This window comes from Molothrus ater, chromosome 14 (assembly GCF_012460135.2).
Source record: "Molothrus ater isolate BHLD 08-10-18 breed brown headed cowbird chromosome 14, BPBGC_Mater_1.1, whole genome shotgun sequence".
Taxonomy (NCBI): Eukaryota; Metazoa; Chordata; class Aves; order Passeriformes; family Icteridae; genus Molothrus; species Molothrus ater.
Genome location: NC_050491.2, coordinates 1,286,728 through 1,356,571, shown reverse-complemented (window position 1 = coordinate 1,356,571; position 69,844 = coordinate 1,286,728). Strand labels below are relative to the sequence as shown.

General features: G+C 48.0%; 2 protein-coding genes and 2 long non-coding RNA genes across 10 annotated transcripts; 1 reads left to right on the top strand and 3 right to left on the bottom strand.

The window, feature by feature from the left end:
• Positions 1-19,206: 19,206 nt before the first annotated feature.
• LOC118698528 (uncharacterized) lies at positions 19,207-26,699 on the bottom strand. Of its 2 annotated transcripts, none has more exons than XR_004981901.2 (3): positions 26,590-26,699; positions 25,974-26,083; positions 19,207-21,667 (listed from the first exon to the last, which is right to left on the bottom strand). It is a non-coding gene; the product is annotated as an uncharacterized LOC118698528 (long non-coding RNA). The 2 variants fall into 2 exon arrangements; XR_008508610.1 differs by lacking the exon at positions 26,590-26,699 and adding an exon at positions 26,500-26,538.
• Positions 26,658-41,186, top strand: C14H8orf48 (chromosome 14 C8orf48 homolog). 3 transcript variants are annotated; one of them, XM_036401870.2, is made up of 7 exons: positions 26,693-26,720; positions 27,238-27,315; positions 27,653-27,890; positions 28,409-28,552; positions 35,903-36,108; positions 38,597-38,749; positions 40,334-41,186. In XM_036401870.2, exons 3-7 carry the CDS (start codon positions 27,662-27,664, stop codon positions 40,436-40,438), a joined length of 837 nt encoding a protein of 278 aa, XP_036257763.1. In that variant the 5' UTR covers positions 26,693-26,720; positions 27,238-27,315; positions 27,653-27,661; the 3' UTR covers positions 40,439-41,186. The 3 variants fall into 3 exon arrangements, with proteins under 3 accessions (XP_054372268.1, XP_036257763.1, XP_036257762.1); XM_054516293.1 differs by lacking the exon at positions 27,238-27,315 and having other exon boundaries at positions 26,658-26,720; XM_036401869.2 differs by lacking the exon at positions 26,693-26,720 and having other exon boundaries at positions 27,058-27,315.
• Positions 41,187-44,917: 3,731 nt separating this feature from the next.
• LOC118698527 (uncharacterized) lies at positions 44,918-56,720 on the bottom strand. Its single transcript, XR_004981900.2, has 3 exons — positions 55,889-56,720; positions 48,183-48,294; positions 44,918-46,853 (listed from the first exon to the last, which is right to left on the bottom strand). It is a non-coding gene; the product is annotated as an uncharacterized LOC118698527 (long non-coding RNA).
• On the bottom strand, positions 48,302-55,211 carry LOC129046825 (uncharacterized). Of its 4 annotated transcripts, XM_054516291.1 has the most exons (3): positions 48,706-55,211; positions 48,612-48,673; positions 48,302-48,581 (listed from the first exon to the last, which is right to left on the bottom strand). In XM_054516291.1, the coding sequence occupies exons 1-3, from the start codon at positions 49,533-49,535 to the stop codon at positions 48,556-48,558; spliced, it is 918 nt and encodes a 305-aa protein (XP_054372266.1). In that variant the 5' UTR covers positions 49,536-55,211; the 3' UTR covers positions 48,302-48,555. The 4 variants fall into 4 exon arrangements, with proteins under 4 accessions (XP_054372266.1, XP_054372265.1, XP_054372264.1 ...); XM_054516290.1 differs by having other exon boundaries at positions 48,612-55,211; XM_054516289.1 differs by having other exon boundaries at positions 48,302-48,673.
• Positions 56,721-69,844: the final 13,124 nt, after the last annotated feature.

Genomic DNA, 69,844 nt, shown 5'->3' with positions numbered 1-69,844 from the left:
TTGTGTACATTCAATGTTCTGAGGTCTTCAAGGAGGCCTCCAGACAAGGGCCCTGGGAATCCAACAGCACTTGGACATGGCAGAGGACTGTGAAAGACCCAAAGGGTCTGGGTTTAATTTTAGTTCAAAGCTGAAAAGGTCACTGGTGCAGAAAGGTAGAGAAATTATAAAGAAAAGCCTTATAAAATCGATGGCTGGCATTCTGAAGCTGGCACTTTGTGAGCTCCCATGTGAAAGCAAGCCTGGTATGAGCAGTTTGTTAGCATAACAATCTGTTCCTGGGTAAAAACCAACTTACACCTGTGCAGACTGTTTTACACTGGTAGACAGAGAGATGAAAACTGTCTCTCACAAACAGCTTTTCCTGCACGTCCACCCCGGGGCTTGGAGTCACCAATCAATACAGAATTACAACTTGTTAATAACCAATGAAGTGATTGGCAAGAAAGCTCCTGACCAGCTGGAGTCACACACAAGCTCTGTGGAAGTGGATAAAAAGGAGTTGTGTGGATAAAGAAGGGGCTTTTCCACCATGGAGAAAATGGAGTCCGTGTGATTTATTCCCATAGCTCACCACTATTCCTGTGCTGCCAGGGGGGTCTTTGCAATATTTGCAGGTTTTTCTGTGTAGATGAAACTTCTGGAGATCTTAAAACAGACATTTTATTCCCTGACCCACAGAGTTTAACTCAGGGACTGCACCCTGTGTGGGCAAAGCAGAAGTGTCAAAGACCTTTTCAAATTTTCAGCCTCCAGTGTGGGAACTCAGCACATCACTCCGGATGTCCACAGTTGCCAGGAGAACCCTTGGGGGTCTCGGAAATCCTGGAATGTTGCCAGGAGTGTTTGGTGTCTTGATTTTGATCCATCCACAGAAGTGACAGCAGTTTGAGGACATGAGAATCACTTTGGAGTGAAGGGTGTAAAAAGACGCATTTATAGGGTGAAATATAAACTTTAAGGTTTTTGGTACAGGGGGGTTATGGAGACAAGATGGAGGGATCAGGGCGTGTCTCGTCCTTCTTCTTTCTTATTCTTGTCTTCCATCTTCTGTGGTGATGTTGGCACTTGGGGATTGGTTTATGGTGAAGGTGCACTTGCTAACATGGGTGAAAAGTATTGGAAAATAAAGGTAAATATCATGTACATAGATTTTAGTATAAAAAGACATGACCGCCCCGTGGGTGGTCAGAGTGCCCTTAGCTGCCTTGCAGATCAGACCATGTTGGGCAGACAGAAAATTTTGTAGATAAGAAACAATAAACAATCTGAAGACCGAAAAGCTGAAGAGTCCAGACTCGTCCTTTGAAACGCGTGCCACCCAAGAACCACCCTACCCGTGTCCGGGCAGAGACAGACAGACAGACCCGACACTCCAGTTCCTCAACTGCAGAGACAGAAACCAAACCAACTTAAAGCTTTCAAGATTATTTTGTCCTGCCCTTTCAGATGAAAATCTTTATATTTATGTCATGGATTATCCATGTTAACCAGGTAAAAATCTCCTTGAGTCAGTTTGAATCAGTTACACCTCAGAGCCCACCAGGAGCTGATTATCCCTGTGTTTTATTCCTGCTCTAGAAATTTGATTTCTCGCCTGTCACCATGAGTTGTCCCAAGTTTGACACTTCAGAGACCCTGAAGGAATGAAATTTTGGCACTGGGGTTTTCCATATCCTGCTTCCCTACAAGTGGAAACTGTTGGGACCCAGGACATTGCTCTGGCTGCCCTGGGTGATTGAGACCCTGGCAGGGGGCTCAGAGGCCTTGGCACAGAGGCAAAGACACCTGTGCCTTTGATTTTAGTCCATAGAAAAAATTACCAACTTTGTGTGAAGAGTTACAAGCCACAAGAGTTTGAGTAGAATGATAGTGAATTTATCACAGGGTGAAAAAGTAGAATTTTGGGGATTTAGAATGGGGGTTCAAGAGGCAGTATGGAGGAGTCTGGGCCTGTCCTGTCCTTCTTCTTCTTGTCCTCCATCTTCTGCTGTGCTGGTGGCACTTTTGGATTGGTTTAGAGCAAGGACAGACTGTCTAACATAGGGGATAGGTACTGGAAAATTATTGTAAATAAAGCACACAGAGTTCTTAGTATAAAAAGCCAACACCACCCCAAGGGCAGGGACTGTGCCATGAACCAACCTGCTGGACAGATCTCAGCAGGTCAGAGAAGGAATGAAACAGATAAGAGAAAATAAACAACCTTGAGAACCAGAGCTGAGGAATCTCGACTTCTTCTTCAGTCATGGGGCTGGGAAAAAGAGACTTTCTAATACCTCAGGAGCCATTTCAACCACAGAAAACCCAGAACAAAAGTCCAACCAGTTCAGTGCCATTTCCAGCAGGAATGGGAGTGGGAGTGTGGGAGGGAAATGAGGAAGGTGAGCTGGGGAGCTGTGAATGGGTTTCAGTCAGCAGCTCCTTTTTTGTTGTTGCAAGGAGGATTAGGGCAGGTCCCAGGCCGGGGGATGAATCCTCCTGTCCCTGAGCTCAGGGGGTGCCTCGGGCTCTGCCCTTCCCAAAATCACTGCAAAATCCAAAGGGCAGCCGGCGGTGGCTCCCCATGGCTGTGCCCTGGTGCTGCTGCTGGCCCTGGGCAGGGAGTTCTGCCATGGCTGGGCTGGCCCAGCTGAGCAGGGGCACTGCCCATGCCTGGGACACCTGTGCCAGGTAAGGGCCTCCAGCCCTGGGCACTGCCACCTGTGCTCCCGGGCATCCCTGCCCTGTGGCACTGCCACCTGTGCTCCTGGGCACTACCACCCGTGCTCCCGGGCATCCCTGCCCTGTGGCACTGCCACCTCCAGCCCTGGGCACTGCCACCCGTGCTCCCTGGGCATCCCTCCCCTGTGGCACTGCCACCTCCAGCCACGGGCATCCCTCCGTTGTGGCACTGCCACTGGTGCTCCCTTGTCACAGACACATTTTATGGAAAATCCTTTCCTTAGGATTTTTTCTCCTCAGAAGCTGAGAGGCCTCAGGAACAAAATGTACCCAATGGTTATCTGCTGCTGTGGGATGCAACAGGTGCATCTGGGATTGGGCTCATGGGGTTGTTTCTCATTAATGGCCAATCACAGCCCAGCTGGCTCGGGCTCTCTGAGACACAAACCTTTGTTATCATTCCATTCCTGTTCTATTCTTAGCCAGCCTTCTGATGAAATCCTTTCTTCTATTCTTTTAGTATAGTTTTAATATAATATATATCATAAAATAATAAATCAAGCCTTCTGAAACATGAAGTCAGATCCTCGTCTCTTCCCTCATCCTCAGACCCCTGCAAACACGGTCACACTCCTGGGCATCCCTCCCCTGTGGCACTGCCCCCTGTGCTCCCTGGGCACCCTCCCTGCTGGCACTGCCACCTCCTGCCCTGTCCCGCCTGGCACAGCGTTTGTTTGTGGCCAGAGCTGCTCCGGTCCCGTCTCTGGGAGCAGGGAATAACTGGGGGGTTCCACTCCATTTTCTGTCCATTCTCCTCCTGAAGAAGCCTCAGAGCTGTCCCCAAAGCCAGCTGGGAGCGGCTGTCCCTGGTGAGCAGGGCTGTCACTGCCCTGCCAACCCCTCTGGGCTGAGCTCCAGCTCTGCCCTGCAGCCCTCAAAGCCCGAGCCAGAGGGAACCCAGCACCAGTTCCAGCCCTAATTGCAAATCTGGGTTAGCAGTCTGAATTTCTAACTGGTGCACAATTAAACTGTGGCAGCAAGGGCTGGAGTGACCAATCAATACAGAATAACAACCTGCTAATAACCAATAAAGTAATTGGCTGCTCTGAGCCCCTGCACTTCAGTTTTCTCAAGGTGCTGCAGCATTTGGCAGGTTTTAACCTCCTTGTGCAGCAAGAGAAGAGCTGAGAATAAAACCACCCTGATGAAGGTGTGTGCTAAGGGATGGGGATAGAGCCTGGAACCCCATGGGGATGGGAATAGAACCTGGAATCTGAACAGGAATAGAACCTGGAACTGCTAAAGGGATGGGAATAGAACCTGGAATCTGAATGGATATGGGAATAGAACCTGGAATCTGAACAGGAATAGAACCTGGAACTGCTAAAGGGATGGGAATAGAACCTGGAATCTGAATGGATATGGGAATAGAACCTGGAACTCCACGGGGATGGGAATAGAACCTGGAATCTGAACTGGCATAGAATCTGGAACCCTACTGAGATATGATCCCAATATTTCCGGGTGGGACGTGCCTGGGCTTGTCTGGCCCTTGCTGCTTGGCCACAGGCAGCAACTGAGATGGTTTTCACCTCAGAGACACCTTTGGCTGGCTGGATGCTGCAGCTGGCACCTGGAACAGGTCCAGGCAAGCAGGAACTCAGTTTTACCTCTGGTGGAAAGGCTTTAGGTGATGGTGAAGGGAAAAGGAGACGGATTCTACCGGAGGGTTTAACCCAGAGCTTTATTCCAGGGTCACAGATCTCTGACTCTTGTAACAGCTCCTACAGAACCCTGAACCGTGGGGTCCTGTGTCTTTTAACCCTGGGGACAGGGGGAGGGAAGGGGCAGGTGTGCCACCCACCAGGTAGGAGGGGGGAAGGCTCAGGGGACAAGTGACACCTGGATAACCTAATGCCCCCCAGGGCTGAGAGCATCTTTTGAACTTTCACCAATCACACAACTCCTTGCTGGAATGCAAAGACTGATGGACAGCACTCAGCAAGAGGCAAGGGGAGGGGAAGGGAGAAGGTACTGGCCCACCTGGGAAAGGAACTGGGATAGCTAAAACAGGATATTGCTAAAATAGCTAAAACAGGATATTGCATCACACTGCAACAGAACCCCATGGGGATAGGAATAAAATCTGGAATCTGAACAGGAATAGAACCTGGAACTGCCACAGGGATGGGAATAGAACCTGGAATCTGAATGGATATGGGAATAGAACCTGGAACCCCGCACAGGAATGGAAATACAGCCTGGAATCTGAATAGATATGGGAATAGAACCTGGAACCCCCCACAGGAATGGAAATACGGCCTGGAATCTGAATGGATATGGGAATAGAACCTGGAACCCCGCACAGGAATGGAAATACAGCCTGGAATCTGAATGGATATGGGAATAGAACCTGGAACCCCTCCATGGGGATGGGAATAGAACCTGGAATGTGGATGGGCATGGGGATAGAACCTGGAACCCCAAAGGGATTGGAACAGAAGCCAAACCCCACAGGAATGCCTGGCAGCTGTCCCTGTGCCCTGCAGTGCCCGGGTTCCTGCCCTTCCTCCTGCTCAGCTCTGTGTTTGTGGCATTTGGTGGTGGTGGTGCCTGCATTGGAATTTGCTGCTGCAAATGCTTCAAATCTGCCTGAGGGGCAGCCAGGTGGACTCAGGGCTGGCCAGATGTGGCTGCTGGAAGCTGATGTTCCCTGTGCCCTGTCCAGCTCCATGGCAGTGCCCCCCAGAGCAGCCCCTGTGTGTCTCTGTCCCCTCCTGTCCCAGGGCTGGCTCCAGACCCTCAGTTCCCCCTCTCCTGCTCTGCAGAGCTCTCACACCCCTCCCGTGGCCACCACAGGGTCCCCACTGCCCACTCTGCCCTTGGGGCCCCTCTTTTCCTCAAAACCCGTGGACACAGGGCCAGCACTGTCCCCATTGGGGTGACACTGGCTGACCCTGTGCTGTCCCAGCTGTTAATGTCTGAGGGTGCCTCACTCAGCCAGATCCCATCTCATCGTTCTAAGGAGTTCTCTGGGACTGAAAGGAAGACTTTCAATCTTGCAGCAATTTTGTGCCTTGATTTTGGATTTTTACAGCTCTGAAGGTGACATTTTAGAACTTACTGTATCTTCTTGGGCTTTTTAACTTGGATTAGGAGAGCCCACACATTGTCAACAAGTGGCTCGAGGGTTGGTGTCATCAGCAGAATTTTGGGTTCTTTGATTACAGGCCAATTTTATGGCACCTGGCCTGCTGGAACTGAATGGGCTCCATCTCTCTGTTAAGGGTAGAAGAATTTTAGCTCATGACCTGGCAGAACTTGTTGAGAGGGCTTTAGACTAGATTTGAAGGGGGTAGGGAAGCAGCTGGGCTGTCTGGAAGCAGGCCCAAGGGTGGTAAGCCTGAGTTAGGGCTGAAATCAGCAGCCCAGCTGAGGTGCATGTATACCAGTGCATGTAGAATGGGTAACAAACAAGAAGAGCTGGAGGCCGTGGTCCAACAGCAAAGCTGTGATGTAATTGGCATCAGGGAAACGTGGTGGGATGACTCACATGGCTGGAGCACTGCACTGGATGGCTACAAGCTCTTCAGGGGAGACAGGAAAGGGAGAAGAGGTGGAAGGGGGGCCCTTTATATCAGGGAGGCTTTGGGCACCATAGGTATTGAAATTAATGATGATGAAGTTGAATGCCTGTGGGTGAGAATTAGGGGGAAAGATAACAAGGCTGACATCCTACTGGGAGTCTGTTATTGTCCACCCAACCAGGAGGAAGAGGTGGGCAACTCATTCTACAAGCAGCTAGAGAATGTTTCAGGATCACCAGCCCTTGTTCATTAGGTGACTTTAACCTACCAGACATTTGCTGGGAACTCAATACAGCAGGAAAGAGGCAGTCCAGGAAATTTTCAGAGTGTGTGGAGGACAACTTTTTGTCACAGCTGGTGGGTGAGCCCACCAGGAGAGGGACTGTGTTAGATCTGCTGTTTGCAAATAGAGATGGGCTGGGGGGAGATGTGGGGGTTGGATCTCTGCTTGGGGCACAGTGATAATGAAATGATAGAGTTCTCAATATTTGGTGAAATCAGGAGGAACATCAATAAGACTTCTACACTGGACTTCCAGAGGGCAGACTTTGGCCTGCTTAGGAGACTTATTCAGAGAGTTCCTTGGGAAGCAGCCCTTAAAAACAAAGGAGTCCAGGAAAGGTGGGTGTGCTTCAAAACAGAGATCTTGAGGGCACAGGAACAGACTGTCCCTGTGTGCCCAAGGATGAGTCAACAAGGCAAATGCCAGCCTGGATGGGCAAGGAGGTTTTGGGGAAACTTTGAAATAAAAGGAGGATGTATTATCTTTGGAAGGAGGGTCAGGTCTCTCAGGAAGTATTTAAGGGGCAGCTGGGGCATATAGGAAAAAATTAGGCCAAAGCTCAGTTCAAACTTAATTTGGCAACTTTTGTAAAGGATAATAAAAAATAGTTTTACAAATGCATCCATTGTAAAAGGAAGTTAAGACCAACCTTTGTTCTCTATTGGATGGTGGAGGGAACTTAGGAACTGCAGATGAGGAGAAGGCAGAGGGGTTTAACACCTTGTTTGCCTCAGTCTTTAGTGGGAACGCAGCTTGTCCTTGGGACAACGGGTGGGTGGTGTCAGGGAGCAGAATGGTGCCCCCATTAGCCAAGAGGAGGCAGTCAAAGAACTGCTGAGCTGCTTGGATGTTCATAAATCTCTGGGACTAGATGGGATCCACGCCAGGGTGATGAGGGAGCTGGCTGATGAGCTTCCCAAGCTGCTCTCTGTGGCATTCACATTCTCTGAAAAAATTCCTTTGCCCAGGATTTTTCTCCTGGGAAGCCTCAGAGAAAAAGGAAAACATTTCTTCTCTCATTTGCTTCTCCTGTGTTTTGCTCCTTTGGAATGTGTTTGGAGATTGTTTACCTACAGGGGATTGTTCCATTGGATTCTGCTGTGAGTTGTTTTGACTCTTTGGCCAATCAGGGCCAAGCTGTTTCAGGACTCTGGAAGGAGTCAGGAGTTTTCATTATTATCTTTTTAGCATGTGTAAGTATCCTTTCTGTATTCTTTAGTATAGTTTAGTATTCTTTAATACAATATAGTATTATATAGTAATAAATTAGCCTTCTGAGAACATGGAGTCAGATGCATCATTCCTGCCTTTGTTGGGGCATTCCCTGCAAATTCAATAGCTCTCCATCATTTTCCAGCAGTCCTGGCTCCCTGGTGAGGTTCCAGATGGCTGGAAGCTGGCCAGTGTGACACCCATTCACAGCAAGGGTGGGAAGGAGGATCCTGGTAATTACAGGCCAGCCAGCCTGACCTCAGTAGCCAGTAAGGAAATGGAGCAGTTTCTAGTGAGTGTCATCACCCAGCACTTCCAGCATGGCTGGGGATCAGAGCCCCCCAGCAGGGGTTTAGGAGGGGAAGGTCGTGTTTGACCAACCTGGTCTCCTTCTATGACCAGGTGACCCTGCTGGTGGATGAGGGAAAGGCTCTGGATGTGTCTGTTGGGACTCCAGCAAGGCCTTTGGCTCTGTGTCCCACAGCACAGTCCTGGGAAAGCTGCAGCCCAGGGCAGGGACAGGAGCACTCTGTGCTGGGCTCAGACCTGCCTGGATGGCCCAGAGAGTGGTGCTGAGGGTGCTGCATCCAGATGGGGCCAGGCACCAGGGGTGTCCCTCAGGGCTCTGTGCTGGGGCCAGCTCTGATCAGTGTTTGCACTGATGATGTGGATGAGGGATGGAGGCTTTCATTAGTAAATCTGCAGACCTGTCTCAGGTTGCAAGATGTTATTGGGGTGTGTGTGTTCTGTCCCCATCTGTCAGAGCTGGGCAGTTCTCTGCTGTTCTTGGGGCAGTTTTTTCTTGATCTCTCCCCCAGCCACTCCTCCCTGCAGGAGATCTCTGCTGTCCATGGCCACTGAGTGTCCCTGCAGGGCTGATCCAATTCCAGCATCCCATGGGGAGATGCTGCGCCCAGGGCAGGAGCCAAGCATTCCTACCTGGATCCAATCTGAGGTGCTGGGACAGCACAGCAGCCTTTGCCCAGTGCATTGCCAGAGGAGCAGCTTCTGCTGCCCTGCATGGCCAGAGGGAGCCCAGGCCCATCTCCAGCAGCCCTGGAGCTGCAGAGGAAAACTCCCCCCTTGTGCAGGATCCCTGCTCCAGCAGAGCCACAGCTGGCACTGCAGGAGGGCTGAGCCCCCATGGGATGGGGCTGTGCCACCCCCTCACACACAGGGGACAGGGCACGGTCTGACTCTGGCAGGGTTGGTTTGTATCACTGCATTTGTATTTTTAATTTCCCTAGTAAAGAACTGTTATTCCTGCTCCCATATCTTTGCCTGAGAGCTCCTTAATTTCAAAATTATGACAATTCAGGGGAGGGGGTTTACATTTTCCATTTCAAGGGAGGCTCCTGCCTTCCTCAGCAAACACCTGGCTGTTCAAACCAGGACACGACACTAAGCTGGGAGCTGTGTCCATCTCCTGGAAGGTAGGAGGGCTCTGCAGGGAGACCTGGAATGGTTGGATGGATGGGCAGAGTCCAATAAGATGATGTTTAATAAGTCCAAGGGCCCAGTCCTGCATTTTGGCCACAAAAAATGTGCTGTGTCCAGCTCTGGCCCCTCAGCTTGGGAAGGACCTTGGGACACTGAGCACATCCAGAGGGGACAACGAGGCTGGAGAGGGGCTGGGAACACAAACCCTGTGAGGAACCCCTGAGGGAGCTGAGGGTGCTCAGCCTGGAGAAAAGGAGACTCAGGGGTGCCCCCATCACTCTGCACAGCTCCTGAAAGGTGCCTGTGCTCAGCTGGGGCTGGGCTCTGTCTCCAGCAGCACTGACACAACCAGAGCACACAGCCTCAAGCTGAACCAAGGGAAATACAGGTTGGATGTTAGGAAAAGTTTTTTCCAGCAAGGGTGAGAAAGTTCTGGAATGGCTGCCTAGGGAGGTGGTGGAGTGCCCATCCCTGGGTGTGTTTAACAAAGCCTGGATGTGGCACTGGGTGCCAGGGTTTGGCTGAGCTCTTGGGGCTGGGCTGGACCCCATGATCTTGAAGGTCTCTTCCAACCTGGTGACTCTGATAATTTTAATGTGAGATCCTGAGGCCTGCACACCTGCTCAAGGCCTGACTGAAGCTATAAAAATGAGCTCCAGCCTCCCCTGGTCCTTTCAGGCTGCCATGCCACATTCTGAGGACATTTCAGAGGATTTGGGCTCCGTTTCTGTGGCTGTCACTGCTCAGCAGCTCAGGACAGGGCAGTGCCTTTGTGGGGTTTTTGTTTGTGGGGTTGTAAAGCACAGCAGGACTGGACTAAACCCTTCACTTCCAGCAGGAAATTGGATGGTGGAAAACTGCCCTGTCCCTCATGGACTCTCAGTGCTGCTAAAGGAGCAACTTCTATCCCTGATTTCACTGAAATGTAATTCAGTACAGATGCTACACAAAGATAATAAACCACTAATGTGTTGCTTCCTCTCTTCCAGTGGCTTGGTGGTTTTTTTTCCTTTTTTCCCATAACTGGACACTCCAAATGCCTGAAGAATTAAAGGCTGAGGGAAGAACAAAGTGAGATTCCAGGCAGTTTTCCTGAGGAGCAGCTCCTGGCTGCAGCCAGGCCCTTCCCAGCGGGATACTGATGGGAAGGAGTTGTCAAAATCCACAAGTCACTGCTGGAGTGTTTTAACAGCTCCTGCCAGCTGGGAATCCTGAGGGATTGGCTTGTTAAATGGACTCCACAGGTGTCACCAGCAGGAGCAGAGCCCTTACAAATCTTACTTGGATAGAAGGAAATGCTGGAGCTTTCCCCCTCCTAGTGCTGCCTATCCAACAGCAGATTGGAAAAATAAAAAGTTGGGAAATGTCTCCTGTAATTCTCTGGCATTCACAGACTTTGGATAAACAAATGTGACCTTACACTGATTTATTTTACTTCAGAATGTTACATCAGAGTTGTGGTGAGCACAAAGTCCTGCAGTTCCTCTCATATTGTATCCAAGTGGCCTCATTTGTAGGGAAAAAGTCATAATTTGATCATTCCTGGCTCTTTCAGGGGGGTGAACCAGGAATTTCACAGAATCCAGCTGACCCTAAAGAAAGTGGCAGAGAGGGCTGGGGCTGTGGGGGGCATCAGGATGAGACCAGAGCTGCCTGCTCAGCTGCCTTTGGGTGGCTGCTGCCAGCAGGAGATTGCTCAGCACCTCCTGACACCTCCCTGGGGCTGGAATCCCCTGGGTGCTGAGCCCTGGCTGCCACAGGAGCTGCTGGAAATGAGTTCAGTTACCCAGACACTGCACTGGGAATGTCCCTGAGCTGTCCCACCAGTGTGGCATGGAGTGTGTTTAACTCCAATAATGGAGAGAGGGCTGGGAGGGCTTAAAGGAGACAGAAATCCCTGTCAGAGGAGCTGGGAAAGGCAGGATGCCCTGATCAATTAGATAATTATTGCCACCAATTATTCAGAGAGAAATCAAACACAACTACTCAAGTTGCAATCACAAAAGAATTCAGGAGCAAAGATGCCCATCCAGCAACCCTGAAATTTGCCTGGGTGATAACAACAGAACAGGAAATCACACTTACATCAGCGCCACAACCACTACAAATAAAAGCAAGATTCCACATGTAGGGAAAGTGTTTCTGTCTCCTGGGTTATAAATGATTTTTTCTTTGTCATTAGTGCTCCTGCTTCTTTTGCTGAATAAACAATCCCACCTGATTTCCCTGCTCCACATGAGCTGTGCAAGCAAATAATATTTTCATTTCTTTTCCCCTCGCCTAGGAGGAAATCTTTCCTTTCTATTAGGAGATGGCTGCATGGGAATATTGGTCAATGATGTATGAAATGAGGGGAAGAGTGAGTGAGAGGCTGTCTGTAGGTAATTCAGATAGAGATTTATCTAAAATAACTGGATATTGTTAGATGTTATTTCTGTGGGTTTAGCCCCTCAGTGAGTGTCATTTCACAAACCAGAGGGAACAACATTGTTCTCACCTGATTTTGTGTGTGCTTCACTTCTTTCTGCTGGAGAGACCCAAACTGTTCCTGTGTGCCACAAATCCTGGGGTGACACAACCTCAGGGAAATGTGTTCCCCATTTCTTGGGAAAGGATCCCCATTTTGGGAAGAAGGAGCCTCTTTTTGTCTCAGGAGGATCTGACTCAATGTCTGGGTTTGAAAATCCAGGAGTCTGCTAAGGAAGGCAGGAGCCTTCCCTGAAATGGAAAATGCAAACCCCCTCCTTCCAAATAATTATATATATATATATATATATATATATATATATATATATATATATATATATATATATATATATAATATTAAATAATTTTATATATAATATAAATATTAAATAATCCATAATATTATATAATTATATTGACACTGACACATTTTCTGAAAAATACCTTTGCTAGGATTTTTCTCCTGAGAAGCTGAGAGGCCTCAGAAACAAAATGTAACCAATGGTTATCTGCTGCTGTGGAATGCAACAGGTGCATCTGGGATTGGTCTCATGTGGATTGTTTTTACTTAATGACCAACCACAGTCCAGCTGTGTCAGGGCTCTGGTCTGTTATGAGATTTTATTATTCATTCTTTTCTAGCCTTCTTATGTCTCCTTTCTCTTTCTTTTAATATAGTTTTAGTATATAATTTTTTAAATATAATATATATAATAAAATAATTAATCCACCTTCTGAAACATGGAGTCAAGATTCTCATCTCTTCCCTCATCCTGGGGACCCTCAAACACCACCACATTATATATAGAATTTATAATTATAATATTATATATTACAATTCTAATTTTGAAATTAAGGGGCTCTCAGGCAAAGATATGGGAGTAGGAATAACAGTTCTTTAGTAGGGAAATTAGAATACAAGTGGAATAGCACAAAAACCCCCGTGCCAGAGTCAGCCCATGTCCTGTCCCCTGTGTGTCAGGGGGTGGCACAGCCCCATCCCATGGGGGCTCAGCCCTCCTGCAGTGCCAGCTGTGGCTCTGCTGGAGCAGGGATCCTGCACAAGGGGGGAGTTTTCCTCTGCAGCTCCAGGGCTGCTGGAGATGGGCCTGGGCTCCCTCTGGCCATGCAGGGCAGCAGAAGCTGCTCCTCTGGCAATGCCCTGGGCAAAGGCTGCTGTGCTGTCCCAAAGCTCAGATTGGATCCAGGTAGGAATGCTTGGCTCCTGCCCTGGGTGCAGCATCTCCCCATGGGATGCTGGAATTGGATCAGCCCTGCAGGGACACTCAGTGGCCATGGACAGCAGAGATCTCCTGCAGGAAGGAGTGGCTGGGGGAGAGATAAAGAAAAAACTGCCCCAAGAACAGCAGAGAACTGCCCCAGCTCTGACAGATGGGGACAGAACACACACCCCAATAACATCCTGTGCCCTAAGACACCTCAGTGGATGTACTGCTGGCACTGGGAATGCCCAGGAAGGCACAAATGTGGTTCAGGGCTGTCACTGAGGGGAAAACAGACAGATGTGTTTGGGAAACATCCCAGCAGATGCTGGGACACATCCCAGCTTGGTCCCTGCCAGGAGCCAGGCTGGCACAGCCCAGGGGGACAGAGCTGGGACAGCAGCTGGGCTGAGGGATGGGAACTGTGAAGGCAGGAGAACCACGAAGCCTCCATGAACTCCAGCTGCACTTGGGTATCCCAGCTCTGGCTCTCCCTGGAGGCAGAACCTGGGCAGAGACACTGCCGGAGCTGAGCTCAGACACCAAGCCAAGCTTTGACCATCAGCAGCCCTCAGAGATCTGCAGCCCTTTGCCCCCCTCACAAGGATATTTCACTTTCAGGCACCTGGGGGAAGACAAACCTAAAACCAAAACTTTTCCCCCAGATTTTGTAGCATTTGTGCAGTGCCAGGACTGCTGGAGTCCTGCTCCCTTCCCATCAGGCATTAGGGAATAATTGCTACAAATATTAGGCAGAAATTTAAATATATGAGCAAAATCGACCTATCTGGAACTCAGCTAAGCCACATATGATTGGCAACACCCTTCTTGCTCCACAGGGAACATTCCAAGGGTTTGAGCTATTTCAGGCATCATCTCTTCCCACAACAAAGGAGCCTGGGTGGCAGAGAGTGCAAAACCTGAAACACGAGGGCTGTTTAAAACATCTCTTAGCAACCCAGAGATACCCCAAAGCCACTGCTGCAGGAGAGCACTGGTGCCAGTGCTTGTGGGATTTCTGCTTTCCTTGGATCCTGGTGAGGAATTTAGAAGCAGATGCAGGGAACTTGACAGCCTTTATCTTTTTATCTCACCCATTCTTATTCAGATAATTGTCTAATCCTTATTTGAAGCTCCCCAAGGTCTTGGCCTCAGTGATTGAAGTTTCAGTCGTGCTCTGGGGTTTGAAGAGCAAGAAAAATCCAGAGGATGTTCCCTTGTGCTGGAATTCAGGCTGTTCCATGTGGGGGCAGCTGAGAACAGCAGAGATTTCAGCACCAGGGGCAGGGGGGGCCATGCAGGGCTGCAGACGTGGCAGGGCTCCAGAGGCCACCCAAACCCAAATCCTGATGGAATTGCAGAGCTGGAGCCTGAGGGACACCCAGTGCTCAGCACTCCTCCCCTCCCATTTTACAGCATGTCCCATTTCCCACAGGTCAGCTGAGTGCTCCTCACTCTTCACTGCTCTGTGGAGAAAATGGCCTTGGGTTTTACTGGGGGGAGGGAGGGAGGGAGGGAGGTGCTCAGTGTGATCTCCAGAGGTTAATTCCAGATGTGGGGCGGCCACTGAGTGCTCAGGTGGATTCTGCTCTGACAGGCAGAGCTTCCTTCAGATCCTCAAAGGAAAGGGCAAAACACATCCCAGTGAGCAGAGAGGAAAATGGGGAAAATCTGCCACAGCTTCTGGAAGGGGTGCTGGGGAGAGGGGTGTGTGAGGGAAAAACCTTGTGATAAGAGAGGGGAAGAACAAACCATGTGATAGAACAAACTATCAGTGCAATATAAAGACTACTCAGTGCAAATCCCCAATCAGCCAGTGCAAAACAACAACTAAATAACCTTTTAGTGCCACACAACAAGCTTCCATCAAAGAAGGTTTTTTCTGAATGTCCTCCCCACTCAGGTGAGCAGGGATAACCATCCAGGAAGTTTAACCAAGTCATATTTTAAAGTCAGATAATTTAAAATCCCTTGCTGAGGGCTCCTGAAAGCATTCCAGAGCTAAATGCTCTGCATTTCCTGGCTGTCTCCACAAGGACATTTCCACCACCCCAGGGTGCTCCAAGCCCTGTCCAGCCTGGCCCCATCACCCCTCTGAGAGGTGTTCAACACCTGAGCTCCTGCAGAGGAGGATCCTGCAAGGGAAGGGAAGGGCTGGAAATTTGTTTACTGAATCTCAGTCTGAGGTGAGTTTTAGCTCTCTCACGAGGCTTTAGCCACATAATTGCAAATAGTTCTTTTAGCTGAACTTCATAACTCTGAGTTGCAGTGATTAAACTGAAATTCCCATCCCAGACCTGCAGGAAGATGAGGCCTAATAACAACTGTTAAATCTCAATATCACATTCAGCCACCTCAGTAATCTGTTTAAAAAAGCAAACATCTGCAATCTCATTATCAAGCAGCCCAGGGGCTGAAACCTCCCAAGTGGATATGTTGGGAAAGAGAGAAATTTTGCTTAAAAAGGAAGCTTATCTCATCAGGATGAAAAATCTCAACCAAGGAAAGCAAAATGTGCTGGAAAACTTAACCACAACCTTTTTTGTCTCTCAGCGTCTGAGAAATTAAAATTCTCCCCCTCTGAAATCCAGATCCAGCCCATCTTTTAGAACAATGGCTTCAGCTTTATCACAGTCAGCACAGAATTGTTTCTTTGTGACAAGCACAGCTAACACAACAAATAGCCTCACATTCTTCAGGGGTGCTGGTAAATAAATAAAACGAATTCCTGGCACCAGCACAGCTCCCAGTATTTCAGTGTGATAACGATGCTCTGGGGCATTTCATCCCTGCACAGCCCTCATCCATCCCAGGCAGCCAGGGCAGCTTTTCTCCTTTCACCAGTCAAGAGAGAGGAACCAAATGCTGAGGCTGATCTTGCTGAATGTTTCTGGGTGGCTGAGCAGAACCCTGGCTGCATGATGATACACCCATAAAACAATCCAGAAACTCAGTTTCACACAGCTCACAGCATTGCTGGTGCTTCAGCTGCTCCTGGAAGACAAAGTTTCTTGGGAAGGATGACAGAAAACATCATTACATTCATTAACTCCACCCTGTTTCTGTAAATTTGAAGGATTGCAGAGATGTGGACACAGTTAACCAGCACTGCAAAGCCCATTTTAAAGCACTCCATTTCACATCTTCAGTTCTCTACTGTTTTTCTGTGAAATCCAGAATGAGGGGGCTCTACCTCCAGGAAGCAATTGAAGCCTTAAATGCACATTTGACTGAGTAAATTACCCAGCAACTGCTCTGAGCATCCAGCTGGAGACAGGCAGAGATGAACTCAGGGACAAGCACAGCAATGGGTTTTATGCTACAGAATTCACCTCTCTTGGTGGGAAGCAGATGCTGAAGGCTTTGGAAGCACTCTGATATCTTTGATTTCCTTCACAGCAGAAATGCACTGGCTTTAGAAGGGGTGCTTCTAATTAAACTGTTGTTAATGTGTTGTAGTTAATAAATAAATGTGGGTTCAAGCCTCAGCATTAAAATTTGAATTTGACAAAACGTGGGCTGGTTTAGATCTGGGGGTTTATTTTAGCAGGCTGTAAAAGAGATCAGATCCCATTCTGCTTTTCAAACATGGAATTTCTACCCATGGAAAAATGATAAATGATGGAGAGCTGTCCTGTCAGCAGAGGACAGAGTGAGGAACAGTGGAAATAATATTTTGTTACTGACTTTCCTTGGAATGGGCAAATGGGCAAATTCCTTTCATCTCCCCACCCAATCCATAGCTGTGCAAACCAGGGCACTGAGGATGTGCTGCTATTCCAGACCTTGCACGGGACACTAATCTCCTTATGCTCCTAAATCAGCTCCTGTTTTAGCCCAGGACAGCCTGACATCTCTGCTCCTTTGTCAGCTCTGCCTCAGTGTCCCCCTGGGCTGATCAAACCACAATAATGAACATTTTACTGACCCTGCACAGGCTGTGGGACCAGTGTCCAGCCCAGTTCAGCAGCTCTGTCCTTGCCTGGGGTCAGGGGCAGCAAAGCAGATTCCAAATGGGAGCACCTGAAGATTTCCCTGCCAGGCTCCCACACCAGGCCATGCCTGTTACACAAGACTCAGATTAAAAATCAGAAACTGTTGCCAAAATATTGGTGAAAGGGCTGGCCAGGGAGTGTTTCAATAACTTCTGTTTCGAACATCACATGCTCCAACTCAGCTCTGCCTTAAGAACAGAAAAGCCATGTAGGTAATTTTTAAATTACTTTTTTGCCATTAGGACAGTGTCTTGTACCCAGAAGTTGAACACAGATGGCCCTCAAGACACCTGTAATTCTTTGTCTGCAGTAATAAACATGCAAAATGAATAATGAAGAGGCACCTGAAGCCATTGGAAGCCCTGTCCACAAGCAACACTTGCTGTGACTCCATAATTTTATTTTCCTTTCTAAATAAAAGATACTAAAATGGTTTTTTTTTGACTCAGTAACACTGAATACATCATTGCAACAAGAGGCCTGGGTGTGATAGCAGAACTGATAAGGTGACCTAGGCCAGGGAGGAATTAGGGGGAAAGTGTTTTAGATGTGGCTGAAAAGATCCCAAATGCCAGCACTAGCAGCTGTGCCTGTGGAAAACTCAACAAAGCTGGGAATGCCCAGGGGAAAGCAGGAAAACACAACCAGATGGAGACATGCCCTCCAAAGCAGCAGCTGGAACTGCACAAGGAGAAATCTTCCAGGCCATTCTGGGAGAGGATCCCAGCACTCAAAGAAATGAAGAATCTGAATTCTTGCATGATTTCCATGTGTACACTGAGTAGGAAGTGTTCACAGGGACGAAAATACCTGGTTTGAACCAAGAAGGAAAGGTGGAATTGGTGCTGGAGTTCACTGAGGAGAGCCAGGAAATTCTGCTTTTGTCTCCAAAGCAGCCCAGGCTGGCAGCAGCCGTGCCAGCCGCTGTCACTGTGATATTTTCTGAAAAATCCCTTCACCAGGATTTCTTCTCCTGGGAAGATGAGAAGCCTCAGCTTCTCCATGTTTTGCTGCTCTGGAATGTGGTCTGGAGATTGTTTATCCAAACATGTGAATTGTTTTTAATTAATGACCAATCACAGTCCAGCTGTGTCAGATACTCTGAACCAGTCACGGGTTTTTATTATTCATTCTTGTTAAACCCTCTAATGTAGCCTTTCTCTTTCTTTAGTATAGTTTTAGTATAGCATAATAAAATATAATATAATATAATGTAATGTAATGTAATATAATATAATATAAATTATATATCATATATTATATATATTATTATATATTATTATATATTATTATATATCATATATTATAAATTATATATAATATATTATTAGAACACATATTATTATAATATATGATATATTATATGATTGATATGATATGATATGATATATGATATGATATAAATAATAATATAAAAGCCTTCTGACAACATGGAGTCAAATTCTCATCTCTCACCTTGTCCTGGGCACCCTCACACCACCACAATGCCCCACGAGCCAGCCTTGGAGCAGCAGTGGGACAGGACTGGAATTTCAGTGGATGGGATGAGCCTGGAGGGCTTTTCCAGCCAGGATGGTTCTGTGGCTGGGACACAGGTGTGACCCCCCAAACAATCCTGGGGAGCAGCAGCATCTCCCAGAGCCCCCACAGGACTGGCACAGCCAGCACCCCATGGAGCTGCCCTCAGCTGGCCCAGCCAGACAAGGAGATTTTGTCAACATTTCCTTGATTTGGGGAGGGGAGAGAATAAAGCTGAAACAACAGCCTGGCTTTTAAGTTATAATAAAACTCCTGCAGCTGCTGTGATTCTCCCAGCTGAGATCAAGTTTGGACTCCTGAGTTTTCAGACAGCAGCCTGGTGTGTGATGCTCCCTGCTGCTGCCAGGGCCCACAGTGACAGGCCCTGCAGTAAGGACAAGCAATTTGATTTATTTTATTTTATTATTTCTTATTGGGTTAGAATGCATTGAAGCACTAGAACTGCTTCTGTTCCCTGCTAATGGTGCCACAGCTTCACTGACCCATCCTGCTCTGTCCCCCTGGGGGCTGAGCCGTGGTTTTGGTATTTCACTCCCTGCTCTGACTGGGATTTGCTCTTTGTTGTGCTCTGGCCTGTACTTCAGGGCAATCCCTTGTTGGAGACACTCAGGCTGCTTGTCACAGAGCTCTGCAAACAGAAGAGCTCTTCACAAATCCTGTGTGTCTGGGGCTCTGCAGGATGGGAACATGTTCAGGAGCTGTGAATCTTCCAGAACATTTGAGCACAAATCCCTGGCAGAACAGAAATACATCTTCACACTTCAAGTTTTAATGAAAACAATCAGCACATTCCAGTGTGTGTTTTCTGCATTTATGTATTTTCATTCAAAATGCATCTTCATACATTCTTTACAAGTATTTTACTTCAAATATTTAATGAACATCACAGAAAATGCAACATAGAATCAATTTGGCTTTTCTTTAATAAACTGTTCCCAAGGCACTACACATATGGCTACACCTTTACACATAAATAAGTGTGCAGTGGATCAGAGTCTGGATTATTATTATTCATAACTAGGAGAGGACTGTGACTGTATTTTGCTTTTCAAAATTCAGGAACAATCCAGCAGAGGCTTTTGAGTTATCACAGGAGTCAGCAGGTGTTCTGTGGATGAGGAATTGGAGAGCTCAAGGCCTCAGAGCTGTAAGCACTCCTCAGTTTGAAGAATTTAGAAAGGTAAATAGGTGCAAGAGATAATAATGGGAAATTCCATTTAATGCAGGACAAAGGCAGGGGATGTAGAATTACCCTTCATGAAGGGAGTAAAGCTTGGCAAGGAGCTCAAACCAGGCAAAACCTTCAGACAGCTTTCCCCAGCTGAATCCATCAGTGGATTGTACAAATCACAGAGGGGGAAAAGTGAGGATCCCTCATCCAATTCTAATCCAGCTGTGGAGAGTGAAATTTTTACGAGTTAAAAAGGAAAATAAAATAATTAAAGCTACAAGTTTTGATAGCTCTGCAGCTCAGGTGTAATTTTTGACAAAAATTACAGTTTGGTTAACTGAACCAAAACTGAATGTTACTTTAATGAAATTTCACCCATTAGGTCATTAAGATCAGTCCATTTGTTTCCCTTGTTTTTCATTATCTACTGTGGAGTCATTCTGGTTTTCTACTGGTGGAAACACATCCCATCCCATGCTGTTTAATTTCCTTAAAAATTTTATTTGCCCATTTCTGGTTTCAAGAGGACTTTAACTTGCAGCTGTTTAAATCAGCAAGGAAACAAAAAGATCATCTCAGAAGGAATTGGAGTCAACTCAAGCTATATTTTAATTTTATGACTGTTCATTTTCTTATATTGGCAATTCCCAGTCAACTCCTCAGGTGAGAGAACATGACATTTTTAACCACTGAAATGCCATAATTTTGAGGTAACTGTGGGCTTCTGGTTGTTATTGCTTAAGATTCAACAGAGGCTGCATCAGAAATGAGCCTTTGAGGAAACCAAGTCTATTATCCCTGCTAGCTGGGGCAATGGCAACCATCATGAAAGTAAAATTACTGCCATTAAATCAAGAAACTAATTAGAATCAGATCATCAAGTTCCTTTTCTGCTGGAGCCTTGATCTCCTGGCATGGCACAGGTGATTTACTCCAGAGCACACACCAGGGCTGAGCTGAGCCTGTCGCTTTAGTGCTTTTCTGATGCTTCTAGAAATTCAATAAACAGCTCAGGAAGGCTCAGTGGCACTTGTGGATGTGGGCTGGCAGCTCTCAGAGAGGAAGGCAGAGCTCAGGAAATCTGGCTCAGGGTGGAGTCAGAGGGAATCAGCCTCTGCTCCCCCTGCACAGCCCTGAGCAGAGCAGGAGCCTTCAGCTGAAGGTCTCAGACACAAATCCTGGCCTTGGTTCCCTCCCTCCACCAACAGAGATCAGTGAGAGATCAGATGGAAGGAGCAGGAGCACAGCTGGGCTCCAGCATCTCAGACACACAGGAGGGATCTCTGTGGTTCCCACAAGGAGACCTGGGCTGGCTCTGACAGGGTTGTGTGAAAAACACGTTCACTGTCCTGGGAAAATGTCAAAAGTTTAATAAAAGACCATGGGAGACAAGGACCACAGAGCAGAGGTAATTATGGGATCAGCCAAGAGCACACCTGCTAGTTTGGGAACACCTTTATATCCCATTTCTATTGCATCAGCCTGTTACATATTCATCAACAATTATGCATGCTAAACTCTTTCCCCAAAGTAGTTTACATGTTCCAAGAATTGTTTAGCATGGCTCCTCCTCAGTTCCACCTTTTAGAGCATGCAGATTCCTTGCTTGTGGTTTTAGTCCATTCTTATCATCTCCTGTTTCTGGGCCTTGGTCCACAAACCTTCAGACACTGAGTGCTGATAACTGGAATATCTTAGCAGGGTCCTCATGCTGTGTTTATTGGATGTGATCCCATCCAAGCAGCATTTTAACACAGGCAAACTTATATCAGCTATTTCACTAAGCTTAATGATCAACAGAAATAAAAACTTTATAACAAAGTTACTTTAACACCACACATGTAAAATCCATTTTAATACTTGCAAAAAGCCAATATTTTAATATGTATCTGTAACATTTGGGAGGCTGTGCACCCTGAAATCCCCTTCATCCCCACACCTGGGAATCTCCTGGGCATGGCAGTGTCTGACCTGCCTGCCAAGCTCCCTGCCAGCTTCCTCCCATCAACCTTCTCCTGCTCTGGTGCTTCAGCCCCTCACATGGAGCACAGGCATTTCACAAATATCCACCAGTGAGCTCAGGAAACCTGGGGGAAAAGCACAGGACTTGTGAGGGTCCCATATTGAGGATGAGAAAGGTGATTCACTCCCAATGATACAAGCAATTAGACAATTAACAAAGGTTAATAATGAATAACATCTGTCACAGCAAGAAGTGCCCCAATGAGAATCCAGGCTGCCACTCCCACCTTATAGGAGCCATTTTCTCTTTATGCCTTTGATTTCCCAGCACTCACCCTTATTTTCCCTGTCTTTGGACAGTAATCAGTGTTTTAAATGTTCTTCAAAATTATATGAGTCAATACAAATTGTCTTCCCATTTGTACCCTTAATTGGGTTTTAAGGCCATTTTAGGCATCTGCATGCTCCCAAGTCTAACAGGAACTCTTAAAAGCCTGAAATAATTTGGGACCAGAACTGACACCTGAGGGTCATTCTATTAATGGGAGTTGAGAGTTACCAGTTTTACAGTTGTTTTGTTTATAACCAGAGGGAAGGACAGGTTTACTCAGTAGCTGCAGCATTACTCAGCACAGAGACCTGAGGAATGTTCCAGAAAGCAGCAAGGAATTTGCCTGGTCCACAAATAAAATCACTATTTAAGATTAAGGGGCTCAGAGTAGGACACTGAAGGTCTCAAATGTCTACACACAAAAGTGGCACAAACCAGTTGCCAAACTTCAGATGAATGTTTCTTTTCTGAGTTATCAAACAACCTCAGAAAATTAAGAGAGTTCTTTCCCAAAAAATATAATCACTCAAAACAAGTCCCCTCCTTCCCACAGGGGAAATGCTCAGAGCAACATTGATGTTCCTGCCTCCAGGACCATGAGGCTGCTCAGAAATGAGCTAAAGCTCAGGAGAGATTCTAAAAGTCCTCTGAACTACAAAATCAGTCCAGGTTCTCCAGTAGAAATAATATTCCACCAGCAAAGGACTGGAAAGGAAAACAGAAAATCCCTTGCTGATAGGACCCACAGCAGGTGTAGGGCACTTCAGTGCTTCAAGAAATTGGAATGAATAAATTCTGTGGTTTTAGGCTAAACACAGAGTCAGTATGAAAAGCTGCTAATTTCTAAATTAAAGCATTTGCTGAACTGGCAAAGTAACTCATTGGTTTGAAGGTATCCTGACAGAGTCCCAAAAGAGTCAACCTATTACCAAAGCACCCTGATTAATAAGTGCAGTATTGATCTGCCAGGAGCAGGGGATGCCTTTGCTGATCCCCTTGGAAGCTCTTCCCACTGCAATGCACTGGGAATTCAGCAGGATGGGCCACAGGGAAATCATGAGGCAAAAATAATAAAAGGAGAGAAGAAAATGAAGGAATCTCAAGCCTTCACTAGACAGGTTTCTGATTCTCCTCTTTCCCATGAATTCATGTCATGTTCAGGCTGTAACATTCCTTGGAAAAGCAAGGAAAAACCACTGCTCTCCAACATCCAGCTATTTAAATCACCTCCAATAACTCTGTACAATAATTCTGGAAAAAGAACTGATGCAAACCTGCAGACAAACAACCAAACTGAGCTAGAAACCAACCCCTCTGGGTGTCCCTGGACCTGGGCTTTTCCAGGCTGCTGGTGTGAAGCAGCACTGAGTTATTCACACACAAAAGGTTTGAGGCTGTTGGGGAAGATGGGAATTAGAAATTCAGTGTCCACTGGATGTTTCCATACACATGGATATCCATCCCTGTGAATGGAGATTTGATAACGCTGCCTCATGGAACTTTATTGCATTTTCAGATGTTTTCCCACTGGGTTATTGAAATTCTGTAAGAAGGGAGGACTCAGGAGGAAATCTGCAGTTTGCAGGCACAAAGGAGGAAGATAAAATTTGCTGTTTCCCACCTCCTTAGGACAGGGGGAGGAAGGATATTTCTCCAGCTAAAAGCACAAGGAAAACCAGGAGGGCAGGGATGGCCTTGCTGACTGGAGTGTCGTTTCCAACACCAACCCCAAAGCATAATTAACAACAGCTGCCTACAATATGGATTTTCTTTTTTTCCCCTGTCTGGAACTCAGTTGCCACGTTCACCATCTCATTGGTATGCAGGGCTCTGATCTGCCAGGGACACCTGCCAGTCTCCAGCAAAGATCAATCCATTTGCTAATTAGGGATGGGAGTTAATGGCAGCTGAAACGGCCACTTGAAATACAGCAGCCCCTAAACAATGACTTCCCAGCGTGCTGCCTGCCCCAGAGCCTTCCCTTTGTCATCTTCTCAGCCTCTGCACTCTCCTGGATGATTTATGGTGTCTGGGGGCTCCTTGGCAGTACTTTCTGTGCTGATAAAGAGGAGAACCTTGACTGTATCTTAAATTGTCAACAAATGCTTGCAAATTTCCTAAGAGTTCTTGCATTTGTCCTTCATATTTCCAGAATTAAAAAAAAAATGTTCCAGCTTGAAACTGCCCTTTCCTACAGAGTAATGCCCATGAGCATCTCATTATTGAGCCCCAGGAAGTTTCCCCACAATCCAAATGTGCTTAATTCCACTGGCCTCAGCCCATCATTCCCAACTGGATACCCAACCTCGTGCTGACAGCCCAGTTCATTCTGCTGGCATCATTAATTATTGGAGAAACACACCTGGCAAGAGTGAGTTTCACAGGCTAAAAGGGATAGTACAACTTTAATAGAAGGAGACATCAAAAAGCATTTGCCCAGAGCAAGGAATTCAACAATTGTGTTTAAATTTAATATAACAAGTAATAAAGAGTTGAGCTGGAGTCAAAGTCTGTCACTGGCTCCCCCACAATATTATTTATGGCTCTATATAGGCCCAGCTCCATGACTTCAGCAGGCAGAAACCTTAATACCTTGTGACACAACTGGGCTGAGCCATCTAATATCACCCACAAATCCCTGAAAAACAAATACTCCTTCAAATAATTATGCTGTTCCAACATCATAACTTCCCAGGCAGTGTTGAAATGTCCTGTTTTAGGGAAGACCACTGAAAAGCCTTGTCTGTATCCTGGGCTTCAAATCAAAAACCTTTAATATTAGGATCACACTCTGCACTGAATAAATGTCAGAGAAATAAACTTGACGGAACAATATATTTTTCATGCTCTAAAATGAATTTTAAAAAGGACTTAGAACAGGAAACTACAAAGTCTTTAACCTCCAGGGGGAAAAAAATCAAATACCACCCAGGTCACTAATAATCTAATGTCAACTGTTTCCATAAAAAATGGGCAATGATAAATAATCAAAGCATTTAGTGGGAGCTGTGGGGATCTGGGTTATTCTCAGTTATCCTGTGTTATTCTCTGTGCATGTTGATTAGATTTTTAAAGAAAAGGAAATGTTTCTCCCAGCCCTGTTTCCCTGTGGTTTTTAACCCAGAGCATGAAATCTCTCCCTTTATTTTCTAGATCCTTCCAGATCCTGACCTCTCTCAGCCTGGCTGCCACATTATCTTCCTGAGAAGGAAAACACCTCAGAGCAGCCAGTGCAAGGTGAACCTCTGGGCTGGACAGGTTTAGGACACAGGGCAGGTCTGGCTGGTCCAAACTGTACAGAATTCCAGAATTCCATAATCCCAGAATTCCAGATTCCTGCCTCCACGAGCTGCTGGCATTGAGCTGGCTCCTGCACTGCCCTTCCACTCACACACCCCTCTGATCACTGCTCTGGATGGGCACAAAGGGTACAAGAAATGTTTATCCCACATAAATTATTTTAATTTCTTGCAGCAAACTACAAGAAAAGGGCCAGCCCCAAGCAGCTCACTCAGCAAACAAGTGAATGCTACAACTTGAACAATGGGCAGGCAGAGCTGTTTATTTCACCACTGCATCAATGCATTTATTACTCTCCTGCATCCATCTCATGCTGCCCAATCTTTCTTTATAGGAAATGTAGAGATCAGCACAGAGTTCTCTGTTCCAAGAGACACGAGATCACTTCTGCTGCACTTCAAATGCGAGAGAAGACAAAAATCTCTTGTCCGTTGGCCAGGCAGTCCAAACTCAGCATGAGGACGAGACCCCAGTAACAGATAACACTGCACCCCAGGACTGGAGAATCAGGTTTTCTTGCCAAAAAAGACTTCAATGAAAAAAAACAAAAACCAACAAACAAAAACCAAACAACAAGAAGAACAAAAAAAAAAAAAAACCCCAAAAAATCCCAATTAAAAAAAAAAAAAAAACACACAAAAAAATCAAAACCAAACCATCAACCAAAAACCAAAAAAAACCACCCCAAAACAAACCAAAACAGGAAGTGGTATTAGCTAACCTGAAATAGCAATTTTAAAGCAAGATCCCAGAATAGAGAAGAGTTGCTTTTATCATGATATAACCTATGGCAATTGTACCTGAAAATACAGAAAGATTTCATGCCCTGGAATACTTTTTGCATCTTATTTCCACGAAGTGTCACATCCAAGGCCATCTGCCTTCATCGTCTTGGGTGTAATACACTGTCCTAAAGGTAAAAAAAGTAATTTAAAAAATCCCCTAGTGTTTCTCTTGGCTTTTGTGTTCTTGTGGCAGAGCTGGAGCTGACCGTGCGGGCTTTTCTGTCACAGCTCCGGGCAGCCCTTTCTCGGTGTTTGTGCAATGTGGGATCCTGTGGGGATCAAACACACCCGGGGGGGATCAAACACACTCGGGGGGGATCAAACACACCCAGGGGGGGATCAAACACACCCAGGGGGATCAAACACACCCGGGGGGGATCAAACACACCCGGGGGGGATCAAACACACCCAGCTCAGCTCCCCAGCCCCGCTCCCTCACCCTTCGCGAACCGCCGGACTCGCTCCAGCTCCTCAGAGCTCTCTCCAGACCCAGACTCGCTGTGGGGCTCAGCCGGGACGGGACGTGCAGCACAACCCCGACCCCACAAACCCGGCACCATTCAACACCGACCCCACAAACCCGGCACCATCCAACCCCGACCCCACAAACCCGGCACCATTCAACACCGACCCCACAAACCCGGCAGGATTTCAGGGCCGGATTTTCCGCCTCAGCCGCGGCCGGCCCGGGCTCCGCTCCCCGCCCCGCTCCGCCCTCAGCGCCCGGGGCCGCCCCTTCCCTCCCGGGGGAGCCGGGCCGGGGTAAGGAGCGAGGTTCTGAGGGCCAGAGGGGGGAAAAGTCGCTCTTAGAGCCCGTCCCTGAGGGCTGAGAGCAGCGAGGGAAGGGCAGAGCAGCTCCCGGAGCCCGTGAGGGGCGGGCACGGCCCTGGCCGGGGGAGCTGCCGGGCACGGAGCCGCTCCAGGGCTGGAGCCGGGCTGGGAGAGCTGGGAGTGCTGCAGAGAAGGCTCCAGGGAGAGCTCAGAGCCCTTCCAGGGCCTGAAGGGGCTCCAGAGAGGGACTGGGGACAAGGCGTGGAGGGACAGGACCCAGGGAATGGCTCCCACTGCGGAGGGCAGGGATGGATGGGATATTGGGAATCAGGAATTGTTCCCTTTGAGGGTGGGCAGGCCCTGGCAGAGGTGCCCAGAGCAGCTGGGGCTGCCCCTGGATCCCTGGCAGTGCCCAAGGCCAGGCTGGACACTGGGGCTGGGAGCAGCCTGGGATGGTGGGAGGTTTTTTCCCACTATCTCATCTAACCATACTCTCTTTCCATTTCAGCTCATTCCCCCTTGTTTTGACACTATCTGCTGTTAAACAGGCTTACCTACCTGCAAATAGTCCTACCTTTTCTTTCCTGTAATTTCCTTTTAGACACTAGAAAGGGGGAAATTAGAATTTTTTTTAATGAAGAATTTTATCCAAGCATTACTGTAATCCACTACAGATTTGAAAAGAACAGTGCTCAGATTTCACAGCTCATGTTCAGTGGTAGTTGGTTCTGTACATTTACCCTGTGGATCTGAACGTGTGCTGCTCGAATCCCTGCTTTGGCTTGATCACGACTGAGTTGTGATTTTACCCACCTGTTGTGGTGGTTAAATCTGGTGGGATGTGCCTGTAGCATCCCAGTGTTCCTCCCATGTTGCTGTGAGCAATCCTGTGAACCTGATTTTGTTTTTGTTTTTGTTTGCAGTGCTGTCCCATGGCAGCTGCCCCAGCAGAGAGCTCCAGGAGCCAGGGGAAGGGGCTGGGGTTGAGCCAGAGTCACAGCAGCTCTGCCTTGGACTATTCAGGAGACACCTTTGAGTCCTTCAGCGAGGAGGAGGAGAGTGAAGCACCTGGATCCTGGTGTTCCACAGAGGATTTGGAGGGGGCAGCTGTGTCAGAGGCTTTGGAAAGCTCAGCATCACTGGCAGGGCAAAGTGCTGCAGGTATGCAGAGCTCTCCCTGCTTGAGGCCTGCCTTCCACAGCTTCAGTCAGTGCAGGGGGGACTCGAATCAGGAAAAATAAACATGTGAAAATTGCATACAGTGTCCTTGCTGTGCAAGGTGCCCACCAGATCCATGCTTCAGACAGCTCCATGGGAAGGACTTGGCCATGGAAATCCTTCCTTAGTAATCTTGTGATGCTGAAATTCTGTTGGCACCTTAAAAAACAATTCTCCAAGCTACTTTTTACCATGTATGAAAAGTAGCTGGGCCATAAAACAGTTTTTCCATGGGATAGTTCCATGATTTGAAATACTGAAGAGGGCTGGGTAGGACCTTAAAGCTGCAGCAGAGGATGGATAAAGCAGAAGCTGAAATCTGTGGCCTCATCTGTGTTTTGCTGTGGCTCAGGGTTTCTCCTCCCTAGCAGGGAGAACTGGCACATTCAAGTGGAGGATTATTTGCCTCCCACTTTGCTTTCCTCACAATGTGTGTTCAAAGTTGCCTTTTTTCTTTGCAGAGGAGGAGTTTGAAGCAGTGGATCCTGCAGCTGTGGAAAGAGCTGCCATAGGGAAATGGATTGATGCCATGGGAAAATGGATTGATCTGAAAAATAAAGACACTGGGATTAGGCCAGACAAATCTGTCCTCAGAACTCCTGCTGGTGAGTTGGGTAACTTCAGCAGAGCCTGTAATTGTTTCTTTTGGAAGGAGATGTAAACTTGACTTAAATTTTATACACAGGCTATTAAATTAAGCCAGCTAATTAGCCTGGCTTAATTAGTCAAGTAATTAAGTGCAAAGTTTCTCTTTTATGCTTTCTTGGAGAGTAGTTTGTGTCCCATATCACACATGGCTTTGATGCTGCCCCCATGTAGTGACATTATCCTGGTGATGCATTACCACAAAACCTGGAAAAGTACATTCAAAAATGTCCCCATTTTTGGCATTTGTTTAATTCAGGTTTTTTCTGTCCAGCTGTAGAGGTACTAGGAAATTTGGGCATTTTCCCCTCCAAAATGAACATGACCTCAGAATTTATTGTGTGAAACGGGTTTTCCCCCTTGTTAATCAACAGTATTGATAATTGAATTATTTGTTTGCCCTTTTTTAGTTCCTTTCCCAAGCTGAGGGAGGCAGTAGGGCACCAATTTTGGCAGGAACAATGGAGCAGCTTTACCCAAATAATGATGGAGTGCAGGGAGGAGGAGGAGGAGAAGGGAAAGGAGGAAGGAAGGATCCATTTCCATGTACCAGTTATGCAAGGAACTGTGAGAGCAGATGGTGGGATGCAAGCCCTGCTAAAGTCTGTCAAAAAGTGGGTCAGAGATGCTATTTTTAATTAAGAAAAAAGAGCAAGAAAGCTGTAACTGAGCAAAAAATAATGGGAGCAGACGGGGAACCTTCCTCAATCTACACGTTGATGGGAGGTGAGCACACTCGGAGTTCTGTAGGTCACTGTGGGACAGTGATCCTCCTGCCTGGGCCCTTCACGGTGTGGGATTTGTGCACAGCATCCTCAGAACACCCCCTGTCCTAAAGAAGCAGCAGCTCAGGTCACTGCCAGGCTGGTCTGAGTGGCAGAGCTCCTTCCCCACAGTGGCAGTGCTGGGGGCTCCTGACTCATCTCCTGCACTCCTCTGCTCTGCAGTCAGGGGAGTGTGAGCAGCTCTTCCTGGCCTCTTCCTCCAGGAGAATCTTCCCAAAATACATCACAGTCCTGTGACTGATTCCTGGAGACACAGAATGGGACCTGCTGGGTTCAGAGGCACTGAAGGAAGGGTGAGCCACAGCTGAAGGTTGAGGATGTTTTCCCTTGAAAGTTGTGCTCAGAGGATTTTATTCATGGAAGCCCTTGCAGATCCCTGCAGTTCTGCACCAGGGAATGCTGTGCCTTTGGCTGGTGGCTGCTGATGGCAGGGAGGGTCAGAGTGCTCACTAGGGCTGGAGCAGCAAATCCTGTGCCATGACCTTGAGGTGAAGGATGCAGAGCTGGCTTGTCCTTGCTGCTCCTGTCACTTGTCCCTGTGGCAGCCTCGGGTACATTGGTGCTTCCAGTGTTCCATATGAAAAGCACAAAATATGGTTTATGCTTTTCTTTGATGCAAACACAGTGCCCAGCCATGCTATCCCCAAATCAATCATAATTAGCCAGGCATTGCATTTTTTTTTAATTGCAGAATATTACCATAAAATAAACACAGCAGATAATCTTCTGATATCTGTAAATGCTTCTCTTGAACTTCATCCTTCAGCACTTGGTAATCTCCAACTCTTGTATTGTTTTAGCAGCTTGGAGATGTTTTTTAGTGCAGTAGATGAGCTCACCTGGAAGTGGATTGCTGCACACTGAGTCCCCTCAGAACACTCAGCTCAGTGAATCACTGAGCACACAGGGTTCTCTGAATTGGGGTTTGTTTTATTGCCTCAAGACTTTCCTTCTCACCTTACTGCTAATAGGGTTAAATGTGATGGGGGGAGCAAAAGGTTCTGGTTTGCCTGTAGGAACACTCTGGAATGTCATTTTTATTTTTCATGGTTTTCTTTGTGGGCTGAAAGAAGGAAAACACACTGGCCTCAGGAGAAGTGAGAAATTTTCATCAGAGTTCTTTGTCCTTGCACCCCAGTGTGGAGGCATGAGCTGTTGTTAGGCAAATGCATCACAACATGAGTGTAAATCCTCAGTTCCACAGAGATTGCTCCATGTTAGTCATCTTTAAAAAGTACTCAGGAAAAGGCAATTCTTCAGCTTGGCTGTATCTGAGAATTCAGGTGGGGCTCCTGAGCCCCCTGGCTGGTGCTGTGCTCACAAGCTGCCTCTCACTTTTGTCAAGTGTCTCCATCAAATGCTTTGCCTGTTTGTTTTTCTGCACTGTTGCTGTAATTGTTCCCTGGCAGGGTGGGCAGGCCCTGGCACAGGTGCCCAGAGCAGCTGGGGCTGCCCCTGGATCCCTGGCAGTGCCCAAGGCCAGGTTGGACACTGGGGCTGGGAGCAGCTGGGACAGGGGGATGTGTCCCAGTGTGGCACTGGATGGGCTTTAAGGTCCTTGCAGCCCAGGTTGCTGTGTGACTCTGGGATGATTCACTGTGCTGGAGGAGTTTTACTCACTTTCAGTTCCTATTTGTGATGAACAGCCTGACATTTCAGCCTGTTCCTCTGCCCTGTGTTACCTGCTGGGGTCTTTCTCGTGTTCTTTGCTGGTCAGGCTGTCAGCATGTTCATCTGAACTGGAAAATCAATCTAGGTCATTATGAAGATGCAATCTGGAGCTGCAGAAGTAAAACCTTACTGAAGAGCAGTAAGTGGTTATTGCCTTTCACAGTTATCTCTTTTTACCTTCTTTTAAATAGAGTATTGGTAGGGAATAATAACAACAAAATGCCTGCCAATTTTCCTATTAAGTCAAAGTTAGACATCAAAGGAAAAGAAAACTCATAAATATTTTCTTCTTTTACTCCCTCCTGGTGGATTTCAAATGTCACACTTAAGGCTGGAGTTAAAACCTACATAGGTCACTGAAAAAACCTCCAAAACTCACACAGGTCACTGAGTTGCACCCCCTCAGCAGGGTTTGGGGTGCAGACATGAGGATTAGCTGGTCTCTCCTGGGCTGCTGGAATCACAGCAGCTTCCTGGGGCTTTGCTGCCTAAACATTGCACATTTTGTGACCTTGCTGCTGGCTGAGGTGGGGCTGGGGTTGATGCTGTGCTGCTGTCACTTGGGCTGCTCTTGTCACCTGCTCTGTCACTCTTCTGCAGTGAAGAGAGGGATCACTGGGTTTGGAGTAACAAACATCAGGAAAATGTCCTTGTGGAGCAGTCATTGGCACTGGCAGGGATTCTGTGCCCTGCCCTTGGATCTGCCACCCCAGCTGGAGCAGGAGCATTGCAGCAGGTCTGGATCACACGTGGAAAACAGGGAATGTGTGAGAGACATGGAATAAACCCAACCCCAAAGCAGGGGCTGAGATCCCCTGGGCAGGTGAATCTCCCACACCTGGGAGGGGCAGTCTGAATGTGCAAATACTTCAGTTCAAACTTTCCTCATCGTTTTTTGGGTTTCTTTCAGAAAAATTCTAGTCCTTGATCCCTAATTTATATTCTTTCTGAACTTCCTGTTAAGCATGACTTAATATGAAGGAATAACTCCAGCACTGAGTCGTGCAGTGAGGTTTAAAAATTACTGTTCCCTTTGCCAGTGTTTCTTCTGAAGTCTGGAGGTGCAGATGGGTGGGTGTGTGGCAGCACAGGATTTATGCATTATTAGAAACCAATTCTTAATAAAATTGCACTTGTGGATGTCAGAAGAACCTTAAGTGAGTTATTCAGGCTGGTATTAAACTGTCACTAAATGCTCAGTGGACCTGATGTGTTTTACTTCTTCCTTTGAGTACTCAAATGCTTTTGTTCTGGGTTTTTTCCCCCCTCACAATTGTAACTTTTTAATCTTTTTATTCATTCTATATTCAACATAAATGAACCTGCCAGGAATATTTTATTAGTGTGATTAAACCCAGTAGTGGCACGTGATTTCCACTTTTTTACACAATTCTTGTAAGGAAAATCACCTGATGACTGAAGTGGAGGTTTCCACTCAGATATTTATGATGCTCCCTCAGAATTTTTTAAAATTAAATTTCATTTGAAGGTGTTGCTAATTCTTATTTATGTGTCTATAAATTGTCTTTCCTTTTAATCATTTTGATACATCATCTTCTTTAGGAGGAGTAAATTGCTCTGTTTATGCTCAATTCTGAACATAAACATATTTTCCATGCTGTCAGTGAAGCCACAAAATTCCTGCTTTTAGTTTTAATTATGGATTCCCTCATCCTTTAGAAACACTGGGTTTCTGAGGAATGCTCAGTTTCTTTGCAGAATTCCACAACTGTGTCCTGTGCACTCAGGACTAAATAAATCCCATGGAGTCTGGGGGAAGTTTTCTATTCCAGTGGTTCAGTGTTTTGAGGATTTCTGTCATGGGACTGGAATGCCAAGTGCCTGTGTGGAAATTGAATTTAATCCTGAAAATACAGAATGTGGAGGGCTTGTTCAAATGATAAACCCAAGCTCCCAGCAGGAATTTGGGGGTGAATCCTCGGGGTTCAACTGGCCGCACTTTGGAGTCACCGCCTGCCTGACTTTGGGGGAAATCTGCCCATGGAAACCTGGAGAGGCCCAGCCCGAGGTGCTGTCCATGAAATACTGCACTGATTGTGCCCTAAGCCTCTGGAAAATCTCCCCCAAAGCCCTGAATGAAGCTGTAAATCCATCCTAACCCGCCCAGCTGAAGTCTAATCTCTGCTTTATTTATTTTTACGTGCCACTGGGAAGGATAAGGGAAGATGAAAGAGGGAATGATGGTTTTGAAATAAGATCTTATCAAGAATTTAGGAGATGATTGTTGAAGCTTCAGATAAGAAGTGTTTGCTAATTGCATTTCCTCCAAAAAAAATTGCCTTTCTGTAGTTGTGGGATTTATTGGAGGTGTTTCCAAAGTGGCTTCAGTGGACACTGCCTCTAATTCTTCTTACAAATTGCTCCTTAGAGTTATTGATGAGATCTCTCTTGATATATTAATTAATTTGGGTTAGCAAGTTGCAGTTGCAGGTGGTGAGGTGCTAAATCTGTATTATTGACAGCCAGTTTATTTCATGTCATAGTATTTAACTGCTTGCTTTGCTAATCTATTTATCCTGTGCCATTAAGCATTTGTCTTTTTAGTTCCTCACATCTTTGGAGCCTCTTTTAGAGCCAATTATTGTGCAAGTTCCTACAGCTCCCATCCACATTTTTGTTTAAATTCTGATTTTGGAGCTGTTTAGGGCCAATTATTGTGCAAGTTCCTACAGCTCCCATCCAGATTTAAGTTTAAAATCTGATTTTTGAGCCATTTATTTTGCAGGTTCCTGCAGCTGCCATCCCATTTGTGTTTAAACTCTGATTTTAGAGCCATTTAATGTGCAAGTTCTTACAGCTCCCATCCCCATTTGTGTTTAAATTCTGATTTTAGAGCCATTTATTGTGCAAGTTCTTACAGCTGCCATCCACATTGTGTTTAAAATTCTGATTTTGGAGCCTGTTTTAGGACCTTTTATTATGCAAGTTCCTACAGCTCCGAATCCAGATTTGTGTTTAAATTCTGATTTTGGAGCCTGTTTTAGAACCAATTATTGTTCAGGTTCCTGCAGCTCCCATCCCCATTTGTGTAAATTCTTATTTTAGAGCCATTTATTGTACAAGTTCACATAGCTCCCATGCACATTTGTGTTTAGAATTCTGATTTTAGAGCCAATTACTGTGCAAGTTCTTACAGCTCCTGTCCAGATTTGTGTTTAAACTCTGATTTTAGAGCCATTTATTTTGCAGGTTCCTGCACTCCATCCCATTTGTGTTCAAACTCTGATTTTGGAGCCATTTAATGTTCAGGTTCCTGCACTCCATCCCATTTGTGTTTAAACTCTGATTTTGGAGCCATTTAACGTTCAGGTTCCTGCGCTCCATCCCATTTGTGTTTAAACTCTGATTTTGGAGCCATTTAACGTTCAGGTTCCTGCACTCCATCCCATTATGTTTAAACTCTGATTTTGGAGCCATTTAACGTTCAGGTTCCTGCACTCCATCCCATTATGTTTAAACTCTGATTTTGGAGCTGTTTCTTGTGCAGGTTCCTGCACTCCATCCCATTTGTGTTTAAATTCTGATTTTAGAGCCATTTAACGTTCAGGTTCCTGCACTCCATCCCATTTGTGTTCAAACTCTGATTTTGGAGCCGTTTAACGTTCAGGTTCCTGCACTCCATCCCATTATGTTTAAATTCTGATTTTGAAGCCATTTCTTGTGCAGGTTCCTGCACTCCATCCCATTATGTTTAAACTCTGATTTTGGAGCCATTTAATGTTCAGGTTCCTGCACTCCATCCCATTTGTGTTTAAACTCTGATTTTGGAGCCATTTCTTGTGCAGGTTCCTGCACTCCATCCCATTATGTTCAAACTCTGATTTTGGAGCCATTTAACGTTCAGGTTCCTGCACTCCATCCCATTATTTTTAAATTCTGATTTTGGAGCCATTTAATGTTCAGCTTCCTGCACTCCATCCCATTTGTGTTTAAATTCTGATTTTAGAGCCATTTAACGTTCAGGTTCCTGCACTCCCATCCCATTTGTGTTTAAACTCTGATTTTGGAGCCATTTAACGTTCAGGTTCCTGCACTCCCATCCCACTGTGTTCAAACTCTGATTTTGGAGCCGTTTAACGTTCAGGTTCCTGCACTGCCATCCCATTTGTGTTTAAACTCTGATTTTGGAGCTGTTTCTTGTGCAGGTTCCTGCACTCCATCCCATTTGTGTTTAAACTCTGATTTTGGAGCCATTTAACGTTCAGGTTCCTGCACTCCATCCCATTTGTGTTTAAACTCTGATTTTGGAGCCATTTAACGTTCAGGTTCCTGCACTCCATCCCATTATGTTTAAACTCTGATTTTGGAGCCATTTAATGTTCAGGTTCCTGCACTCCATCCCATTTGTGTTTAAACTCTGATTTTGGAGCCATTTAACGTTCAGGTTCCTGCACTCCATCCCATTTGTGTTTAAACTCTGATTTTAGAGGCATTTCTTGTGCAGGTTCCTGCACTCCATCCCATTTGTGTTTAAACTCTGATTTTGGAGCCATTTAACGTTCAGGTTCCTGCACTCCATCCCATTTGTGTTTAAACTCTGATTTTGGAGCCATTTAACGTTCAGGTTCCTGCACTCCATCCCATTATGTTTAAACTCTGATTTTGGAGCCATTTAACGTTCAGGTTCCTGCACTGCCATCCCATTTGTGTTCAAACTCTGATTTTGGAGCCATTTAACGTTCAGGTTCCTGCACTCCATCCCTCTGTGTTTGCTGTGCTGTGTTGCTGCAGGCAGGGCTGCTCCTTGCCCAGCCGAGGTCCCGCAGATGAGGAGCAGCCGTTCGTTCCTCTGTCCCTGCCCCAGGCATTGATGTCGTGCCCCGTTGATTGCAGGAGCTGCTGGGCTGTGCCAGGGGGAGCTGCGTGCTCTCAGCCGTTTCTGCAGCAGCAGGATCAGCAGCATGCAGCAGGCACAGAAGGGCAGCAGGCTGCACTGGGGAGGCCCAGCAAGGCAAACTGAGACAGCAGAGTCCTGTGCTGTTCCTGCCCAGCTGATGAACAGGATCCTGCTGGAAAACACCAGGGAGGCTGTGAAACAGGTACTGGGGGAGACAAAGGGAGATTTCCCCTAAATTGTGGAGAACAACTGCAAAAAAAACCCCCATAATAACAGGATCAAGGCAGGCAGGCCTTACTGATGCCAGGCTCAGGCCTCTGCAAGAGGTTTTGGGTTGACAACCTAAGATTTAATCTTCTCATTTCTTAGACATTGTCACTGACACATTTTATGAAAAATCCTTTCCTTAGGATTTTTTCTGCTGAGAAGCTGAGAGGCCTCAGGAACAAAATGTAACCAATGGTTATCTGCTGCTGTGGGATGCAACAGGTGCATCTGGGATTGGGCTCATGTGGTTGTTTCTCATTAATGGCCAATCACAGTCAGCTGGCTCAGACTGTCTCAGTCACTCACAAACCTTTGTTATCATTCCATTCCTGTTCTATTCTTAGCCAGCCTTCTGATGAAATCCTTTCTTCTATTCTTTTAGTATAGTTTTAATATAAAATATATCATAAAATAATAAATCAGCCTTCTGAAACATGGAGTCAGATCCTCATCCTCAGACCCCTGCAAACACCATCACAATACATCTGCTACTGTAGATGGTAGCAAATAATCACCATAAACTATTGTTGCTGATAAAGTCCTGATTTGTGTGTTTGAGCAAGGCTGAGGTCATCATTTATTTTACAAGAAGCCCTGGATGAGCTGATGGGAAAAGCCTTTTTCTCTGATTGTGCTTGCCCCAATTATTTATCAAATTATTCTACCTATTATTTGTTGTGAAGTCTTTGTGACTTCAGGATTAGAAGAATTGCAAAAAGAAAACCTTCCTGTGCTCCCAGCTTTCTTAGGTATTAGATAATATTGATAAAAGCAATTCCAATAAAATCTTGCTGACTGTAGCCATGATATTTTCTGAAAAATCCTTTCCTTAGGATTTTTTCTGCCGAGAAGCTGAGAGGCCTCAGGAACAAAATGTACCCAATGGTTATCTGCTGCTGTGGAATGCAACAGGTGCATCTGGGATTGGTCTTGTGTGGTTGTTTCTCATTAATGGCCAATCACAGCCCAGCTGGCTCGGACTGTCTCAGTCAGACACAAGCCTTTCTTATCATTCCATTCCTTTTCTATTCTTAGCCAGCCTTCTGATGAAATCCTTTCTTCTATTCTTTTAGTATAGTTTTAATATAAAATATATCATAAAATAATAAGTCAGCCTTCTGAAACATGGAGTCAGATCCTCATCCTCAGACCCCTGCAAACACCATCACAATACATCTGCTACTGTAGATGGTAGCAAATAATCACCATAAACTATTGTTGCTGATAAAGTCCTGATTTGTGTGTTTGAGCAAGGCTGAGGTCATCATTTATTTTACAAGAAGCCCTGGATGAGCTGATGGGAAAAGCCTTTTTCTCTGATTGTGCTTGCCCCAATTATTTATCAAATTATTCTGCATATTATTTGTTATGAAGTCTTTGTGACTCCAGGATTAGAAAAATTGCAAAGACAAAACCTCCCTGTGCTCCCAGCTTTCTCAGATATTAAATAATATTGATAAAAGCAATTCCAATAAAATCTTGCTGACCTCAGTCCCTGGTTAAGAAGCCTCTGTCTCGTCTTTACCCTATTCAAATCTCTTTTTTTTGTCACCAGCCCAGTGGTTTTTTCCCACCACAGGATGGGATGTGGCTCCTCCCCTCAGCCTTGCATCTAAAAATAACACTTTAAAGTCAGTTCTGGTGTGATAATTATTTCAGGCTTCCTGTCTTTTAAAACAATTTTGACATTTCAGCCATCTGCTTTTTAAATTTCTGTTAATGTTAACCCACCTTACAAATTTAGTGGAATTTTAAATTCCCTCTTTCTTTGTCTTCCATGGTGGGAATACATTCCCTGAGAAGAGTGACTTCATCTGCTTTTCTGCTTGGTTCTGTCTGTAGCTCCACACAACAACATTTTTATCCACAGGAGTCAGGGAAGAGGGGACAGAGAGGCCTGGGATGGGACTTCTTGGGTTGATTCCCCTGTCTTTGTAGCAATTGAATGTGTTTATGGAGCCAGATGGAATCTGAGTCAATTAGATCAGATAAAACCATTGATATTTCATAAAAGCACAAACCCTGGGATTTGTGCAATGCTGATAAATAAGCTTAAGATTTCATGGTGGATGAACTGACCCAGGAATCACTGAGCAGCACTGATTATCTTACACACACAAGCACAGAGTCTGGGTTGGATTCTGGCTCAGAGCTGCATCTTTGAACTAATGGCTCCAGAGTTTATTTGCCTCTTAATTTATTTATAAAATGTATAAATACAATTTATAATCACAGCCCCTCTGGTTGCTGCTTAAGGCCTTGCACACAGCCAGCATAGGAACAGTGATAGATGATGGAATTGTGACTCTGAATTATTTTACCACTGCCTAAAAAGCCAATTTTTGTCTTGAGTGTATTTTTTGGATTGTTCTCCAAGTTGCCAGGCTTGACATTGCTCATGACATCAAAGTTTCCTCTTCCAGGTGACAGAAGCTGAAATCCATGAGGTTTCAACCTGTCCTGACTGCCAGCAGAAGGAAGCAGAGCTGGCCAAGGTTGCCTTTCTCAGGCAAAAAAAGACTCTGCTGGAAGGTGCTTTAATCCAGGAGAAATTGGAAGAACAGTTTTACTCCAGGGTAAGCAAATATCGTTGAAAAAAAATTCATGCTACACTTTCTAGGTGCTGTAATGAAAGAATCTGTAATTCAGATTCTCCCTGATTTATGGCAGTGAGATCAGTGCAAACCAAAATAGAATTTGGGTCATTTTCATTAATAAAATGCTTGGGACCAACATTCTCCTCGAGGCATTTGAGCTGCTGATTTGTGGAAGCTGAAGGTCATTCCCAGGCTGTCATGGAATGGGTTTGGGTCTCTTTTGATTGTGTCTCCCCAGTTTGTTTTCTGCTGGGCTGTCCAAGCTGAAATGGAAATTAAATGATGAGATAGGAGATAACTGCCCCTGCTGGGCTTCCTTGCTCATCCTTTGGGAATCTTGGAGTAGGACACTGCAGTGTGTGATGGAGGCTGAGGTTTTTCTGGAATACTGGGATTTTTTCTGGGATACTCTGAGATTTCGTCTTAGAATTCCTGTCTCTGTGCCAGTGTCCCAGAGATGGAAGCTTTGTTGGTAGGGAGTGCCTCTGGAGCAGCTGGGAGAGCAGTGAAATGTGCAGAATTCCCTGGGCCTCCTGTGGCTGTTCTTCAGGAGGATCCTTGCAGCCATGATATTTTCTGAAAAATCTTTTCCTTAGGATTTTTCCTCCTGAGAAGCTGAGAGGCCTCAGGAACAAAATGTACCCAATGGTTATCTGCTGCTGTGGGATGCAAGAGGTGCATCTGGGATTGGGCTCATGGGGTTGTTTCTAATTAATGGCCAATCACAGCCCAGCTGGCACAGGCTGTCTCAGTCAGACACAAACCTTTGTTATCATTCCATTCCTTTTCTATTCTTAGCCAGCCTTGTGATGAAATCCTTTCTTCTATTCTTTTAGTATAGTTTTAATATAAAATATATCATAAAATAATAAATCAGCCTTCTGAAACATGGAGTCAGATCCTCGTCTCTTCCCTCATCCTCAGACCCCTGTGAGCACCACCACAGATCCTCCTGAAGGAAGAGCTCTTCTCTCCCTCCTTGCAAGGGGGCAGCCTGAAGGGAGGAGCCTTCCTGCAGCTCCCCTTCCCATGGGAGAGCCTTCCTGCAGCTCCCTTCCCATGGCAGAGCCTTCCTGCAGCTCCCTTCCCATGGGAGAGCCTTCCTGCAGCTCCCTTCCCATGGCAGAGCCTTCCTGCAGCTCCCCTCCCATGGGAGAGCCTTCCTGCAGCTCCCAGGTCCCCTCCCATGCTGATGAGCAGGCTTGGAGTTTGTGCTGTACCACACATTCCTTTCTTCCCTAATGTAATTCCACTCTCCAGAATTTTGGCCCTTCCTCACTCCCTACCTAAGATTTGAGAGCTTCAGCCTCAGGTGAGGCTTCACTTTTTCCCACTTTTCCCTCCTGCTTCCCTGCAAGGTCAGCTGCTTTTCCCTGTCCCTCCTTAGGGAAGAATGCTGCTTTTTGGGCCAGAGTTTTTAAACAGAATCCTTTCAAACCCACCAAACTGTGGGGATGAGTGCTGCCCACCTGGCTGGGCTTGAGGGGCTGGGTGTGTGCTCCAGGCCATGAGAAATGGCAGGGATACAATCCTGAATAATCCCATGTTTGCTTTCTGTTTCAGGACATGCTCACACTTCTAGGAGAAGCCCTCAGAAGCTTTCCCAAACCCTCAGAGGATCCCAGGGATTTGTGGCAAAGGCTGAAGGGTCAGGAGTGGAAAGACTGAATGAACCACAACTGCAGTGGGTGAAGAACTGGGAGAGCTTCCTATGGGCACTCAGCTCCAGAATTCCAATGATTTTGGATCTGAGCTGCTCTGGCAGTGATGGATTGGGTGCTGCTTTAATATTCCTGCAGGTGGAACCAGATCTGCCTGGCTGGGGTGTGAGTCAACCTTTCCTCAATGCAAATGTTGCAGTATATTGTAATCCATCTCCATAGGTTTCTCAAATTCCAGAAGCCAACAGTTTCCATGATTAATCTGGCAAGGCAGAAGTATTGTTTTTGTGGGATTGCTGTGGGATTGCAGAGCAGCTCCCAGCTGCTTCCATCCATAAGGAAAATAAATGATTCTGTTTGCCAGGGCAGGGAGGTGGAATTGCTGCAACTCAGCTCAGGCTTTGCCCACTGCCTGATGGTAAATTGAAAGTGAGAGCCCCAGGTGGAAGACAAAAAGCAAAGTTAACTATAAAAAGCAGTAAAATGAAATGAAGTATTTATAGAAGGGAATTAATGAGGTTGTAACAGAAATCAATCAGCAGGACTGGGGATGCCAATGAGATGAGAAATGATAATAAATTAATCATGGAATCTATATAAGATAGAGAAAAACAAGCAACAGATGAAAACTGGGAGAAGAATTGCAAGAAAATACTTTGGAATTTGAAATTTTTCAAGATGATGAAATCACTGTTACTCAAAGACTGGATCTGGGGTTCAGTACACATCCAAATAAAATGGAATTGTGCTGGGAATCTTTGGGTTAGACAGTGAAATCATGCTCAGCGTGGCCCCCAAAGCCTGGTGCTGCTCTGTGGGCACCTCTGCAGCCCTTTGGGACCAAAGCAGGGGCTCAGCCCCTGCTCCAGCCATGGCCTGACTCTCCTCAGCCTCCCATTTCCTATTTCTCTGCATTCCCTGTGGAAATCCTGGAGGGATATCCCTATCTGTGAACCCACACTGTGTTTTGTGCCAAAGCAGAGGGAGTTTAATCCCCCTGTTGGATTTTCTTCCCCCATTTTGGGACAAGAGCCCTCACTGCTGCCCTGGGATTTGTACTTCATGGGGTTGTTTCCCTCCCTGTGCTCTGGATTGTTGGTCAGAGTCCTTGAGGGCTGTTTAGCCTCTTGTTCTCACTTCCCACAAACCATGGAAAACCTGGAGGGAAATGCTGGGATATAAACATAAGTGTTAGCAAAGTTCTGCCTTCTGCTGCTTAAAAACCTGCTCAGAGTGATTTCCCTGGGATGGATCCTGAGTAGGTCAAGCCCAGGTGGGAGCCCAGCCCAGCCCTGAGTTCCTCAGTGCTGCCTGTCCTTGCAAACAGCTTTAATAGTCCATCAAAAATACTCCCCCAAAAGCATTCCCTTTTCAATTGGCCCTGCAGGGCACCTGGATAATGAATGAACTCTGCTTGTTCCTTCCTGTTGCTCTGGGATCCTTGGAAATGTTTAAATCCCTTCCATCTCCTGCCTTCCAATCTCTTCCTGGATGCCCCCCCTCTGTTCCTTGTTTTGCTCTGCACTCCCTGGTTCTCTGAGCCTCTGGAAGTCTCTGCAGCCACTGGGAGAGGCTCCCAGAATTTCAGGTGGAGCCTTGGGAGGGCGGTCAGGTGTACAGGAGGTGATCAGGAACTGAATCCTTTGAAAATGTCATTTTGTAGCACAGAATTTCAGCAGACCCACAAAGAGTGACTTCCATGCACATGTTGATATTTCTGTTCTCAGAACATAGAAGCTTTCTAGAGCTACTGAAATTTCTTTGCAGCTGCTGTCAGCCTTTCTGTGAATGCTGAGCTTTGAGTTATTTGGGTTATGAGTCTGACAGTATTTGTCTGTGGAACAGCAGCCTGCTCACACACAGTGCCTGCACAGCTCTTGTTTGTTTGCATAAATGTTACAAACAGAACTCAGGTAACTCCTCAGGAAAATCAAAGCAGATTTTGCTGATGGCTGTTGGATGCATTTTCCTGCTGCTCACTACAGTTGTTTCATTCTTTTATCAGCAATGACTCTGAGATCTGAGTGTTTTCTTTAGCAGCTCTTAGAGATATGCAATGGAATGAATGATCTGATCTCCTAAATAATTTATTTTCTAATCCTGCACTTTTTGAGGCTGGAGATCCAGAACTCTGCCAGGGAGGATGTGGGAATGAGGGTGGGTGATGGATCTTCCTTTTTCCCCTTCCAGGATCTCCTCCCTCCAGCAGGAGATTTTTCTTTTGATCCAAAGAAACCTCAAAACTCTGGTCAAGGAATATTGGCTCATCTGTGGCCTGGTTTGTGCTTGCTGGGGCATAAAAGGAGCAGGGTGGCTCAGGAGGGATTGCTTGGGCAAAGCAGCTGTGAAACAAATCAATCTGCCTCTTCAAAGTGCTCTGCAGCTTTGCCTTTGTGGCTTTCATGGCACCCAGAGCTGGATGATTTAATCTTCTGGATGATTGCTGATGTGGTGGGGTTCATTGCTCTGAGCCCTGTGCTCACAGGGAAGGTTTCTCCCATCTCAGTTGTTTCATGCTCTGTGTATGCTGATATCCACTTCTGGGGTGTTGGATTGTGTAACTGACCCTTTGGAGAAGCTTGCATTCCTCACATTATCATTAAAATCAATTCCCCATGGACTGCAGCACTGTAACTTCCCCTTTCATTTGCTCTAGCTTTCTAAAAACCACCCTGCACTCCAGGCTCCCTCATTCCTTGTCTCCTTTCCAGCCATCTCTCCTGCTCTGGGAATTTGTACCTCTAGAAAATCTTCCAGCTCAGTCCCAGCAGGCTGAGTGAGAATGCCCAGCTCTGGGTGGGGATGAAGTTTTAGTGGCATTCACTCCCTGGGTATGAGCTGGCAACAAAGCTGAGCATTCCCAAAGGACCTGTTCTGGTGGAAGGTGCCCGTGCCCATGGCAGGGGTGGCACTGGATGAGCTTTAAGGTCCTTTCCAAACCACAATTCTGGGATATTTGAATTTGGATTTCCAGCTACTGAGGAAATCCTTTGTGGCCCCACTGGTCCAGTGTAGGATCAGAGAAGAGTTTGAGTTGGAAGAGCCCTTCCAAAGGCCACCTAACCCCCAAAGGCCACCTTACACCTCCCACTATTCCAGGGTGATCAGACCTGGACACTTTCAGGAATCCAGAGGCAGCCACAACTTCTCTGGGAATTTTATGACAGGGCCTGCCCACCCTCAATGGAAAAACCTTCTTGTATCTGGTGTAAAGCAGCCCTCCTGCAGGAAAACCCATCCTCCCCTGTCCTGAGGGCCCAGGGCCTGCTCAGAGCTGTGCCCCACCTTTCCTGTGACCCCCTTCAGGTACAGGAACGTTCCTGGGGCCTTCCCTTCTCCAGCTGAACACCCCAAAGCTCAGCTGTTCCTCAGGGCAGAGGGGCTCCAGCCCTCAGAGCACCTTTGTGGCCTCCTTCCCTTAATCCTGAACATTTCTCTGCAGTTACAGGAATATCTGCAATGCTCCAGGCTCCCCTGGGGTCCCTCAGTGCCTCCTCAGAAATTTCCCTCACAGGGTTGGGGTGTGGTGACACTTGGGTGGTTTTTTAATTCTGTTTTTTACCACAGCCAGTTTGATGAGGTTCCAAGAAAAGGAGCTGAACTCATTTATTCTTATTGGGAACTTGACAGAGATTTCCAGCTGCTGGCACCAAGGACAAGGGCTGGTGTTCCCCTGGGAGCTGGGGCTGCCCCAGCTCTCAGTAAATCCTGAGCTGAGAGCAGTTCAAACCATCCACATATCCTCCAGCAAGGGCTGCAGTGCTCCCAGCTCTGCATTCTTCAAGCATTTTCCAATCTCCTTGCATTCCTCAAGCTGTGATTTTATTACCACTGGATGTGATTTTCAGAGAGTGACTTTTGATTGTGCCCCTGAGGGAGCCACTGGGTGTGTGCAGATCAGCCCTGCCTGCCCCAGGGCTGCTTTCCTGCCTGCTCTGCCTTTAAATGATGGCAAAACAGATATCAATCCTATCCACAGGTATCAATCCTATCCACAGATATCAATCCTATCCACTGATATTAATCCTATCCACTGATATCAATCCTATCCACAGATATCAATCCTATCCACAGATATCAATCCTATCCACAGGTATCAATCCTATCCACAGATATCAATCCTATCCACAGATATCAATCCTATCCACAGATATCAATCCTATCCACAGATATCAATCCTATCCACAGATATCAATCCTATCCACTGATATCAATCCTATCCACAGATATCAATCCTATCCATTGATATTAATCCTATCCATTGATATTAATCTTATCAACACCACATTTGCATTGGTTTCATGCAACTTTTTGTCCTTTTTTTTTTCCTCCACAACTGATTTTGAAGATCTTTGGCAGCACTGACAACACCAGGATGTGGATGGGAGATGAGGGGGAGTGGATTCCTTCTGTCAGGATCCTCCATTTTCCAGATTACCTAAAGAATTGATCAAGGTACTTAAAAAAACCCCAAACATTTTCCAGCTTCTGGGCATGGATATTCACTGCTTATTTATTCATTTATTTATTCTGTAATAAAATAGTCCTGTTCTCACAGACTAGGCTGTATGATCCATAAATACCCTTGTAAAATAGATTTGTAGCATGTAACAGAATCCTTTAGAATATTCTGTGAAAATTCTTTTTTTTGTTGTTGTTGTTGTTGATAGCACTTTCAGAACATTTACATCCTTCATCCTGACATTTTGAAATAGAACATTTTTTCCTACAGAGGTAAGTTTACAGCATCATCACAGTATTATAGCTTGTTTAAAAATACATACAGCAGTACTGGTAATTGCAAGCAAGCTGGAGACTGGAGCAGGGGGCTGGTGGCAACTTCACATGGTTTCTACTTTATAAAACAATGACACTTATTAATATTACATCCATCACTTGGCTAGAAAAGATTACTTAGATGTGCTACTCACAAGAAATCTGTCATTTCTCTGTGACATCACAGGACAGGCTATGGAAATAGAAACACTCCGTGGTATGGGTGGTTTAAAAAGGATTTGATGGCTAATTAAAAAAAGGGGTTTAGGCTGTCTCTTCCCTTAGGAATTTGAGTTCCATTAACACTGGATGTCCTTCATCCACTGGTGGGAATGCCAGGAGCAGCTCTCAGCACAGCCCTGGTGTGAAGGAAGCCCTGAAATGTCCCTCTGGGCCCGGGAGCAGCTCTGGGGGAGCAGCCTGGCAGCCCCAGCTGGGAGCTCTCACTGCAACACCTCCAGCCCTGCTGGGAGCAGCACAGCTCAGCCCCCCTGGGCTGGAGCAGCTGAGCTCCTGGGGCACCCCAGAGCAGTGAGAGCAACAGGGTGAAATTTGGAATATTTGAAATACTGGAAATCGTGAAAAAATGTACAGAAAATCGTGGTTAAGGTTGGAATGGAACTAAAAACCCATCCCATTCCAGTCCTGCCATGGCAGGGACACCTCCCACTGTCCCAGGCTGCTCCAGCCTGGCCTTGGGCACTGCCAGGGATCCAGGGGCAGCCCCAGCTGCTCTGGGCACCTGTGCCAGGGCCTGCCCACCCTCACAGGCACTGCCAGTTTGCCCAGTGAGGATTAAAATGACAGAAGAGATTAAAAATACATCATTGCATTGGTTTTACTTTGCACAAATGAGACTAAATGTATAAATATATATATATATATGTATAATAAAGCTGTAGGAAATCTCCAAACTGCTAACAACTCTTAGAAATGAGATAAAACAAGGATGTATTTGCTTGGAAATTCCAAATTTGCAGTTCTCTCATGATTTTCATTTTCAGGTAATTCAAGAGTCCTTCATGGCGGATCCTGGTTTTCTCTTTTTATGAAACAAGTCCAGGTGTGCTTTGGCAAATGCTCTTTTCTTGGTCTCTCTGATACTCCTCTTGTGCTTTCTGCAGTCTTCTCCCCCTGAGTTTCCACTTGTGGAAGCAGTAGGTGATGAGGGATGTCATGACCAGGGAGAAGATGATGACCAGCACGACGATGAGGGCGATGGTGGACGAGAGGGAGCCCTGCAGCTGCTCGCTCTCCGTGTCCCCGGTGGAGTTCACAGCAGCAAAGTTCTCATACTCTGCTGAGGCCAAAAGGGCAGCTCCAGGAGCCTCCCTCAACTTGGGCCTCATTGGGACTCAGGAGTGTTCTCAGGATGCTGGAGAAGCAGATCTAGGAGTGCCCTGTCACATCCAGGAGCCACCTTTGGGTGCTGCAGGCATGGGGGAGGCTCAGCAGTGGAGAGCAGGAGCTGCAGCCTGGGCACAAAGCCTCCAGCACAGGCCAGCTTTAGCCCAGCTTTATATCCCAGCTTTATATTCCAGCTTTATATCCCAGCTTTATCCCTGATTTGGGTCAGGAATGTGCTGCTTTCCTCATCAAGGGGCAGGGAAGGCTCAGCCAGCTGCCAGTTTGGGATTCCTTGCTTTCTGCAAGAGATAATTGGAGAAAATCCAATCAGTTTTCCAGTGGTGGCAGAGCTTGTCCTGGGGCTGAAAGCAAACCAAGTGCTGCAACAAGTGTAACTTTCTATCAGAGGAATTGTTTCAGTGGAAGATTTCTTTTCTTTGCCAAAATATTCCCAGAAGAGAGGGAAATCAAAGGCCTGTTTTGTACATTACCCACAGCAACAAAATCAGCTGCAAATGGGAGTTCTCACATTAATGAAGGGGTTTCATTTCCCCTCTTCTATGTATGAGGGGGACTGGGCTCTTGGACTGGGCTGGAATTTGGGGTTAAATCCTCTGGAGTTTTAGTTATAGTGGGATTGAGGAGGTTTCCTCACTGATTGCAAATCTGGGATCTGGAGAAAGGTCCTGGGTGAAAAACCACCCGGATTAGTGGAGAGGTGAGCTCCCCTACAGGCACTGAGCTGTAAACTGAATTTAACCCCCCACCCTTCCACAGTTCTGCTGGAATTTCAGAGACTTTTAAGTCATTTGCCTTTGATATGAGCTGAGTGTGACAAATCCTAAAAAATTCACTCATCTGAGCCGCTCTGAAGCCCAAAGCTGCTCTGCCCTCCCCATTCCCTCCCTGATCCAAATCCCATTTTGGAGTTAAACCTGAGGAACAAGGCTGCTCTGCTCTGGATTCCTGCTTCCAATCGGGACAGGAGGATTTGCCTCGGGATATTTTCCTCTGAGGAGCTGTAAGGACGTTCAGGGCTATTTATTTCAAACAACAGCTTGCTCCAAGCCACCCCCACCCTCCTCCCAAATGCTTGGAGGCCAAAATTAGGTTTCAGAGATCTTGGAGCATCATTGTTTGGAGATGCTGTGTTTGATAGGATGCAGTTCATCCTCTTTATAGAAATAAAGTTCATCCCACTCAGGCTCACAGAGAACTGAGGGTCTCTTTTCCTAATTAACAGCACATTCTGATTAGTAATAACCACTGTTTATATAGCTCAGCATTCTGTTGGTGCTAAAAGATGTAAATAACAGTTCCTGCCAGTTTGGAACAATATGTTCACAGAGCCAGAAATGGGGATTTTCAAGGGAGTTCAAAACTCAGATTTTGCTGAGGGAGAGCTGATGGAAAGCTCATTTCACAGGAGGGACCCAGTGGCCCATCTTTGATGAATGTCTGCAAGGGGCACTGCTGGTAAGCCATGCATCAGGAGGGTGACAAGAGAACATTTCAGTGCTCCCGTGTGTTCAACATCTCTCTCAAGCAGCCTGAAGAAAGGAACTGCAATAAAAGCACTTGAGGAGCTGAGAAATGGCCTCTGATTTATGGAGCAGCCAAGTGCCCACCTGGCCAGGGAAGTCCAGAGGGGGGAATGTCTTAGCACCAGGGGAAATCTGATTCTGTCACACTTGCCTTGGCCGGGGTCTCATCTCATCTGTGCCCACAGCTCTCGGGTTCCTGGGGAGGAGAGAACAAAACACAAAATCACCATGGAGCTGCCTCTGTGCTGCTCCACGAGGGGCAGGGTGGGTTTGTCCCTGCCCTGCCCGTGCAGGAGGTGAAATCCCAAACCAAACCAGGAAAGCTTCTCAACCTCAGAGCTGCCAAGCTCTGCTTGGGCTTGGCTGCATCTGGGGAAGGAAAAGGTGGCAAATCCCTGGGGAACAGCCCCTGAGGGCTCTGCTGCTGCCTGTGCTGTCACCTCAGAGTGACAGGGACCTAAGCTGGGGTCACAGCAGTGCCACCTCTGCTCCTGTGGGTCACAGCAGTGCCACCTCTGCCCCCGTGGGTGACACAGCAGTGCCACCACTGCCCCTGTGGGTGACAGCAATGCCACCTCTGCCCCCGTGGGTGACACAGCAGTGCCACCACTGCCCCTGTGGGTGACAGCAATGCCACCTCTGCCCCTGTGGGTGACACAGCAGTGCCACCTCTGCCCCTGTGGGTGACAGCAATGCCACCTCTGCCCCTGTGGGTGACACAGCAGTGCCACCTCTGCTCCTGTGGGTGACACAGCAGTGCCACCTCTGCCCCTGTGGGTGACAGCAATGCCACCTCTGCCCCTGTGGGTGACACAGCAGTGCCACCTCTGCTCCTGTGGGTGACACAGCAGTGCCACCTCTGCCCCTGTGGGTGACACAGCAGTGCCACCTCTGCTCCCGTGGGTGACACAGCAGTGCCACCTCTGCCCCTGTGGGTGACACAGCAGTGCCACCTCTGCCCCTGTGGGTCACAGCAGTGCCACCTCTGCCCCTGTGGGTGACAGCAGTGCCACCTCTGCTCCCATGGGTGACACAGCAGTGCCACCTCTGCTCCTGTGGGTGACACAGCAGTGCCACCTCTGCCCCTGTGGGTGACACAGCAGTGCCACCTCTGCTGCCTGAGGCCAGGAATGCTCCTTGCTGCTGCTCAGGGATGGATTGGGGACCCAGAGTGCAGAGCAAAGGCTGAGACACCCCAGCAGTGCCATCCATGGCTGGAGGCCTGGGCTGGTGTGTGCACAGGCAGGAGCAGCGCCCAGGGAGCTCCAGGGAGAGGCTCCTCCCGTGGGCATGGCAGGGATGGTGGCACAGGGCTGGGGCAGCTGCTCCTGCACAGGCAGGGAAGCAGAGGGGCTGGGCTCCTCTCCAGAGCAGAGGAACTCGGTGAGGTTCAGGCCTTGGGAGGATCAGCTCCCATCCCATCCCATCCCATCCCATCCCATCCTCTGGAATCCCACTGGCACCATGGGCAGTCACATTCTCTGAAAAATCCCTTGGCCCAGGATTTTCTCCTGGGAAGCTGAAAGGGCTCAGAGAAAAACAATTCTTGTCTCATTTGCTTCTCCTGTGCTGTGCTCACATGAGGAATGTGTTTGGAGATTGTTTATCCAACTGGTGATTGCTTCATTAATTTCATGTGAATTGTTTTGACTCAATGACCAATCGCAGTCAGGCTGTGTCAGGACTCTGGAAGGAGTCAGGAGTTTTTCATTATTATTTTCTGGCCTTCTGTCTGTATCCTTTCTCTATTCTTTAGTATAGTTTAGTATAGCATTCTTTAATATAATATAATATCATAAAATAATAAATTAAGCCTTCTAAGAACATGGAGTCAGACTCATCATTCCTTCCTCCATCTGGGAACCCCACAAATACAAGGGGCAGCACATCCTCAGGAGGCATTTCCCATTAAAATCCCCCAAACCTCTTCCTGTTCCAGGCTTTAGCTGAATTCCAGCAGCAGAGAATAAATAAAGCTGAGATTGTTTGCTTGGCTTTGTGTGAGTCATAAGCCTTCAGTGGCTTTGGCCTGAGCACTGCAAACATTGCAATCAGGAGCTCAGGGCTGGGCACATTGAATTCCCATTAAAATATATTAGAAAGATTCAAATATTGACAAAAATAATGTGATTTTTTTCAATCTGGAAATTTGTTAGAATCAACTTCTTGTGCAAGCACATTAGAATATCTGAAAGTTGAATTCATTTTGAAAGTTTTTAATGAAATAATCTTGTTTTACTCAGGGACTTACACAAGCTCAGGCTCTTGATGTTGCACATCCTTGCCTTGGGATGGACCTTCCTGCCCTGGCTCATGTTCCCTTGTCTTTTTTAGCAAGTTATAAAGTAAAGTACAACTCAGTACAAGATGGGGAAGACAAAATCTGCTCCTTGATTTGCAATATCCTTAGGACAAGGCATTGTCTTCCCTTTGTTCTCCAAGTCTGACCTTGGAGAACCTCAGAGAGAAATAGATTTTTGAGGGTTTTTTACAGTTTTTGAAGGTGGAAAGTAAGAGAGAGTTGGAAGCGATTTGTATGAGAGGAACAAAGGAAATGACAGTAAAAAAAGGCAGTGTCTCAAGATGAATTCAGGTTATTGGCATCTGTCAAATACTGAATTACTCAAAAGAGATAAGAATGTTCATCAACAGCTTTTTGATTTCCCTGGGAGTCCTCCCTTTCATCAGGGCAAACCTTGCCTCTGTTTGCCAGACATGGCAATAATGATGTTATCAGTCTTACAGTCAAGACAGAAATGACAATTTGCACTGTGTTCCTAAAAAGAAATAAATTTTAAAATCCAAATAACGTGTGGAAGAGGAGACTTAAGTTTTACTGGATATGGTTTGAGGCTTTTATGTAGTTGGAGAAGCCTGGTTTTGATTTCAGTCTGAGTGGCTGAGTTCAGTGAATGTCTGGGAATTTCAGGTTTCTTGGAGGGATGAAGGGCAGGAATCCCAGTGAGCAGGGGCAGCTGAGGGCACATCCCTGACCCCAGGATAACTCACACTTCCTGATGGGGCTGATCAGGACATCAAACCTGGGGAAAAGGAACAGCCCTGCTCTCAGAGGAACACAAAAGCAGCTTCCAAAGGAAAGGTGAGTGCCCTGAAACCACAAACCCTCCTTGGGAGCTGAGAGAAAAAATCTCTTTGACAGCAGGAGAGCCTTGGGTTCTGTCTTTGTGTCTCATCTCCTCATCCTCCCCTCACTGTGCTCTTCCCACTGTTGAGTTACTCCCTTCACTTATGTAACTCTAAATATATATTGATTTTTTAACATGGTTTCAGGCTTGCTTTCTTCCCTTTTGCCTTCAGCTTTCTTGTAAATCTCCCCACAGCCTTTCAAATTGCCTCTTCCATTTTAATTGCATTAGGGAAGAATGCAGCTCCTCTCTCTGCATTTGCATCTTTTTGATGTGAAAACATTGGGATGAAAGGTGTCCCTCATGCTTCAACCTGGGTGGAAAGGGCCCTTTCTCCTCCTCCCCCTGAGCTGGAGACATCAACTCCAGCACTTGTGCTCAGATAAAAGGGAGTGGGAGCAGTGGGAGGGGGACGAGGAGGAGGAAGGGATGGGAGAAGGCAGAAAATGCTTGGAAAAGCACAGTGAGATGTTTTAGCCTTGCTGCATCTTCTATAAACTCATAGGAACAGAAGGCCAGGCTTTGAGAGTGTTTAAAATAGGCCCATAAATATATATGTATTTAATTTGGGATGACTACATTCTTTTGGAAATCTGCAGGTTTCAAGTCTCCAAAGTGCTGCTGAGTTTAATTCCTGGGGGGTTCTGTGGCCTTTGGGGTGTGTGCTGCTCCCAGGCACTGTATTTGTAGGGTCACCAGGTTTGTGGGTGTTCAACACCACAGATTTCCCTGCAAAGTCCTCACACTAAACCTCTTTGTGCCTCTTTCTTCTGTACAGTTAATCTCCTAACAGGAACCATGGTCTGGGTTGGGTTTTTCCATGTGGTCACCCCTAGGAACAATATTTGCATAATTCCCTTGGGATTGCCCCAGTGCCAGAAGTGGCACCTTAGGGAAAGGCTGGAGCAGGCAAATTAACCTTTTAATTAAGTGCACAAAACTCCAGCCCTGCTTTTACCCCAGTGAAGAGGAAATTTCTGCTCTCCATTGCTGTTCAGGTGTTCTGCCTTTGTTATTCCTGAAGAAGAGGAAAAGGCTGGGAGTTTTGGGATCTCTCATTCCAGCCCTGGCCAGATCCATGAACCAGGGCAGAGTTGTGCTCCTATAAAAGGATCAGTGTCTGGTGGGATCCTGATTCTCCCTGGGCTTGGAGAACTCTGTGCACAACAAAACCAGGAAATTTCACAGCAGAACCTGATCCCATCTTCCCTCTGCTTGGAGGATCCTGAGCAGAACCACCCCTGGAGACTTTTGGGATCCATTTTTGGGAGCTGCTGTGGGCAGGGGCTGTGCTCAGCAGGGCCATAAATGTAATTTATGGCTGTGCTCAGCAGGGCCATGGATGTAAGGTGCTGCCTTCCTGGCATTTGTTTGACAGAGGACCCATGTGAGGCTAATTCTGGTTTTCATTTTAGTCCAGTAATCCTTGAAGTGGAGATTAATTAAAGCCCCAGGTGTGCCTGGCTTTAGGCTCTCTCTCAAGCTGATCTCCATCCCACTGATTTTATTGGTGACCACTGACAGTTTAATGTGTTAATTTAGCCTAAGTGTGATTTGATAAACAGCAGCAGCTTTGAGGGTGTGATCACAGCCTCCTTCTCACTGCCTGCTTTGGCAAATCTCAGCTTTGCTCTGCGCAAAGTCCAAATCCCTCTGGAATGGTTCCTGTTCCCAGGAGCAAACTGCACCTCAGCCATGGGCAGACTGAACACTGGATGGATTCCCTCCCTAAAGCAGCCTCTGGAAAGCACCTGGACAGATATTTAAACCTTCTTGTCCAGGAAATGTGAGGAAAGTTTAATATCCTGAGCACTGGAATGCTCAGATGCCATTTTTAGGGTGGCTTTGAATCTCCATGAAATGCTCCCAGAGGTGTGAGGACTGAGCTGGCACAAACATGTGAGGAGGAGACACTGGGGTTTATTATTTTCATTAATAATGATAATAATAATAACAATAATAATAATTTTTCTCTAGGAAAGGGTCTGGTTTTTCCCCTTTTAAGCTTGGAGGACAGTGCTGTATCCAGCTGCTCCCTGAGCATGATCCTTCCAGGTGTTCCCTTCCAAAGAGGCTTCACTCCTTTTAAAAGCTCTGTAGTTGTTTTTCTCCAAGCAGCACAATTCCTGCTTTTGGAGGGTGGATTTTCCTGCTCAGCCATTCCTGCCACAGGAGCTTCCATCAGCAGCCCAAGAGCACTCCCTGCAAAATGGGGATTCTTTGTCCCTTTGAAATGATATTCTGTGGTTCACTCACTGCTGATTTGCTTCAGACTCATTTTTATGCTGCTCTTCCCTCCCAAATCAGGGGCAGCTCCATCCTGTGATGACAGAGGCAGCCTGGGAATTTCCCCTTGGTCCATAATTTAGAAGTTATTCTGTGCAAACACAAACCCTGGGGTGAGCAGTCCCCAAACCTGCACTGAGCTTAAATTGCTCAGTGATTGTTTTTTTCCCCATTTGCTGTTTTTAAGCTCAGTTTGCCCCAAAGTTCCAGGATTTTGGAGCCAGGACAAGTAGTGCAGGTAGAGGTGGATGATTAATGGTTGAGTCAGAAGAGAAATGGAAACTAAAAGCTGTTTAGAGCTGAACTCAAATGAAAACCCCAAACCTAAGAACCCCCATAAAATACAACCAGGGCCAACCAGTGGCCTTTTTGTTCAATTCTCATTTTGTGTGCAGGTGAAGGAGGGATTTAATTCTGGCCTAATTGTGAAGGGATGAACAAATTAGATCTGGGTTTGTATCCCCCTCCCTATTTAATCTCTCTTTTCCCATTTTCTCCTGCCCTACGAGGAGCAAGGAAATCTATTACAGCTGAGACACTGCAGCCTTTCTCTTGGATCTAAAATCTGACTGAAACTCCTGCAGGGATAGATTTCTTTTTAAAAATATTGCAAAAGAGCAAGAGATTGTTTGAACATTCCAGTTTTCATCCATCTCCTTTCAAAAGAAAACTCTCCTGCTCTTGATGAACAGGCCCAGTCTGGGACTGCCATAAATTCAGTGCTCAGGGAATTTCACCTTTAAATTGTGCAGGGAAAGAAGAAGTTAAAGGGTGGGAGGGAGCAGGGGCTGGGAGGGGGAGTGATGAGTGTCAGTTTAGAGGCAGCTACTTTGTCTGTACGTTTCTGGAATAAAATCACATTTCTTTTCCCACAGCACAGACTGGGGACAGTTTCTGTGGGATTTGGGAGCTGCTTCCCAGCTGTGCCCAGCTGCAGCCCGGGGAGCTGAGCTGGTGAGCAGGGAATGGTCCCAGCTGGAGGAGGGAATGGAGACCGGAGCATCCCGTGCTGCCAGCACTGCCCCTCCTCTGGGCTGCCAAGCCCATTCCAGCCGGGAAAAGCCCCGATGTGGGCTCGGGAATGCTGGGAGGTGGCAGCACTGCCCCGCTGGGAGGGCACGGGCACCCGCAGGGGCACACTCGGGTGCGGGAGGAGGGATGGGAGGCTCAGGGAGGGCATGGAGAGCAGGGCAGGGGTGCCCAGAGGTGCCCGGCACAGCCCTGGGAGCAGGGGCGCAGCTCCCGGGGAGCTCGGGCAGGAGGGGCACCCACCCAGGAGGGGCACACCTGGGGCAGGAGGGGCACCCCTGGCACACCCGGGCAGGAGCAGGAGCCCGGTGGGCACCACGAGCGGCCTGGGCTGGGCCGGGGGCAGCGGGGTGGGCAGGGCAGCCCTGGAGCCTGCCAGGGACCGTGCCAGTCACCGGTACCGTGCCGTGCCAGCCTCACAGCCCGGGTATCGCCGTGCCGAGCCGTGCCAGCCTTGCACGCAGGTATCTCAGTGCCGTGCCAGGCAGGTACTGCGCTGCCCAGTGCCGTGCCTGCCCGCCCCGGTACCTTGCCGTGCCATTCAGCCGGTCCCACGCTGCCCGGTGCTGTGCCGTGCCAACCAGAGCCAGCCTTGCACGCGGGATCACGGTGCCGTGCCCGCCGTGCCCGCCGTTGCCTGCCATGCCGTGCAATGCCGTGCCGTGCAATGCCGTGCCAGCCGTGCCGTGCAATGCCATGCCGTGCCCGCCGGTGCCAGCCATGCCGTGCCAGCCGTGCCGTGCAATGCCATGCCGTGCCCGCCGGTGCCAGCCGTGCCGTGCAATGCCATGCTGTGCCATGCCGTGCCAGCCGTGCCGTGCCGTGCCATGCCGTGCCAGCCGTGCCGTGCCATGCCGTGCCAGCCGTGCCAGCCGTGCCGTGCCAGCCGTGCCATGCCGTGCCAGCCGTGCCGTGCAATGCCATGCCGTGCCAGCCGTGCCGTGCCGTGCAATGCCATGCCGTGCCATGCCGTGCCAGCCGTGCCAGCCGTGCCGTGCCGTGCAATGCCATGCCGTGCCAGCCGTGCCGTGCCAGCCGTGCCATGCCGTGCAATGCCATGCCGTGCCATGCCGTGCCAGCCGTGCCGTGTCCCCGCGGGCTGTGGGGCCGGGATGCAGCGGAGCATCCCCGGGCTGTGCCGCAGGCGCTGCCCGCGCCCGGCGATCGCCGCTGCTCCGGGAATCCCCGCATCCCTCCGGGCAGGGCACGGGGCTGGGGCTGTTTGGGCATCGCCCCGAGGCCCCCTCCCTCCCTCCCTCCCTCCGTCCGTCCCTCCGTCCGTCCCTCTGTCCCTCCAGCACAAAGGAGCCGCGGCAGCCGCTCACTCACCTGCTCCGGCCACGTCCTCCGGCTGCGGGGCTGTGCGCGGCTGCAGCCCGGGCAGGGAGCCCCGGGACCGGGCAGGGAGCCCCGGGACCCGCGGTGGCCCCGAGCCGGCGCTGCCGCAGCCGCAGCGAGGCTGGAGCGCCGCACACCCCCTCGGCAGCACCATCTGAGCCCAGCCGAATTTGTCAACTTTATTTAGAGGGAAGAATGGATCACATGGGAGCCTCACCGAGCTGGGAGGAGCGTGCGGTGCGGAATCAGGTCACCGACAGAGAGCCGAGCCAGCCACGGCCACCGGCACAGAGAGCCGAGACAAAGGCAGGGGAGCAGCCGGGAATTCGGCTCCTTTCTCCCCTTCTCTGGCCATCGAACAGGGTGAATTTCGCGCTCCTTTCATCAGGTGCGGTTTCCTAATCAAGTACGAAATAGAGAGCGATGTGAAAGGAATGTTTTCAGCTGCCGAGCGCTTTCGAGCACATCCATCCATCCTGTCGAGCATTTCTCAGCCTTTTCTTTGCTCGTTTCTGGCTGCATTGATCCAGCCCCAGAGAAATGGATGCTGGACCCTTTCCCAAGGACCACATGCAACAGCCCAGGTGGAACGTCCACCTCTGCCTCAAACCTGCATCTCTCTGTCTTTAATTTGCATCTCCTGCTCAGACAAAGGCTGGAGCTGCTGCTGGTCCCTGCTGCCCCACGGGCTGAGGAATCCTTTTGCAGAGCTGGGCTCCTCCAGCCCCTTTTCCTGCTCTTTCTCACTCATTAATGGCCAGCAAAGCCCCCAAGCACGGGTAACACCAAATTTGAGCCCTGCTGGCTGCCAGGATCCGTGTGACTTTTAATACCATTGTTTATTTCATCAGCACACATTCCCAAAGAGCTGCCATGGGTTTGGGTTATTCGGAGGCCAGAATTCAAGTGTGGATCCCTAAATACACACGGATCTTGTGAAGGAGTGGGCCTGACTTTTATAGGTGCTAAGCAACTGTTCTTCTGCATTTCCATCTGCCTTGAAGTCACATCCCACCCTCTCCACCTTCCTCATGTCCACACTTTGAGACAGAAATGAGCTGTGCAAAGTAGGCTGGCTCCTTCCTCTGCTGCCAGGAGCTTTCTGCCCAAAGGAAACTCCACCCTGCCCCACAGAAAATCCATCCTGGAGCAGGACACCCAGTGCAGGGAGTTGGGAACAGGGGAATTGCCACTGATGTGTCCAGGGAGGGTAAGAACCCAGGGGAGGGTGAATGCTGCAGCCAAAAATGGCTCAAGCAGCCATGGAACAAGTGGCAGCTGCCTACAGAGGGACTTTCCTTCCTCCAGCTTGCAGAAAATTATCCAGCCTTGGCACTTAAAGGCTGGAACAGTCAAAATGTTGATTCTTGGCAACTTCTTAATGAAGCCTCTGGATTAGAGAGGATGTAAATGAGGATATCACACCAGGAAAACAATCCTCACATCAGAGAGCACCCAAAGGCAAAGCTGAGTCCCTCGGTGGGCACTGCAGTCCTGGCTGGAGCAGAACTTCCCATTCCTGGCTTTCCTCTCCCAGAAAAGGGAGAAGCTGTCCCAGGCTCCTGCTTCCCATGGCTCCAGAGGCTCCAGGGAGTGCAGCTGCTCCTGCTGGAGGGAGGATTCAGCCCCAGCTGGTTCTTTGGAGGGCAAATAAAGAGTGCAGGGATCTCTCTGCAGCTTTGCTCCTGCACAGCCCCGGCCTGGGCCTGGCACAGGGACATGGGAGTGCCTTGGCTTGGAAATGGGGATGTGAGCTCTGTTTAATCTGTCAGAGCTGGGGCAGTTCTCTCTGTTCATGGGGCAGTTTTTTCTTTATCTCTCCCCCAGCCACTCCTCCCTGCAGGAGATCTCTGCTGTCCATGGCCACTGAGTGTCCCTGCAGGGCTGATCCAATCCCATCATCCCATGGGGAGATGCTGCGCCCAGGGGAGGAGCCAAGCATTCCTACCTGGATCCAATCTGAGCTTTGGGACAGCACAGCAGCCTTTGCCCAGTGCATTGCCAGAGGAGCAGCTTCTGCTGCCCTGCATGGCCAGAGGGAGCCCAGGCCCATCTCCAGCAGCCCTGGAGCTGCAGAGGAAAACTCCCCCCTTGTGCAGGATCCCTGCTCCAGCAGAGCCACAGCTGGCACTGCAGGAGGGCTGAGCCCCCATGGGATGGGGCTGTGCCACCCCCTGACACACAGGGGACAGGGCACGGTCTGACTCTGGCAGGGGGGTTTTTTATTTATTTTTTGGTTTGTACTTGTGCTAGTATTCAAGCTATGTCAGGGAAGGGATAGGTTGGATATTAGGAAGAAATCTTTCACCAAAAGAATAATAAAGTACTGGAATGCTCTTCCCAGGGAGGTGGCAGAGTCACCATCTCTGGATGGGTTTAGAAAAAGACTGGACATGGCACTGGGTGCTGCAGTCTGGGTGAGGGGTTAGGGCACAGGTTGGACTCGATGATCTCAGAGGTCTCTGCCAACCTCATCATTCTGTGATTCTGTGATTCTCTGTGATTTGTATTTTTTAATTTCCCTAATAAAGAACTGTTATTCCTACTCCCATATCTTTTCCTGAGAGCCCCTTAATTTCAAAATTAGAATAATTCAGAGCAGGGGGTGTGCAGTTTATATTTCCCATTCCATGGGAGGCTCCTGCCCTCCTCAGCACACACCTGGCTGTTCAAACAGGGAGATTTCCCCAGGTGAATCCGGGGTTGGACCTGGGCACTGAGCTTGGTGTGCAGCTTCCTTTGGCCTGGATTTCAGCCCAGCAAGGATCCATCCCTGTGCACAGCAGCTCCAGGTGTCTGGGGTTATTTTGTGACAATCTCCCTGCATTGCCAGGCAGGAGGGGACCTGCCAAAGGCTCTCCCAGCCCTGGTCACCCCTTATTTACATCTCATCCCCAAGTTCTTTCTTCCTCACCAACTGAAGTTTTCTGTCTCCTGCACTTCATGAAACTTTCCTTTTATATTTTTATACCCTACTGCTTGCTGAAGTGTCTGATGTCAAGTGAAAATCTATACATAATCTGTGTCTAAATGCATATTTATATAAATTCACCCAAATACATATGCAAAGACCTGGGAATGCAAATTCCTCCCTGTTTGCATTGGTGCAAGGGGAGTTTTTCCTCTGGTTTTATTACATTTCACCCTCCCCAACACTTTGCCAATGAGCTAAGCCCATAAGGAATGTCTGAAAAGATTCTAATATATTTTTATGCCACATTTAAGCTTTTCTTCAAATGCTTGCTCTTAATCCTCTATGACTAATCCACTCAAATTCCTCACACTATCAGATTTCCACTTCCTGAATCTCCTCTATTTAAGGCTTGCCACAGGTCAGGAATTGCATCAATAATCTGGAGATTGTGGCTCTCAGGGAGCTCTTGGCCAGGGACAGGGACAGTGTTGATGTGGCACAGCTCTGCTGCCCCCAGAAAAACTTGCAATTCCCAGAAAATCAGGAAAACTTTGATTTCAGTAAGACTTCAGGATGGAATTCTGGTCTCTGAGGGTGGGGAGGCCCTGGAATGGAATTCCCAGAGAAGCTGTGGCTGCCCTGGATCCCTGGAATGTCCAAGGCCAGGCTGGAGCAGCCTGGGACAGTGGAAGTGTCCCTGGGTACAGGTGGGTGACCCCAGGAGAGGATTCCCAGTTGTGGGGTTTCTCTGGGTCTGGACTGAAGGCACTTGAGGAGGTAGTTCATGTTCAGATTCAGGTGTTTGTTATTTCTTATCAGTGAAACAGCCTCACAACCATGAGTTCAACAGCTTTTCATTAGAAGGCACAAAATGGCCAACAATCTCTTGTTCCAAGGTCTTTTAAGACTAAACTATCCAATTAAGAGCTGACACCTGGATTATTTCCCCTTTTAACCCAATAACTGATCCCACAGAGCTGCAATGGGGACTTTTCTGCCCAATTACAAAATGCCACCCAAACCCATGAAGAAGAAAACCAGGACAGCACCCTGTGCCCTCCATCTTGCTTCCATCCACAACATACTAAAAATCCCAAATCCTAAATTTCTCACCTACGTGATAAACCTACACTACTCTCTATAATCTATTTCACACTTTTGTGGATTCCAGTCTATCTTGAAGTCTGGGAAACTTTCTCCATGAGTGAGGGTCAAAGTCAGTGCTGCCCTGGGGGACAGGGCACCCCAGAGCAGAGAGAGAAATATTCCCTGTGGTGCCCTGGGTTTGCACACCCAGGGAAATGTTGTTTTCTCCATGTCCATGCTGCTGTCAAGGTGCTCTTCTCATGCAGAGACTGGAGCAGGTTCCTCACCTTTGATGGTCCCCACCTCCTCTTGGAGCACAGTCAGGAATGTGGCTTTTCCTATTCTCAACAGAGCAGGGAGGCACTAAAACCAGAATTATTCAAAGCAAAGTTTCCCATCAACACCAGACCATCAAATTCCTCCTCACTGGATGAAGTTATAAATATTGACTGCAGGGGAAGAGCAAAATTTAGAGGCAAACAGAGTGAAATGAAAGCTCATCATGCAGAAAGTTTGAGCAGGGTTGTTGTTCCCTTCCATCCTAGTGGAAGGTTTGGCTTTATTAGGAGAGATAAAATTGACTTAATAAAAAAAAAAAAAACAAACCAAAAAAACAGTTAAGAGCTCATAATGTAAAAGTGGCTTAGGCAGCACTGCTGATCTCTCAGTCTCACTAATTTTAATTGCATTCAGCCTGATCATGAAATGTGGAATAAGGTCTGGGATTTCTGAGGCATTGTTGGAATTCTCAGGCTGCCCCCCCACCTCTGAAATGGCTCCTGAGGAAAACTGACAGCTCCTGAATCCTTCATTCCAGGGAGGAGGCAGAAAGGGGGTATGAAAATACAGAAACATGGGGCAGGAAGTCAGCAATCCCTAATTAATCTGCCATTTGGGGAGAGTAAGGAGGAATCCAGAGGAACTGAAAGGCATTGATGATTGAAAGGAAATGAGAGGAAAGGTGATATTAATGGACAGGAATGATTGAGAGGAATTGAAAGGCATTACAGATGATAGGAATGGACAGGAATGCTGCTGCACAAGGCACAGAGTTCCCCCATGGAATTCCTTGCTGCAGGTGTGCTCTGGGGCTGGAAGCCTTGAAGGATTCCTGGGAAGGTGCCTTGTGGGGGTGGGAGCACCCAGAATGTCAGCAGTGCCTGTGGCTGTGGCTGTAACTCAGCACATACAAAGAGGAAATTCCCTTTTGGGGCACATTTCCTGCATCCCTTTAGCTCTGGGTGTGTAAAAGCAGCTTCAGAGCAGCCCAGGGTCAGGAGCTGGGGCTGCACAAACAGCCCTGGATCCATCCAGCAAACAGCCTTGGGTCCATCCAACAAACAGCCTTGGGTCCATCCAACAAACAGCCTTGGGTCCATCCAACAGCCTTGGATCCATCCAACAAACAGCCCTGGATCCATCCAACAAACAGCCCTGGATCCATCCAACAAACAGCCCTGGGTCCATCCAAGAAACAGCCTTGGGTCCATCCAACAGCCCTGGATCCATCCAACAAACAGCCTTGGGTCCATCCAACAAACAGCCTTGGGTCCATCCAGCAAACAGCCTTGGGTCCATCCAACAAACAGCCTTGGATCCATCCAACAAACAGCCCTGGATCCATCCAACAAACAGCCCTGGATCCATCCAACAAACAGCCTTGGGTCCATCCAGCAAACAGCCCTGGATCCATCCTTGCAGACGCTTCTGCTCCCTCTACTCCTGGCTGCTGCAGGAGGAGGAAATTCAGCTTCACAACAGGGAGATAAATCTGGATTTCCCCCGAGGTCCTTCTGTGCACACAGATCCCCAGTGCTGCTGACTGGAAAGCTGAGTTCCCTTTCTTTGCTGGATCAAAACCCTCCTGGAAAAAGCTTGGATCAAAGGATGAATGTTCTGGAAACGTGGGCTGGAGTGCAGGTAGGACAGGCAGGCCCTGTTTGCAGGGCTGGGATGTGAAAGTCAGGGCTGCTGAGGAGGCTCCTGTGCTCTCTGAGATGACCCTGAGGAACCCCAGGATGATCCCTGCCAGCACCACCCCTGGAATTTCTTTTAATTCCCTCTTGTCCCATGGCAGGGGGGTCTGGATGGGCTTTAAGGTCCCTTTCCACCCCGCCCATTCTGGGATTCTGTGACACAAAACCCCTGTGGTTTCCACTCCCCTGTACATCCCTCTCTGCTCTCTCATCCCAAGCCTAAAGATCCTCAGCTCTCATTCCCAGTGTCCCTCATTGTGTCCTGCTGTCCCCATTCCTGCCAAGGCCAACCTGGATATCCCAAATTCATCAACGCTTCCACAACACAGCAACTTCCTAACAATTTATTCACCAGTGAGTCGAGATAAAAATGGGACAATAAGTTACTCAAAAATGCATTTGCAGTGTGAACTTTGGAAAAGCCAGGAATAAATTAACAATGTGTGCTCAGAGCAGAATGTGAGTTGGGAGAAGTGAAGTGGGTTAAAGCAAGCAGGGAGGAAATGCTCTTGTTCTGCAATAAAACATTCCAGCAGGGAGGTGCTCAGCTGTTCTGAGCAACCCCTGAGGAGAGAAGGCACCAGAAATGGGCTGCACAAGGAGAGAAAACAGAGATGGAATTGCTGCTCGTTAATTTAGAATTCTCCACCAAGCCAGGCAGGGTCCTGCAGGGAAGAGTCCTCCAGCAGGAGAGGAGGTGACAGGAAGGGCTGCACCTCCCTCCTGGGATGGCTGACCCTGGCAATATCCCAAAATTCACCTGAGCACGTTCAGAGGGGCTCTGTGATCTGCAACAGTGAGTGTGAGGTACAGAAATGTTGTTTTGGAGTGGAGCTGGGTGGGTTTTCACACTTCTGCTGTCAGGGAGAGGCAGCTGGTGTGCTAAAACAAGGGATGGACTTTGGAACCTGCAGGGTTAGGGACTGGAGGCAGGCAGTGACACAAATGTCAGCTTTGCTGGCAGCAGTGACACAAATGTCAGCTTTCCTGGCTGCTCACTCCTCCCACTGCTCCCCACGCTGTTTTCTGGAGCAAAGTGTAAACATTTCATGGGAGGTGTCTGGTGGCTCTGCTGGCACTGATTCTGTGGGTTCTCCATCTGATGCTCTCCCTAAATACAAATCTGGGGGCTCCAGTTGCCAGCTCTGAGTTCAGTGTGGGGTAAGGGCCAGACTGGTGGAGCTGGGCAGCAGAACTGAACTGGGTGAACTGGGCTCTGCCCCCCGTGTTTGGGCCAGGACAGAGCCCAGCTCCCACCCTGAGAGCCCTGTGGGGCTGAATAAAGGCAAAACACCAAATTTGGGTTCATCATTAGAGTGGGCAGGTGCATGTTGGGCTGCAGGGAGCAGGGCTGGTGAATAGGAACTTGTGGGGTTTCATTATTGACTTTGAAACAAAGAGGTTTTAATCCACCTCCTTAGTTAAGGAAATTGTTATCTTGGAGTCCTTCTGCTCTGTTTATCCTGAGTGTAAATGAAAAGTGATTCTTTGCTCTAAATCTCCTAATCTTGACACAAAAGCAAGAGCAAGAGGTTTAACCCCCGAGGAAGGCAGGAGGTGTAACACTGCAGCAAGGCCTGGAAATCAATAATGCTTCAGGGTTTAATTAATCTCCCATTTAATAACAGGGGATCAGTGGTCAAGGAGCTTCTCCAGGGCCACTCCTGGCAGTGGGACACAGGCTGAGCAGGAGAGGGAAGGAGGAATGCTTTACCAGAACCCAGCAGGGTTATCTGCCCAAATCCCAGGCTGGAGCTGGGCCCAAGGCCCCTCAGCCTCCTCCCAGCCCCACTTCACGCCCTGGGGAGGGTTTTCCAGGACCAGGGGACATTTCCATCTCCTGTGAGTCAGCAGGTGCTCTAGGAACAGCCAGGGATGCTTTTCTTAGTCACAAGGGGTGGCTTAAGGAGACTGCTCCTGTTCCTTTGTTCCATCCACTCTGTTCTTCCCAAAACACCATTTCCTCTGAGCTGCTCTGAAAGTGGACTTCAATTGACCAAGAGCTCCAGGAGTTACAGAGTCAGGGAAGGGTTTGTTGGTTTCTTTTTAGGAAGAGACCTTAAAGCTCTTCCAGTTCCACCTCTGTAATGATAATCTCAGGATTACAAAATTCACAGACTGGTTTGGGCTGGGAAGGACCTCAAAGCCCACCCAGTGCCACCCCTGCCATGGCAGGGACACCTCCCAACCTGGGATATTCCAGGGATTTGGGAAATTCCCACCTCTCTGGGCAGCCCTAAGGAGGCAGAACTGGAAACACAAACCCTGGCTGTTCCTGAGGGACTGATGGGAGTCCTGCATTCCTGATCCCCACGGGGAATCTCCATGTCCCTCCTGCTGGGAGGGAGATGCAGGGGTTGCAGCAGGATTTCTGTGGTTTGTGCTCATTCCCAGTTTGCCCTGCACAGCAGTCCCTGTCACCCTCAGAACCACAGCAAGCACCAGAGTTTCTGTGGGATTTTCGGGGTCCCTCGACAAAGGAAGGAAATGATGAATCTGACTCCATGTTCTTAGAAGGCTAATTTATTATTTTATGTTACTATATTATAGTCAAGAATTCTATGCTAAAGAATAGAGAAAGGATACTTACAAAAGGCTTAACAAGATATTAACAAAAACCCGTGACTCTGTCCAGAGCCTCGACACAGCTGGGCTGTGATTGGTCATTAAGTCAAAACATTTCACATGAAACCAATCAAACAATGACCAGTTGGTAAACAATGTCCAAACCACATTCCAAAGCAGCAAAACACAGGAGAAGCCATCAGATAATTCTTGTTTTCATTTCTCTCTGAGGCTTCTCAGCTTCCCAGGAGAAGGAATCCTGGCAAAGGGATTTTTCAGAAAATGTGATGGTGACAAGTTTCTGCTCCTCTCTGCTTTGTTTTTGCTGAGTTTTGTTCCTCCTGGCAGCTGTTTGGTAACTCTTGTGTTGCTGTTTTAGGATCAAGCTTTAGTGCTGAGGTTTTTTCATTCCCAAGCGCTTGCTGGGAATAAAAATACCCTTTCTATCTGCTGGGTGTGCACGTGCCTTGGGCTGTGCATTCTCAGTTCTGGGGGGAAATGTCACTTCCCACCCGGTGTCACTTGGGAGGAGGAGTCTGTTGGTGGCTCGTGGCTCAGTTGTTCCCTCTCCCAGGGCCCACCCAGCTCTGTCCAGCGCTGTCCCCAGCACTCCCAGCCCCTTTCCCAGTTCTCCTGCCCCTCTTCCCCAGCCTGGAGCATTCCCTGGGGTTGTTGTGACCCAGCACCATCTCACTCCAAGGTGGGATTTCAAATTCTTTTTATTTTGCCATCCAAACCTTTATGCAGCTGCCCCTGGGCTGCGAAAATCAGGTTTTTTACTGGTGTAGCTCCTCAGGAGATCTCTGATAACTCTGTTACCCAGGAACAGGGAAAGCTGTGTGCTGGCCAAGCCCCTGTGTCAGCAAATCCCAGGTTTGTGGTGTTTGCTTCCCCCCAGCACAGTTTGATTGGATTTGTGCAAAACAACTTTCCTTCCCTTGGAGCTCTGTGCCAGCAAGGGAGGTTGAAATCCTGCCTCAGCAAATGGGGCAGGGCTGACCTCAGGAGTGTCGCCTCCTGAACAAAACCTGGAAAATGAGTTTTACTTGAGAATTCTGCTGACTTTAATATCACTGAGCTGCACAGCTCTGCCAAAAGTGGGATTGGTGCCAGCAAAAGGAGCCCTTGGACAGCTGGGAACTGGGCTGAGATTGCCACAAAAGGACTGCTGGCACCTCCATGGAATTGTGTGGCTGCTCCTGGTCACTGTTAATGTGTAGATATTCCATTATTATTAATTATTAGTTCTACTGCTAATAATAATTAAAATATATATTAATATGCTAAGACTGGGATAAATCCCTTCCAAAGGCTTTCTCAGGGTGTACCCAGAGAAGGCAAATCTCCTTTTCCAGAGTATTTTTGGGATGAGAAGCCACACTGAGGAATTTCACCCCAATTCAGATCCAGCATTTTGCAGGGAAATCTGCAAACAAAAATTAATGATTCAAAAAAATATTCCTGTCAAAATGCCACTTCTCAGAGGCTGTGCCAACCTTCTGCTGGAGTGGGTGGAGATTCATTAGGAGCAAAGGAGAGGGTTAGGATTTATCAGGAGCTGAGGAAGGCTCCATCCTGACAGAGCAGCACGTGCACAGTTCATGGCCAGCATCTGCTGAGCAATAAATCAGCTCCAAATTCACCTCCAGGGCCCCAAACCAGCCCTGCTGAGCAATAAATCAGCTCCAAATTCACCTCCAGGGCCCCAAACCAGCCCTGCTGAGCAGCTCAGGTGCTGCTTGTACTTCCCAGTGCAGGAGGAAGAAGCCTTGGAGCAGTTTAAAGCTCTGCTTCCTCCTGCCCCTCTCCAAATTAACTGCCTGGACACTAATTGGCATCTCCTCAGTGCCTGGAGCTGCTTCCAAACAAATGAACTCTGAAACAAGGCAGGAGCAGCTCAGGGAGAGCTGGCTGCTGGAGACAGAGCTGGGAAAACTGAGGTGCAAACAGCTCCTAATAGCTCTGAAAGAGAGAACTGAACTGTGGAGAGAGCAGCCCGGCCATATCCTGGTTATTTAAAGAGAGGGAGGTGCAGCTGTTTGGATTTCACAGAGGAAAAGAGTGGGAAAGCCTGGAAGTGGTGTGGGAAGTTTAAAGAAGTTCCAGCCCAAAGCTGAGACAGACCCAGGTGGATCTGTCCCTCCTGGGGCTCACCAGACACAGCAAAACTCATTCCTGCTGTTCCTTCCCCAGCAGGTGATGCCTTGGGAGCTCCTGGAGCAGAGGCTGGACAGAGTCAAAGGAATAAAGCAGGGATTTATTAAAAGGCCTTCACAGGATTCACCTTGGGCAGCACAAGAGCCCAGCCAGGGCTGCACCCAAGCTGGATGAGGATCACAAGTTCTCGCTATAAGTTTTATCAGTTTTGGTCCATTTCCATGTTGGGGTTAACTGTCCAATTCCAGCTCCAGGTGATGCAGTCCCATCCTCCCAGTTTGCTCTCCTCAATTCTCGGTTGTTTGCACTTTCTGGGCCTGAAGCTGCAGAGGTGTCCTTGGTTCTGGGGCTGGAAAAGGATTGTTCTGTGTGCCTGAGGTGTGAGGAGAGCTGCTGACACTTTATACTGAAATAGAGATTTTTGGAGTTCACTTGAGCTAGCAATATGAATTAAGCATTTAAAGTTTAGCCTGTAGAATTATGTGTTGAATTTTAACAACATGAAATTCAGAGTTATACACCAATGGAGGACAGGACCTGGAAAACATGAAAACTAAAACTGAAGGTGTCACAGGGAGCTGGGATTTGGCTGAGCCTGGGCAGAGCTGCTCCCCCGGGCCAAAGGAGATCCCAGGCCGTGCCTCCTGTCCTGCACACCCTGTCACACACGTCCCTTTGTCCCTGTGCTCCCTTCCCCTTGCCCTGGAAGCCATCTCAGCAGCTGCAGCGCTTTCTCCTTCCCCTCCCGGCCCTGCTGCCCGTCTCTGCTCCCTCTAGTGTTCCCAGGCAGCTGCTGCCTCTCCTCATCGCTGCTGAATTTTGCATTTCTCTCCCTGCATTTCACACGAGCTGGGAACACCACCAGCTTTCTGTCCCCCTTGGGAGAGGAACCAGGGCAGGGTCTGCAACCTCCACCTCCCGTCCCTGTGCCAGCACCTGAGCCAGCTCTGAATCCATCTGACTTCCAGTTTTGATGATTTCCAAGTCCTTCACTTATTCTCAGTTCGGTTTGGGGAATTCTTTTCCAGCCACTGAAGTTCCTTTCTAATTCAGGCAGCTGGAGGTTTAATAGGATGTGACACCTGGGATTAGAGCCACCAGATTTTGGTGCCATTCCAACAGCATCCATCACACCTGAACGTCCTGCTTGAGTTCACTTTAGACTCAGTCTAAGTTTAATTAAATCTACAAAAGCTTTTGGAGCTAAGAGATGTTGCCTGGAAATCAGAAAATGCAAAAGGGGGCTGGAGATCCACGTTGGAATCATGGAATTGCTGCTGCAGAGGGAAGGTGGAACGAAAAACACCTCACACAGAGATTGTTTCCAGAGTTCTGACGGAAATGTAACTGTTTAAAGAGCTCTGAGTTGTGTGTTATTTAATATAAATATTCCATTTGCATGAGAATATCTGGAAAAGGGCTTTGGGATCATCAAGTCCAGTGATTCACCAGCACCACCAGCAAGGTGTCTCAGGATGCAAGATGTTATTGGGGTGTGTGTTCTGTCCCCATGTGTCAGAGCTGGGGCAGTTCTCTGCTGTTCTTGGGCAGTTTTTTCTTTATCTCTCCCCCAGCCACTCCTCCCTCCAGGAGATCTCTGCTGTCCATGGCCACTGAGTGTCCCTGCAGGGCTGATCCAATTCCAGCATCCCATGGGGAGATGCTGCGCCCAGGGCAGGAGCCAAGCATTCCTACCTGGATCCAATGTGAGCCTGGCACAGCACAGCAGCCTTTGCCCAGTGCATTGCCAGAGGAGCAGCTTCTGCTGCCCTGCATTGCCAGAGGGAGCCCAGGCCCATCTCCAGCAGCCCTGGAGCTGCAGAGGAAAACTCCCCCCTTGTGCAGGATCCCTGCTCCAGCAGAGCCACAGCTGGCACTGCAGGAGGGCTGAGCCCCCATGGGATGGGGCTGTGCCACCCCCTGACACACAGGGGACAGGGCACGGGCTGACTCTGGCAGGGTTGGTTTGTATCACTGCATTTGTATTTTTAATTTCCCTAATAAAGAACTGTTATTCCTGTTCCCATATCTTTGCCTGAGAGCTCCTTAATTTCAAAATTATAATAATTCAGAGGAGGGGGGTTGCATTTTCCATTTCAAAGGAAGTTCTGCCTTCCTTAGCATCTTTTCAAACCAGGACAATGAACACCACCAACCCCTGTCCTCCAGTGCCACGTCCACGTTTCTGAACCCTCCTGAGGCTCCAGCCCTGCCTGGGGTTGGTCACCCAGGGACAGGATCCCGGTGCTTTTGCAGGAGGAGGGAAGTGGCAGAGCTTCCTCGCCCAGGAATGTGTTCCACAGGCTGGGGAGTGGGTGAGTGACAGCTGAAGGCTGAGCTCTGCCGAGCAGCACAGCTAATTAGCACCTAATCTAATTAGCACCTCCTCAGCTCACCCCTCCACCCAGCCCTTCCTGAACGCTGCCTCTTGGGGTTTTTGGCAACCAGCCTCGTGCTGCAGCACAGCTTTGTCCTCCCCAGGACCCCACAGGATGGAAAAGGAGGATCCTGTGGGATTTGGGTCTCCAGCACATCCCTGCTGCCCTGCCCTGCCCTCACCTGGTGTCCCCAGGCACAGGGAAATGGAGCAGCTCATGGCATCCCCAGCTAATCCTCACGATTTCTCTCCAGGAACGCTGGGATTGCTGCTCCCAGCTCGTTCCTTGGTGGCAGAAACTTCCTCCCACGCAGGGAAAAGGTGGAAACCCAAGGCTTTTCCTAAATCCCAGAACATTCCCCCAGCTGGCAGCCAGGAGCTGAGGACACGGCCCTTCCCCTCCTGCCTGGCTCCGGGGCAGCTCTGAGGTGCAGCTCGGGGATTTTTAGTGCCTGGGGCTCCTGCAGGAACCCAGGAAAGGGTTTGTGCTCTGTTATCCATGCAGGAAAAAGCAGAAATTCCATGAAGCCCTTGGAGACTGCACTGCAGGAGCATCCTGGGGATCCACGGGGGGATTGTTTCCAATTCATTCTGTCAGAAACACTGCGGCCCACCTGCCAGGGACCCACCCAAACCTTCCACAAACAAACCTGGAGACAGCCCAAGGCCTCCCTGTGCCCTGGTGTGTCACTCCCTGCGTGTGCCCCTCTCTGCTTCCCCTCCTGTGGGCCAGAATTGGTTCCAGAATGATGAACCTGCAGGGAAATGCTCCCACCTGGCAAAGTCAGGCTGTTCCCACACCATCCTTTTTATTCCAGGAGGAATCTCAACATTTTGGGTTCTTTCTGCTCCAGTCAGGGCCAGAGGAAAGT

Bases quoted from the DNA above. Each gene is read 5' to 3' on its own strand.
- C14H8orf48 (XM_054516293.1), top strand. From the start codon at position 27,662: ATGGCAGCTGCCCCAGCAGAGAGCTCCAGGAGCCAGGGGAAGGGGCTG. The intron at 27,891-28,408 runs GTATGCAGAGCT...TTTTCTTTGCAG, and splicing joins GGCAGGGCAAAGTGCTGCAG to AGGAGGAGTTTGAAGCAGTG. The intron at 38,750-40,333 runs GTAAGCAAATAT...TTTCTGTTTCAG, and splicing joins AAGAACAGTTTTACTCCAGG to GACATGCTCACACTTCTAGG.
- LOC129046825 (XM_054516289.1), bottom strand. From the start codon at position 49,535: ATGGGATGGGATGGGATGGGATGGGAGCTGATCCTCCCAAGGCCTGAA. The intron at 48,674-48,705 runs GTGGCACTGCTG...ACGGGGGCAGAG, and splicing joins TGTCACCCACAGGGGCAGTG to GTGGCATTGCTGTCACCCAC.